The sequence below is a fragment of the Abramis brama genome (assembly GCF_963993115.1).
Source record: "Abramis brama genome assembly, chromosome: 4".
Classification (NCBI taxonomy): Eukaryota; Metazoa; Chordata; class Actinopteri; order Cypriniformes; family Leuciscidae; genus Abramis; species Abramis brama.
Window position 1 is genome coordinate 20029293 of NC_139966.1, and position 61528 is coordinate 20090820.

At 39.8% G+C, this 61528-nt stretch overlaps 1 protein-coding gene and 1 long non-coding RNA gene across 2 annotated transcripts; both read left to right on the forward strand.

Moving 5' to 3' along the window:
- Positions 1-36463: 36463 nt before the first annotated feature.
- On the forward strand, positions 36464-38963 carry LOC311082094 (THAP domain-containing protein 2-like; the record flags this gene model as incomplete). Its single annotated transcript, XM_084112838.1, has 6 exons — positions 36464-36546; positions 36868-37060; positions 37154-37273; positions 37382-37580; positions 38107-38257; positions 38352-38963. The coding sequence occupies 6 exons, from the start codon at positions 36464-36466 to the stop codon at positions 38401-38403; spliced, it is 798 nt and encodes a 265-aa protein (XP_083968964.1). The 3' UTR covers positions 38404-38963.
- Positions 38964-45529: 6566 nt separating this feature from the next.
- Positions 45530-46487, forward strand: LOC311081127. The gene is made up of 4 exons (XR_014605804.1): positions 45530-45731; positions 45806-45876; positions 45953-46047; positions 46141-46487. It is a non-coding gene; the product is annotated as an uncharacterized lncRNA (long non-coding RNA).
- Positions 46488-61528: the final 15041 nt, after the last annotated feature.

Below are 61528 nucleotides of genomic sequence, written 5' to 3' on the forward strand. Positions count from 1 at the left end.
CTAACCTGGTGCTCACTGTTATCAGTACTGCTATGGTTAAATCAATTGATTATTTCCAATTCCCCCCTAATCTTTTCATGTGTTTTTAATGCACCACAACGTAGAATAGGAAAAAAATAAAAACATAATAAAAAAAATAATAATAATATATATATATACAGTGAGGAAAATAAGTATTTGAACACCCTGCTATTTTGCAAGTTCTCCCACTTAGAAATCATGGAGGGGTCTGAAATTGTCATCTTAGGTGCATGTCCACTGTGAGAGACATAATCTAAAAAAAAAAATCCAGAAATCACAATGTATGATTTTTTAACTATTTATTTGTATGATACAGCTGCAAATAAGTATTTGAACACCTGAGAAAATCAATGTTAATATTTGGTACAGTAGCCTTTGTTTGCAATTACAGAGGTCAAACGTTTCCTGTAGTTTTTCACCAGGTTTGCACACACTGCAGGAGGGATTTTGGCCCACTCCTCCACACAGATCTTCTCTAGATCAGTCAGGTTTCTGGGCTTTCGCAGAGAAACACGGAGTTTGAGCTCCCTCCAAAGATTCTCTATTGGGTTTAGGTCTGGAGACTGGCTAGGCCACGCCAGAACCTTGATATGCTTCTTACAGAGCCACTCCTTGGTTATCCTGGCTGTGTCCTTCGGGTCATTGTCATGTTGGAAGACCCAGCCTCGACCCATCTTCAATGCTCTAACTGAGGGAAGGAGGTTGTTCCCCAAAATCTCGTAATACATGGCCCCGGTCATCCTCTCCTTAATACAGTGCAGTCGCCCTGTCCCATGTGCAGAAAAACACCCCCAAAGCATGATGCTACCACCCCCATGCTTCACAGTAGGGATGGTGTTCTTGGGATAGTACTCATCATTCTTCTTCCTCCAAACACGTTTAGTGGAATTATGACCAAAAAGTTCTATTTTGGTCTCATCTGACCACATGACTTTCTCCCATGACTCCTCTGGATCATCCAAATGGTCATTGGCAAACTTAAGACGGGCCTTGACATGTGCTGGTTTAAGCAGGGGAACCTTCCGTGCCATGCATGATTTCAAACCATGACGTCTTAGTGTATTACCAACAGTAACCTTGGAAACGGTGGTCCCAGCTCTTTTCAGGTCATTGACCAGCTCCTCCCGTGTAGTTCTGGGCTGATTTCTCACCTTTCTTAGGATCATTGAGACCCCACGAGGTGAGATCTTGCATGGAGCCCCAGTCCGAGGGAGATTGACAGTCATGTTTAGCTTCTTCCATTTTCTAATGATTGCTCCAAGAGTGGACCTTTTTTCACCAAGCTGCTTGGCAATTTCCCCGTAGCCCTTTCCAGCCTTGTGGAGGTGTACAATTTTGTCTCTAGTGTCTTTGGACAGCTCTTTGGTCTTGGCCATGTTAGTAGTTGGATTCTTACTGATTGTATGGGGTGGACAGGTGTCTTTATGCAGCTAACGACCTCAAACAGGTGCATCTAATTTAGGATAATAAATGGAGTGGAGATGGACATTTTAAAGGCAGACTAACAGGTCTTTGAGGGTCAGAATTCTAGCTGATAGACAGGTGTTCAAATACTTATTTGCAGCTGTATCATACAAATAAATAGTTAAAAAATCATATATTGTGATTTCTGGATTTTTTTTTTTTTAGATTATGTCTCTCACAGTGGACATGCACCTACGATGACAATTTCAGACCCCTCCATGATTTCCAAGTGGGAGAACTTGCAAAATAGCAGGGTGTTCAAATACTTATTTTCCTCACTGTATATATATATATATATATATATATATATATATATATATACACATTGAAAACCTCATAAACACTCAGGCAGGCAAGACAGGCGAGAAGTGGTTTCCATAGGACAGCATCTCTGTCCCAAGTTGAGACACTCTCACACTGTACCCCTTCTTTTAATGCACCTTAGACACTACACATAACATACAAAAAAAAAAAAAAAAAAAAAAAAAAAATTATAATAATAATATAGGAGAAAATAGGGACTGAAGAGATGTGGGGGGAGGGTTATCTTATATTATCTTATTATATTATCTTCTATTATTATCTTACTATCTAAAAATTAATTTATCTATAGAGAGTGCTGACAATGGTAATTGTTACATAGGAGAAAATATAGAAATAAAAAATAAAAATTGACTACTACAATGTTGGCAGTATGATGGTAGTGAGGAGTGGTGGTGGTGATGGTAATGAAGATGGTAATAAATAATAAATGGTTACTTTGCTTATGCATATACACACACACACACACACACACACACACACACACACACACACACACACACACACACACACACACACACCAACCCACACTTACACCCACACACACACACCTATACATTTTACACACTTTTATTTTAATTCTGGAATTCTGGAACTACTAGATTGTTCGTTACTGCACTATTTTGGTCTGTATGTCTGTCTGTTAAAATAAATTAATAAATAAATAAATAAATAAAATAAATAAATAATGCTAAATGGCAAGAAAAAAAAAAAATAATAATAAATAAATAAATGGATCATGGTAAATATATTTACACAGGTTTTCAACCCTATTTGAATATAAAACCCAGTTGAATATAAAAAGTCCAGTGCGGATGTTACTCCCGCTCTTCATCGACAGCTGTCAGTCACTGTTGCTAGGCGACAAGAACAATCCTCCGTAGGCTAGACCGGTCCGAGCGCTTCAGATGCGCCCTTTGAAATGGGACGGAGCTGTAGTTAGCAACAATTTGTTAATATTGTGACAATAGGCCTACATTTTGTTACTTTAATTTTCAAAATAACCAGTGGTGGTATGTAAGGAACTACATACTTCATTAATACTCAAAGTAATTTTCAGCAACAGCAACACTACAAAATTATGTTATTTTACAACATGATGCATTGTTTTACATTAAATTACACAAAAGTATATAGTTTAAATGTATCAGCCTTGAAAATATTCAGAAGTAAAATGAAACATATGCAGTAATATAAATGCAAAACATCATAAAAACCCTGACAAGGTTTTTTTCCTGCAGAATTCCTTTACTTTTACTCTTGATACCTTAAGTACATTAGAGTAAAAAAATTGCTTAACTAAGGTTTAAAATATATGACTAGTAGTTTTTCACCAATGCGGTATTAGTGGTTATTAAAAGTACTTTAGTGTAATAAAGTATCTCAATATTTATTCCATGAGTCAGCCCTGCAAACCTGTTAGTAGACAACTTAGTGGATAGTGAAAATATGCAGTCAAACACTCTGGAGAGCATCCCAGATGATGTCCCACCAGCAGGAGGCCTTACCAGGGTCTCTATAGTGGAGCCCATCCCGGTCCAGCAGGACACCAGGGTCTCCCACTCAGCTCAGTAAAAGTCTACATCATTTTTTCTTATTTTATGTACTGTAAATTTAAATGTTTATGTTGATTTTGAGATGTTTAACATATGTTGTAAATAGTTGGGGGAAAAAAGGTATAGAAGAATTTGTTTCATGTAGAAATTATGACTATCATTACAAAAATAAACAATGTCCAGAGCAATGAATTCTCTTTTATTTACACATTTAAAGTTGCATAAAAATAAATAAATGTACAGATTTTTTTAAAAAATAAATAAATAAATGTACAGAATACATTTATATTTTTTAAAAAATATAAGTGAAAAAAAGTTAAACAAGAATATATATATATATATATATATATATATATATATATATATATATAACTCGCTAAACTCTGCCCTGGTCTGTCCTCAGGGATTGAGGCAATGAGGACAGCGGGGTGGTGCAATGCCTCTGTCCCAACACCTCATCCATGAGGACAAACCAGGGCCAAGTTTCAGCAGTGGGTTTCCCACTCACACCCTCACATGTCCCAGGACACTTGCAATCCTAAAGGCAGAGCAAATTAACCATGGCTTGTTAACAACAACAGCACAATACATTTCAGCAAAGATGTGTGTATTAATTTTCTTATAATTGTGTGTATAATTTCTTCAATTAATAGGTAATTTCCATTGCCATTTAAGTGAAATTACTGAACTTAAATATACAAGCTTGATAAAAAAATATAATTCTAGAAGAAAATTTCAGATGTCACTTAGAGGCTTTTGCATCTGAACTCTTCATATATATATATTATTTTGTGCCTGTATGGGAATTACGTTCCCCAGACCCATTTTTTCCTGAATTGTTCTAAAAAAGCAGAAAAGGGTACTTAACACAGGGGTGCAATCTTAAGTGCATTGTTAACACTGCAAAATATGACACATCAAGACATGCAAAATATACTTAAAATATACTCAGATTTGGTTAAAAACACATAGCTTGCATGACAGCACTACAAAAACACATAAAAGTGAAACCCCATTGCCTTATCTACTGCTTTTCTTATTGTTTTAGGCTTTATAGGGTGAGTTATATTTCTTATAATACACAAGTGAGATAGACTAGTGCAAATATTATAGGTTGTTAAACTAATAACGTTATTACCACAAGTTTTGCTTAAAACTACCTGACAAATGAAGCCATGCAATGGTGACGAAGGAGTTAAGATGAAGTTTATAATAAACTTTAACTCTGGTTTCGCTAGCTATTTGAGTAAATGAAAACATAATACGTACATTTAAATGTGAATTTGCTGTCCACCACCGATCTCTAGTCTCGGCCGCCTTTAAAAATAAATAAATAAATGCTGTCGTCAACGGCACGCAATGACTTATGGGGTAGAATAGGCCGCTAAGTGTCCATTTATGTATCTTTCTTTTCACGGGGAAACGAAGGGCGCATTTGGCGTCGCTTTTGAATCAGGGTAGCCTTCGTCGCGGCGCGATGACGCAACCGTCCTTCGAATACGGCCTTCGGAGGATGCAGAATTGAATTGGGACAGCCTTCATCGAGCCACGTGACGCAATCGGCCTTCAAATGCGACCTTCCAAGGATGCAGCCTTTGAATTGGGACGTCCTTCGTCGCGCCGCTGTGACGCAATCGGCCTTCAAATACGGCCTTCGGAGGATGCAGCCTTCACATTGGGACACAGCTATTGTCTTTATCTTATGTGTATTTGATTTCATCAGACGACGGCTCGATTATCAGGATTTTTGTGCAGATTAACGTCTTGGAAGGGAGAGCTGGTTATGTTTATTGGGTCGCATTTCAGTCACTATTTCATATTCATTCCGTTGTTTGACAAAAGAAACAGTAAAATATACCAATGAAAACAGTTTTATTCAGAATTTAGCTTCATTAAAATGGGCACAGAGAGAGACAGACTAATGTAATAATAAATAATAAATGTACATTTAGCATTTTCAGAAGAGCTGCCCTGTCATGCAAAAATCTAAGCATGTTTGTGTTAGTAAATTGCTCAGTGCAAAGAAAGAGAATAATGAGAATCTGGTATTTCTTTGTTCTTTCTACATGTGTCTAATAGACATGAACAAGTTCTTTGAAAAACATCTATGACCTTTGGAACATGTCTCGTCTTCATGCTCTATGTTGACTATGGTTTCAATAATAAACATACATTTGCATAAAGCATCCATATTTATCCATGCCCATGTTGATTTAGAGTATTACAAACTTGAAAAGTTTTAATTTAAGGTACATTTAGAACAAATAAAAAATGTGCGATGAATTGCGACAATCATGCGATTAAATTTTTTAATCGATTGACGGCCCTAGTATACCTTTATTACAATGTAATACATTGTGTAATTATACCTTTATTACAGTGTAATATAAATGTGTAATTATACGTAAAGACATTAGCTCAAAGGGGAAATATTAATAATAATACATAATTACCAATTATGATTAATTATTCATATTTGGGTCAGTTAATTAGATTAACTTTGAGGTAAGCCAAATTAATATTACAATCACTTAATCAGTTCCAACAAACTCTTCGATTATTCATTTATTCTAAGAAACGTGTATCTTTCATGGTCACTGAAAAATAATTATTCCTTATCGTGTACAGCCATTAGAGCATGTAACTGGATCAAGATCGTAAAAGCGACTTTGTATGCAAACAGAGGATCAGAAATTCATAATTGTGCACAAGTTTTATTAACTAAATCACAAACATAACTAACACAAAACAAACATACATACATTCATACATACATGCGGGTAATAATAATACATTGTGTTATTATACCTTTATTACAATGTAATAATAAATGTGTAATTATACCTTTATTACAGTATAATAATACATTGTGTAATTATACCTTTATTACAATGTAATAATAAATGTGTAATTATAACTTTATTACAGTGTAATAATGCATTGTGAAATTATACCTTTATTAAAATATAATACATTGTGAAATTATACTTTTATTACAATGTGATAATACATTGTGTTATACCTTTATTCCAATGTAATAATAAATGTGTAATTATACCTTTATTACAGTGTAATAATACATTGTGTAATTATACCTTTATTACAGTGCAATAATAAATTGTGAAATGATACCTTTATTACAATGTAATAATAAATGTGTAATTATACCTTTATTACAATGTAATAATACATGTGTAATTATACCTTTATTACAGTGTTAGTATACCTTTATTATATACCTTTATTACAGTGTAATAATACATTGTGCAAGTATACCTTTATTACAGTGTTTTAAATACATTTATTATAGTGTAATAATACATTGCGTACTTATACCTTCATTACAGTGTAATAATATATTGTGTTATTATTAGTGCTGTCAAAGTTAGCGCGTTAATAACGCGTTAACGCAAAATCATATTAACGGCACAAATTTTTTTAACAGGCGTATTTTCTGTTTGACCCGTGGCCCAACCCCTAGTTGGAGAAATGGAGATACACAGTGTTGCCAACTTAGCGACATTGCAGACCCCTTTGGCCATTTTTTCCCTTCAAAAAAGCGCCCAAACCTTATTTAGTTTCTGAGAATCGCCGGTACTGCTCTCCCAGCACGCGCGCGCACCTCTCTCTCTCTCTCTCTCTCTCTCTCTCTGCTTCTCGCGCAGAAGAGAGGAGCAGCACTTTAATTCAATTAAACACAGATAATATGTTGCTTCTCTAATTTTCCATGCAAGTATAGCCGAAATCACAACACAAATTTGAGCTGTGTCCCAATGTGAAGGCTGCATCCTTCGAAGGACTGAAGACTTCAAGGATGCAGCCTATGCGTCCTCCGAAGGACGCACCATGTAGCCTCCATAGGAGCGCAGCCAGGTGTTCCCGATTACCGCTCCAGGCGCCAAGCAACAGTGCGAGAGTATGCTGCCATCCTGACAATTCATTTGATATGCTATGGAGCCAGAACTGGCTATTGTCATTTTTATGTTTTATATTTTACTGGAGGACATGGTATTAAGGATGTTTCAGGTCATACCTTCGGCTTAGCCGAAGATTCAAATGTTCATTTATATCTTACCTTGATGCGATTTTGTAGGCTAGTGTATTATTTTTATTATGCACATAAATGGACCATGGTAAATATTTTTACACAGGTTTTTAACCCCATTTGAATATAAAACCCAGTTGAATATAAAAAGTCCAGTGCGAATGTTACTCCCGCTCTTCATCGGCAGCTGTCAGTCACTGTTGCTAGGCGACAAGAACAATCCTCCGTAGGCTAGACCGGTCCGAGTGCTTCAGATGCGCCCTTTGAAATGGGAGCGAGCTGTAGTTAGCAACAATTTGTTAATATTGTGACAATAGGCCTACATTTTGTTACTTTAATTTTCAAAATAACCAGTGGTGGTATGTAAGGAACTACATACTTGAAAAGAAAGATAGATTAGTTAGAAAGAAAGAAAGATGGATTAGTTAGAAAGAAAGAAAAATAGATTATTTAGAAAGAAAGATAGATGCATTAGTTAGAAAGAAATAGGAAGAAAGATTAGTTAGAAAGAAAGATGGATTAGTTAGAAAGAAAGGTGGATTAGTTAGAAAGAAAGAAATATATTTTAGTTAGAAAGAAAGAAAGATGGATTAGTTAGAAAAAGGCGGATTAGTTTGAAAGAAAGGTGGATTAGTTAGAAAGAAAGATGGATTAGTTAGAAAGAAAGATAGATTAGTTAGAAATGGATTAGTTAGAAAGAAAGAAAGATAGATTAGATAGAAAGTTTTAGATAGAAAGTTTGAAAAGAAAGATGGATTAGTTAGAAAGAAAGAAAGAAAGAGCGATAGATTAGTGTGATGAGGTTCAGTTCACTTTTAGTAAGGAAGGAAGAAGACAGGGGTCGGCTTGAGCTGGGACTCTCGCTTTATTCACGTTTCTTATAAAATAAACAATAGGTGCACACAAAGCGCGTTCACCGTGCACAAGCACAGCCACAAAACACAATAACTCAGAATTCTTTCGGTGATTTTCTCCAGCTCCCAGTAGCGCACAACGAGGTCCCAGCTCGTCTCTCTCTCTCTCTGCCGCGCTCCGGCTTATATCCGGTCTCTCCACGCCAATTACTGAAATCAGACACAGGTGTTCATCATCTGCACTTGACCTACTTACACTCCGCTCTGCTCCGTCCTCTCTCTCCCGCTACAGACTCAGCAAAACCACGCCCCCCTCGCCACAATTAGTTAGAAAGAAAGATGGATTAGTTAGAAAGAAAAATAGATTAGTTAGAAAGAAAGATAGATACATTAGTTAGAAAGAAAGAAATAGGAAGAAAGATTAGTTAGAAAGAAAGAAAAGTTAGAAAGATAGATGGATAGGTTAGAAAGAAAGAAAGATTAGTTAGAAAGAAGGAAGGAAAGAAAGGTTAGAAAGATAGATGGATAGATAGGTTAGAAAGAAAGATTAGTTAGAAAGAGAAAGAAAGAAAGAAAGAAGAAAAGAAAGAATAGTTAGAAAGATAGATGGATAGATAGGTTAGAAAGAAAGATTAGTAAGAAAGAAAGAAAGAATAGTAAGAAAGATTAATTAGAAAGAAAGAAAGAATAGTTAGAAAGATAGATGGATAGATAGGGTAGAAAGAAAGAAAGATTAGTTAGAAAGAAAGAAAGAAAGAATATTTAGAAAGATAGATGGATAGTGTAACGCTGCTGGCTGAATGATAGGAGGAAGCAGGATCCACATGCAGCAAACTTTATTTAATAAACCAAAACCTAGACAAACTCAGACTCGGGAAACAGGACACAGGAACCAAACAGCCAACATACACAAACAAGAACCCACAAACACTGAAACAAGATACAGGGTTTAAATACAGAGACTAACAAGCTAAACAAGATAACAAGGGGGCGTGGCTAATGAGAAACACCTGGGGAGACTAATCAACATAACGGGGAACTGCTAAACAAGGATGAGACAGGGAAACACAGACATGAATCGTGACAGATAGATAGGTTAGAAAGAAAGAAAGATTAGTTAGAAAGAAAGAAAGATAGATAATAGATAGTTTAGAAAGAAAGAAAGAAAGATTAGTTAGAAAGATAGATTATTTAGAAAAAGATTAGTAAGAAAGAAAGCTTAGTTAGAAAGAAAGATTAGTTTGAAACAAAGAAAGATTAGTTTGATAGATAGATAGATAGATAGATAGATAGATAGATAGATAGATAGATAGATAGATAGATAGAAAAGGTTTAGAATAGCTAGATAGATCGATATATAGAAAGGAAGAAAGCAAGAAAGAAAGAAAAAGAAAGATTAGTTAGAAAGAAAGAAAGAAAGAAAGAAAGGAAGAAAAAAGAAAGATTAGAAAGAAAAATTAAAAAGAAAGAATGAAGAAAGAAAGATTATTAGAAAGAAAGAAGAAAGATTAGTTAGAAAGGAAAGAAAGATTAGTTAGAAAGAAAGAAAGAAAGATTAGTTAGAAAGAAAGAAAAAACTAAATTTATAGAAAGAAAGAGATTAGTTAGAAAAATGGATTAGTTTTGAAAGAAAGATGGATAGATTAGTTTGAAAGAAAGAAAGATGGATTAGTTAGGAAGAAAGATTAGTTTGAAAGAGAGATAGATTAGTTTGAAAGAGAGAGATAGAAGTTTGAAGATAGATAGTTAGAAAAAGTTTGAAGATAGATAGATAGATAAATAAGTCACCACCCCGACCAATGGTGGGTCACTAAGAAAACAACAGGCCAATCAGAAGAGAGGCTCATGAATATTAAGTAGACAGGCCATAATCGACCTGTTCTTGGCAGAGCTCCTGAGAAAGGAGCTGTAAAATATATATTGAGTTTGGTACTTAAACCGCAAAATATATATTCTTAAGGACATCAAAACCTAAAATAAAACTTCAGAAAGGTGTACAATATGGGACCTTTAACTATGTTTTAAAAGTTAATAAGCATTGTGTGTGTGTGTGTGTGTGTGTGTGTGTGTGTGTGTGTGTGTGTGTGTGTGTATATACACTCAACACACACATACTAAATAAGTGGTTTTAAACTTGTCCTTGAGGATCCCCAGCAGTACACATTTTGTATATCTCACTTATATTTAACAATTTTTTATTGAATTTCTATTAAACCATGTAGCATTTTCTACTGCACATGTTGGACCAAATATATATAAACATTATGTGCTATACAGATATTAATCAGTATGAAAGATACCCCCCCACCCCAACCCTTTAAATCCAGATCTTCCCAAGAATGATTGTCCATTGAAGTGCTTGTCCAACTAAGGATTGCAGAAGTAGCATATACAATATAGCATAACGTTACAAAATAAGTGATTACCAGTACAGTAAAGGAATAAGTGGAAGAAATAACAGGGGAATAAAATAATAATCAAAATAAGAAATCTAAATAAGTCCAGTCAAATACGTAAAAGAAAAAAAAGAAGTGCTGCCACTTCACTCTGATGATAACGCCTTAGTCATCCATATTTAATGGTGTTTGCAAGCTCTCATAGTACTCTTAAAAGGGGGCCCAGATCTTCCTGAATGTTTGCAAGGAGCCTTTAAGGATATATCTGATCTTCTCAAGCTTCAGGAAATGCATTACATCTCTAATCCACCTTGTGAAGCTGGGGGGTGCCTGCTCCTTCCAGGAGAGCAGGATGAGACGCCTGGCAATCAGGGACGTGAATGCTATAAGGGGGCAATTTTGGGGGCGATTAAATCCAAATAGGGCACTTACAGGGTTGGGGGTGATGTTTGGTGCGGAAAAAAATACGCACTGCAAACGGAGTATGTGTGAAACGGGCGTAAGGTCTACATTAATCCAGATACAGCATTTTCCTTTAAAAACGCTCTGTCCAAACTGGCGTTTTCAAGCGTTTTCCAAAGTTTCTCATCCACACTGACAAGTCAGAAAAAGCTAAATTCACCTTTACTGTGCATGCGTAAACCCTCACAAAAGCTCACTGAGATGATGCAGACAGAAAAATAAATAATAAAGTTATCGTGCAATTCTTCTGGCAGGATCATTTTATTTAGCAAAATATCTCAGCATTCACTGATGCACCCAGGTCGCACTCACTCACCATTGTATGTTTGGTCTAAAACGCTAAAACTGCTCTCATGTTTTGACGCAGGATAGCAAATGCGAGTACATTTTCTGTCATCTTTGCAGGACTGTGATATGAAGAGTGTGCAAAGTAACATTTTAGCAACAGTGTGAAAGTGAATCGCACATGACAGGCACAATACCGGTATCAACATTAATATATATGGATTCAATATGCGTCACAAAACTAAACTTACACCATCGTTTTTGAATACCTCTGTTTTGACAGTAAAATGCAAAAATGGCGTTTTCAAATTTATCCACTCTGGAGAGCGTTTTTCAAAAGCTTAGGTTTCGTTAATAAAAACGCTGTCTCAGTGTGGATGGAAGGCCAAAACATAGAGAAAAAGATGCGTTTTCAAACGAAAGCGTATTAGTGTGGACAAGCCCTGAGAAACCCAGAGCTGACTACACCTATGATTGGAAGTGTGATTATTGTACTTTATGCTTTATTGATGAAATTTGATTTGCCTTTACATTTGTGTTTATTATTAAAAGAGAAGTTACCAAATAAAATAAATTTAATTGATTACAAAAACTGTCTACCTAAGTTTTGATTTATAGTGTTTTAAGGCTTTGAATAAGAACATACCACAGAGAAGTCTTCTGATCAAATTGTAAGTACTTTAAAAGGCTTATAATTTAGGCCAGACTCGACTGACTTTACCTAACCTGAGAATAATAATAAGGTTAAAGGTGTTAAGATCAAAGTATACACCACGAAACAACAGCTCATATTATGGTACCATAAAACAAATTATTGTCAATTTGACCATAAGGGCATAAATCCAATTTCCCAAAATCAAGGGCATTCTTGTACATGAAAAGTTGTAAATCAGGTTAATAATTACATTTAATGTTTTTATACATGTTAATAAATGTTGTCACATACCTCAACGGCACTACATTTCCCAGCATTCCCAATGATCCCCACCTGCACTCAATCTACCATCACCTGATCAACTGCTCGTCATCACTGTGTATTTAAGTTCCTCCTCGTGTTCACTTCTTGGTCCGGTATTGTTTGTGTTTGGCACACTGTCTCGCATTGTTGGCTCTTTTGTTAATACTTGTTTAATAAACCTTGGATTTATCTTCGTCTTCTGTGGATTTCAGTGTTACAAATGTATTAACTTGACAAGTTTTGTGTTGAATAATAAGAGTGAGTTTTACACATATAGCTTGTTATCTTGTATATTTTTCAGTAACAGCAAGGAAAGAATGAAATTGATCCTAAAATGACTTTTTTTGTACTTAATCTATGCATTTCTTTAGTTTTACATCTGTTAATACAGGATGTTGTTGCATGTTGGGGCTGTGGTGGAAAACAAAATTCTATCACTGAATAAGAGACAAACTTTTCCAATAGTCTTTGATGAGGTTTATTTTCTTGCAAGAAAAGGCCAGCAGTCGTACAGTCACACAGAGTGGCTGCAGAGTGTGACAGTGAAGGGAGGGCATCCTTCCTCTTTTATAGTCTTGACTCCCAAAATGTTATCTTTCTAGGCCAATGATGGTATTTTCAACCATATGGGGAACATTCTTAGACTTGTTCATCATATTGCATCTTTGAGTGGAGGCCCTCCTGTCACGTTCCAACACTCTTTTCATTCCAATACAATTCTATATTAGAATAAAGTATGTGTGTGCTCTTTTACTGTCATATGATGGTCACACACATCTTAAAGATAACATTTCTTCCACAGGGGAAAATAACATTTAAAGGAATTTTCAACACATTCAACACATGTTAAATTCCATAATTTTCTGTGTAAATTAACATCCAATCTTTACATTTTGTCATAACATAAAGCTGGTAAACCTGGTAACTTTTGTAAGATATGCACATAGATAACAGTCATGTGACCAACTACTGTATATCAGAGGTCAGAAATATATCAGAGGTCAGGATAATCACTGGCACCTGATCTTAAAAAAAAAAAAATATATATATATATATAAAAACACAGAGACGAGTTAGTTATTTCCTGTTGAGATCAACAAATGTTATGAATAGAGATAAACATCTACTGAACCCGGAACATCCCTTTGATTATGATTAACAGTTAACTTGAACTACTTATGTTTCTGGAGCAATGTAAATCATGTACAAAAGACAGTAAATCAGGACACTATAAAAGGAACATGAAAGGCTGTGAGGATGAAGAGCAAGAGCTGGAAACAAACATCAGTGAAGAATGAAGGGTTTAGTATGTTTACTGCTGCTGTTGGAAACCTTTGTGTGTGTCGTACAGCATCAGGTAGATGGAGGACTCAATGAGAATGAGATCAGTCAACAGCTCATATCTGAGGACGGAAGACAGAATCCACCTCAAACAGACACTTTGAGAGATGAAGCTTCAACTGACAGCCAACAAAACTGCCATCTGTGCTTCAGTGACATCCATGCAGCGCTGAGAGAACTGACCGCCACCGTTACAGAGCAGAAAGTGAACATCAGAGCTTTAGAGACGCGACTAAGTGAACAACAGACGTTTATCCTGGAAGAGATGAACAAGAAAAATGATGGTACCTCACCAAAACATTCACTCTTCTATCAATGATCCTCAAAGTAAAATAACAATGCAATACATTGCATAGTGTAAATGTTAGTGTAAAATTGAGTGTATACTGTGCAAATTGTTTTTATCTATTACAAAAATCAGTGTGAATGTCATTTAACAGAAATTTTATTCTTTTACAGAAATTTCAAATTTTACTCAGAGTCAAGTGGAGTTGAGAAAGGAAAATAGAGGTGAAAGTGTGCTTGAATGATGTTAAATTCAGTGTGTACATTCTCAGTGCAATAGATTAATTTATCATAATTTTGCTTATGTTTTTCAATAACAGACAGAGAAATAGCTTTTTCAGCTGCACTGATGCAATCTAGCAGTGGAGATTATATTGGTCCTTTTACCACTGAAATCACTCTAACCTACAGGAACGTCATCACAAACATAGGGAACGCCTACAACCCAATTACAGGTAATGCTGAGTCATAAAACTCAGTTTATAGTAATGAAAACCCTTCTGTTCCATTCAGACCTCTCTGCAGTTGTGTAATGTGTATAAAATAATTAAATGATCTGCCGTCTTTCAAAACTATTACACAGTGTACTTGGTAATTAAGCAATCATACAGGAAACAGCTGATTCTGTATCTCTTGTTATTTGATTTAGGTGTTTTCACAGCCCCACTGAAAGGAGCGTACATGTTCAGAGTCTCTGTATTTGGTATTGGCCCAACTCCAGCATCTGTAGCCATTATTAAGAATGGAAAGCATGTGGTTGTAGCCAATGCTCTTCAGGCTCAGGATCGGTTAAACTCCTCGAATGGAGTTGTGTTGATCCTGGAGGTTGGAGATGTTGTCTTTGTAAGACTTTGGTCTGGCAGGAGGTTATTTGATGACCATGCTAACCACAACACTTTCAGTGGTTTCCTACTGTTTCCCTTAAGAGAACAGGAGCTTTGCAGAATGTGATTTCAATAATTCTGAACCTTCAGCGTATGATTTAAAATGAAAATCATTAAGGATCATTAACATATGAATCTGTATTAATGAGGACTAATGTGGGTTTGAAATTTGATTACTGATATAAAAGTCTGAGCTGTCTATACTTGTAAGTTTGTATAAAGACTTTCAGCACTGAGAGAAACAGGATCCATGAATATCACGTGACTCGAAAGCAGGGGTGGGCAAACTACGGCCCGCGGGCCACATACGCCTGTTAGGCTGTTTAATCCGGCCCGTCGAGTATTTAAAAAATTGTCTTAAGATCGCATTCATTTTGCCTTTTTCTTGCAATACTTTGCGTTATATATATATATATTGCGTTGCATATATTTGACAATCGGAATATCAGATATTTCATGCCATAGCTAACAAATGTAAAAAAGGAAAAATGACATAAAAGCAGATCATCATTCATTCAGCGCTGTTGTGGCTGCGGTGTGTCACGTAACAAGCAATGACGCGTCACCATGGAAACCAAACAGACAGCAACTTAAGCGCAAAGACTTGGTGCACGTTAAAGTTTTTTCCTTTTTTGGAAACTCACAGAAAAAAAAAAAGTTTGGTAACTGCTTGCACACCTGTTTAGTTTTTCCTTTGATTTGTCTGCTATTTCTTTGCTCCTCTGGATTTGTGGATGTATCCTGACTGATTCCATTTACCGACCTTTATCGCCCGGCTTTCGACTACGCTCCCCTGTCTGCCATGTACAGAACCCGGTTTTGTTCATTAAATGTTCTGATCTGCCTTTGCTTTTTATGTTTTATTTTATTATACTTAAAATAAATTTGTATATTCGTTTATTTAGTTTTTTTCCACAAATGTATGACTTTTGGAAGTGCAAATTGATTGCCATATGCAGTTTTAATAAAGTTGAATTAACGTAACATTCTGTCATTTTTATTCTTCTAAGTGTACAATTGCAGGTGTTTTGTTTCTAATTTACGTTTAATCCCATTAAATAATAATAAGGATAAACAATATTTAAAAAGTATAGGCTATAATTATCGAACATCTGACTAATTAAAAATTAACCTCAAAACATAACATGCTAAATGGGGGATATGCATAGACAGTATATAAACTGGACACAGCGACCCCATAGGTTTCAACGGAGACAAGTGATGGCTGAGCGACTGCGCAGACTCAAACTGAGCTTGACGACGTAGATGTGACGTGAGCAACCCGTCTGTCTTCTAGTAGCTGTGCCAAGAGAAATCTAAATCATTCCCTTCCGAAACTCGCAGAGACGGAGAGCGTGAGTTGGAGCTGTCCATGAGCTAGGAGCAGGAGAAACTTTTGCTAAGTATTCTGATTAATTACTTTGTCATTTTGCCTCCACGTCTCCCCGATTGCCCGTGAGCTTCTCCTCCCGTCCATACGGTAATCTCTCTACTGTACGACAGAGAGTCGTGTGGTTATGACGGAATCATAAACGGTCGTGTGGTTTTTACAAAAACGGCTTCTACGGGGCCATAACGTAAGATACAAGGTAATGGAGCCTTTTATACACTTTCATGTTTCTTTAGAAATAAATAATGGACAAATAGAGTCTTTAAACGCCTCAGATGTAAAGTTATTCGCTGTCAAAGTGACGCCAAAATGAATGGGAGTCAATGGGATGCTAACAGCAGGTGATGGTCCGCTAGCCAATGGAGGCGCCCGGGGAACCTTCAATATTTTATGAAACCCTTCCCCCCTGGGGATATCTAGCATAAAAAATGTATCGTCAGAATGTCGTCTCTCAGTTGTTGAATTTCGCGCAGACGTTGCCACAATGTAAATGTGTTTGCTCAGCCCGATCTCATGAAAGTGCGAATACCACGAATTGTATTTGTAGTGCTTATGAAACGCAGTTTTCGCGTGCATATGATACGCACTTAATGGCGTGTAATAGGCACGCACTCTGCACCCCTAATCCTAACCAAGGGGTTTACAGTGCGTAGCATATGCACGCAAAAAAAATATTTTTGGCGTATAAATGGCACGAGAAATAAAATTCGTGGTATAGATACAGACATGCACATGAGATCGTGTTTCATAATCTGCTACTGGGCCGGCCCTCTGTCAAATTTTAAAACCCAGTGTGGCCCTTGAGCCAAAAAGTTTGCCCACCCCTGCTCTAAAGTGTTTTGTTAAAGTAGTAAATATAGAATGTTAAATAATACCTTTTTAAGTGCAGCTTGTTACTGATCCTTCATCTGTAACTTTTCATCCTACATAAATAAATAAATCAGTTTTTATATGTAAATAACATTCAGAAACTGTTTTCAGGGTTCGTACACCTTTTCCAAGGTCAAATTCAAGCACTTTTCAAGCACTTTCAAGGTCCATTTTAAAGCTTTTTCCAGCACCTTACACCACCGTAAATTACATACAAATACATAGTCAAAATTATTATTATAAACAGCCAAAATTGTGTTTCGTAATAGCAGAAGGATCAGATATTTAAGCAAATCACAAGTTTTATTTTTCAAAATGTATCACTGTCTAAGTCAGGGGTGCCCAATCCTGCTCCTGCCGATCGACTGTCCTGCACAGTTCATCTCCAACCCTAATCAAACACACCTGAAGCAACCAATTAAGGTCTTCAGGATCACTTGAAAATTAAAGGCAGGTGTGTTTGATTAGGGTTGGAGATGAACTGTGCAGGACAGTCGATCGGCAGGAGCAGGATTGGGCACCCCTGGTCTAAGTAGATAATGCCTATGAATAATACTTTTCATTATATTAATGTACAAATATTGCTTCCCAGATAATGTGGTTTTCAGGCTGTAAAACTGAAGTAATTTCAAGGCCTGAAAATATGAAGACATAGGATTTGAACAGAAATATTTTACAGGCCTTGGTTTTGGGACACATTCTTGATATAGACAAGGTTTGAACAAAATCTGAGACAGTGCAACAACAACCTATAACTCCATTTTAACCCAAAAGACTCTGGCAGTTCACAGGCACCTGCCTGATAAATAGCCTATATTAACTGAAATAAAAAAAATGTATTTCATTGCCAAGACATATACATATATATACTGGAATAGAGCAGTGTAAATATTGCATAAGGCCATCCTCAACCTTCAGTGTTTCCCACACATAAGCTGTGTCCCAATGTGAAGGCCGCGGACTTCAAATGATGCAGCCTATGCGTCCTCCGAAGGACGCACCATGTAGCCTTCGTAGGATTTCCTAATTGCGCAGCCAGGTGTTCCCGATTACCGCTCCAGGCGCCAAGCAACGAGTATGGGGTCTCTGCGGAACAAAAGTGGGCGTTTCTAAATTTGTGGGTGTTTTCAAACTAGTAGGTGTTTATAAATCATGCAATCAGGCATGAAAACAGGTCAGGGGTAAAAAAGGTGAGAAGGATGCGGCATATATACACCCCCCCCCGCGTGAGAGTTAAAACGAACAGATGAAATAAGTACAAAATTCTCACTTAGTAATAGAACTGAACTATACTCCACAGTGATAAATCCCCCCCAAAAAGCTGTAAGCTGCATTGGCATAGTAATACCAGTGTTTCTCGCAGGATTTTTTGGATCACTGTGGTGAGTAGACCTCTGCCACTCTAGGGGGGTTCGTGGGCATGCTCCCCCGTAAGAAAATTTTGTGCTTTTTAATGTTAAATTCATCAATCTGGTGAAAATTAAACAAAGAAAAATTAAAAACTCTTTTAGTTACAGTATCTGTCTACATTACTACTACAATAATAGTTATAATATTAATCCCATGATAGTAATAGCCATATATTGTAAAACAAATGCACTGAAAAATAAAGGAAACTTTCATAATTAGTTTTGTACTAATTTCTATACTTGAAAGAGTATATTTCTATACTTCACATTAAAGATGTGACTGGGCTAGCCCAGTGTCAATCAAGAAAAGAACCAATGGCCCGCTGATCAACGTGTTTCATCGGGTGTCAGAAAAAAAAACTAGCGCTGACTTTTTTTTGACCAATGTATTACACACTAATTATGCACTGTCTAACCCAGCGCCGCCAAATAAGCAAAACAAAACGAATGGGCCGCCGATGTACGAGTTTTATGGGGCGTTTTTTAAGACAAAAAAACAAAACAAAAAAGTATGAGAGATGTATCGGCCCAAAAAGCACGTCGGCCCACCAGGAATCTCCCGGTAGTCCCGATGGCATTAGCCTACATTCCTGGACGTCACACAAAACAAAATCCTACCTGTAGCCTTTCACCATCCACTTATTTAGCTGCTGTCGCATCAGTTGACATGCCATCTCATTTCCTCTCTTTCTTTTTCTATTTTTAGCCCCTGACAGCTTTTTAGCGTTATCCATCTTTTTCGACGACAACTCACTGTTACTCGTTCCTGCTCGCTCAGAGGCAGAGCTCACGGCGCCCGCGCCCGCTCGCGATATTATCCCGCCCACTTCTATGTCAAAATTAAAAATAATGACATTGGCAACATCGCTGTCTGTATCTGACAGGACAGTTAACATAGTAAGCTAACTTACCTCAGGCTTGCTTTCCGACGTGCGGTTCTTTGTTCGGCAGTGTGTCCAGTTGTCATACTCGCGGTGTAAAAGACTTTGAAAACATTTCTGCCCTAACGTTACTCTGACTCGTATTGGCTGTCAGGTTTCGGCATTAGGAATGATGATTGTTTTTTAAAGCTGCAAAGTTTATGGTAACTTTATAGCGGGTAAATGCTGGCCTCGACCTCGACCCCCCCCCCCCCAATAAATATTTTCTCATCGGATCTGCACAAATCACGTAGGTGACCCATTTTGGTTTTAAAACGGCGAATTTCGCAGAAAGGTGAGGAGTTTTCATGCCTGATGCAATGAAAATGATGCCCTTCACCCGACCCCACCCCTAAACCCTACCCTCTCTGTGACGTGGGCAAATCAGGTTACACGGTGGAAAACTCCCCTCTGTTTATGGCCTCGCCCACTGATCTGAACTCCTATTACTGTCCTGCAGAGACCTATACTTGCAAGCAACGGTGCGAGAGGACTGCTGCCATCCTGATAATTCATTTGATATAACTGAGTAAACAGCTATGGAGCCAGAATTGTCTATTGCCATTTTTATGTTTTATATTTTACTGGAGGACATGGTAAAGGATGTTTCAGGTCATATACTTTTGGCTTAGCCGAAGATTCAAGTGTTCATTTATATCTTACCTTGATGCGATTTTGTAGGCTAGTGTATTCTTTTTATTATGCACATAAATGGATCATGGTAAATATATTTACACAGGTTTTCAACCCTATTTGAATATAAAACCCAGTTGAATATAATAAGTCCAGTGCGAATGTTACTCCCGCTCTTCATCGGCAGCTGTCAGTCACTGTTGCTAGGCGAACAAGAACAATCCTCCGTAGGCTAGACCGGTCCGAGCGCTTCAGATGCGCCCTTTGAAATGGGACGGAGCTGTAGTTAGCAACAATTTGTTAATATTGTGACAACAGGCCTACATTTTGTTACTTTAATTTTCAAAATAACCAGTGGTGGTATGTAAGGAACTACATACTTTGTTAATACTCGAAGTAATTTTCCCACACAGGACAGCAACACTACAAAATTGTTATTTTACAATATGATGCATTGTTTTACATTAAACTGCACAAAAGTATATAGTTTAAATGTATCAACCTTGAAAATATTCAGAAGTAAAATGCAACATATGCAGTAATATAAATGCTAAATATCATAAAAGTGAAAATATGCATTCTGGAGACCATCCCAGATGATGTCCCACCAGCAGGAGGCCTTACCATTGTCTCTATCGTGGCAGCCCATCCCGGTCCAGCAGCACACCAGGGTCTCCCACTAGCTGAATAAAAGTCGACATCATTTTTTCTTATTTTATGTACTGTAAATTTAAATGTTTACGTTGATTTTGATATGTTTAACGTATGTGTCACAGGGTGACGTTAAGCGGAACTGTTCCTCCCCATTCTTGTTTCCCGGTGGGAGCGAGTTTAATGTGACACCAGAACGGTTCCGGGTCCTTCCGTGTAAACAGTTTGACGGAGCTTGCTAATGAGGGAATGAGTGGCAGCTGGGTGATGAGCAGAGATTGAGTCACGAGGGATAGCCTATGGATTTGTGAGGGGGATTATAAAAGGATTCGGTTGATGTGCAGGAGGGAGAGGAAAAATCTTTGTTGTTGATCGGACTGGGAGAAAACTGTTGTTGTGGAGCAGATCGGAGGAAATCTTTGTTGTCGATCCGACTGATCACGTCGAGCAGCACACGAGAGGGCAGATCGTACAGGACGGGAAAGACTGCATGTAAAGAAGGAAGAGCTGGAGATCAGCGGTTTGGTTGAACTGTGTTATCTCATCGAACAGATGAGTGTTATCTGCCAGTCCTATTAGGAAGTTAATGCCTGTAGTGCCCGCTACCCGCTATGATTCGGTGAAGCCGCCCCGGCGTCCAGTGAGATCTGTTTTGAAGCCTTTTAATGTCAGTTGTGTGTCCATAGCCAACTACCTACACAGCCCTGGATGTACAGTTTTGTCAGTTGAGCGGAGAGAGTCGGCTTGGACCACGAGAGGAGACCTTATTCACTGTGAGTTGATGTGCGTTGCAGTGCTTAATGTGAAGTGAACACGTGTAATCATTTGAGGTGACTGAATTGTGCACTGGTGTGGAAACTGTAATTTTGTGTCTGCCCGTTCCCCAGTTGGCATACTCATGGGTCTCGAATGTCAAATTGAAATTAACTAACTGCTGTGTGTTGAGCATATGCTGTACAGGAATGCAGCCCCATCCTGTCTGAGTTGAAGAGGATTTATGAGATATCCATGCATCGCTGTTCTGTGGTAAGAAGACCCAGTTGTTGACTGTTGAATCCTGTACTCACCACTGATGTTCTGTGAACATAGAGAAACTGCCCTCTGACATTGAATGCTGCCATCACTGTCCTGTGGAAAGAAGACCCAGTTGTTGACTGTTGAATCCTGTACTCACCACTGTTGTTCTGTGAACATAGAGAAACTGCCCTTCGCTATTGAATGCTGCCATCACTGTCCTGTGGTAAGAAGATCCAGTTGTTGATTGTTGGATTCTGTATTCACCACTATTGTTCTGTGAACATAGAGAAACTGCCCTCTGCCATTGAATGTTGTCATCACTGTCCTGTGGAAAGAAGACCCAGTTGTTGACTGTTGAATCCTGTACTCACCACTGTTGTTCTGTGAACATAGAGAAACTGCCCTTCGCTATTGAATGCTGCCATCACTGTTCTGTGGCAAGAAGATCCAGTTGTTGACTGTTGAATTCTGTATTCACCACTGTTGTTCTGTGAACATAGAGAAACTGCCCTCTGCCATTGAATGCGGCCATCACTGTTCTGTGGGGAAGTTACGGCCCGTCGCTGTATTTCAACTGCCGCCGGCTTGTGGAAGGGGGGTGACCCCCAGCTAGCGGGTGTGTCCCGTGGAGAGAGCGAGAGAGCTCCCCGTTTGCCATCTACGACTGACTATTGCATTGCGTCGGATGATCCCCTGCCCTATCCTCCCCCGTCCCAAAAAGAGGTGACACTCCAATAATTGATGCTGTCCAGTGAGAAGAGTAACCCCTTCCCTTGTTGTCAATTTCCTACCAGTGCCTGCTCCATTACTTACCTTTGGCTGAAGAGGAACCGCTGTGCGAATCCTTACTAGTGTCCGCTCCATTACTTATTCCCCGGCCGAAGAGGAACCGCTGCGCGAATCCTTACCAGTGCCTGCTCCATTACTTACCTCCGGCCGAAGAGGAGCTGCTGTGTGAATCCTTGCCAGTGCCTGCTCCATTACTTATGTCTGGCTGAAGAGGAACCGCTGCGCGAATCCTTACCAGTGTCTGCTCCATTACTTACCTCCGGCCGAAGAGGAACTGTTGTATGAATCCTTACCAGTGTCTGCTCCATTACTTACTTCTCCCCCTGTGTGCTGTGTTTTGAGTTTGGTTTTTTTTTGTGTGTGTGCTTATGTGTGATCAGGGAATCCTTAACCCCTGAGATCCCAAACCTTTGACCCGGTTTCCTCCACTGGTAAGGCCTCAGCACTTCCCTTTTTCTTTATTCTCTTTATTTAGTGTGAATGGTATTTTATTCTTGCTGTTCATTTTAATGGTATAAATAAAATTATTGTTGTTTTACTGGAATTATGTCTCTGGCTTCATGCATGAATCGAACCTGTGTGCTTTTTGTAAATTTGGAGGTTTAATTATCCAACTAATCTAACTTTACTTCCCGGGGTGAAACTCCCTGGGTGGCGTTGTTCCCTTAGTGCCACTTGCCACAACTACATGACTGAACATGATACTAATGAACCCAAGAGAGATACACTGGTTTTTGGACCATTTGAGATTCCAGTTCCCAGGAATTTTGCCTCCAGTCCACCCAGGCCAAAAGATGCAAAAGATGTTTGGCGACAACTGGGCCAGCTTTTGCTGAAACACTTCCAACTTCAGCACGAGCCATCACTCCAGCTCCAGACGAACTTGCTACAGCACCAGCCGAAGCGTTCGGGCCTTTGGCTTCTGCCTCTAATATACTCAATTCAGCGGCTGCACGACCCACTCCTGCTTCTGCAAAGACGCCTGCCTTGGGAATTCTGTGTCCTGGTTTGTCTTCTAAACCTACTAAATATTTTCCACGTTTCTCATATTTGCCTTTTTTACTGGTGTTTTTTTGGTCTGTCAAATGTGTCGATGTTTATGGTGACCAGTAAATCAACACTGACTGATGCAAGTTGGATACTTGTTTTTTTTTTTGTAGTTTCCTTTTTGATTGCTCAAATAAACCACAGTAGACGTGAGTGAATTCATACGAGTGTTGATATTCTATTTCAAATATCATACATTACAGATTGATTATTTTTCAATCCTGACATAAATTAAGAAATGAGTGTCACTGCAACTTAGTTTTATTATAAACAGTGGTCAAATATCAAAGCTTGAGTCTTTAATCTTTCTAATGATACTCAAGTTTGTCCAGATCAAGTAAGAGTGTGATGTTTTAAAATGCAGTGAATGTTTAACAACAATAATCTGGGGCCATCTGCGATCTTTGCCTATAAAGGGGTTAAATATCTACATCTAAAACACAAAACCACCACACAATAGCAGAGAACAGCACTCATAGGCTCATTCTGCTCTATAAAATAATTATTTGCATTTAAAATCATATTTAAACTTTTATAAAAATCATTAAAATAACATTACAAATGTCTTTGTCAAAATTCACCCCTTCAATTGTTCATTTTATGCATCATATTTTGCAATATCACATTATGATTGCAATGACACCTGAAAATTATGTTTTAAATGGGAGGCCTGAAATAAGAATTTTCTATATAGTTAATTTCAAATATCTATATCTACAAAGTGTGTGTGTGTGTGTGTGTAAGCATGCTTATGGTATTTATATTGTATGGTGTCAGGCTGTCAGCCCTACATTTCAGATTGGCCTAGATCTTAACAGCATAGTTGGCATTAAGGTCTTAAAACACTTGAACCCTGTTAATTGCTGCTTGCAGCTTTATTATTCTTTTTATTTGAGTTTTTTTATGTTTGAGATTATATATCTCCATATTAATAACATTCTGAGTCTTGAACTGTAAACTCTCAAGTATTGTGTCTATTCAGAATGAATTATGAGCAGCAGCCTTTTTATTTTGGGTATGTCATTTATGCCCTGCTTGCCAAAATGGGGGGTGTCTGGTAAGGGGTTAACAAAACACTTGAGTCACGTGATATTCATGTGTCCTGTCTGTCTCAGTGCTGAAACTCTTTATACAAACTTACATGTATAGACAGTTAGGGCTTATGAGTATAGTGTCTCATTTAGACTTTTATACAGTAATCTATTGCAAATTTCAAACACACACATTAGTTCACATTAATACAGGTTTATATGTTAATGATTCTTCATGATTTTCATCTTAAATCATACGCTGAAGGTTCAGAATTATTGGAATCACATTCTGAAAAGCTCCTGTTATCTTAAAGGAAACAGTATGTAACCACTGAAAGTGCTGTGGTTATTCTCGCTATCATATATCCTCGTGTTAGGCCAAAGTTTCACATAGACAACATCTCCAACCTCCAGGATCAACACAACTCCGTTCGAGGAGTTTAAGTCATACTGAGGCTGATTATCATATGCTATAACCACACGCTGTCCATTTTTATAAATGGCTGCAGCTGATGTTGGGCCATGACCAAATACAGAGATTCTGAACATGTACGCTCCTTTCAGTGGGGCTGTGAAAACACCTAAATCAAATAACAAGAGATACAGAATCAGCTGTTTCCTGTATGATTGCTTAATCACCAAGCACACTGTGTAAAAGCTTTGAAAGATGGCAGATGATTTCAGGCTACGTTTACACGACAATGATTTCCTAAAAACAGACACGTTTTTTCTTTGCATTTTTCACGTACCGACAACAACGTTGTCAAAACGATCCCCGTTCTCACTGATCCGTGGAAACGCTTTAAAACGCTGTATTCTGCTGCCAGGCCAGTTGTTGGCGATGTCACTTTGTAAAGAAACGGATATAGTAGTATAGACTATAGACTGATCATGTAATACGCATGTGCACGACATCACCATTTTCACAAATTCACGTTTTTGTAGTTTACACTGAGACGATAACGGTATTGTTTCCAAAAACTTGCACTTTCAAAGTGTTTGTAAATAACTTTTTCAAAAGTTTGCGTTTTCAGGTCCCCAAAACGCAGTTGTCGTGTGAATGAATGGCCAAAACGCTTACAAAGTTTTCAGTTTTTTGTTGAAACTGGTGTCGTGTAAACGGCCTCTAATTCTCTTATACACATTAAGACTGCAGAGAGATCTGAATGGAGCAGAATGGTTTTCATTACTATAAACTGAGTTTTATGACTCATTTCATTGATCATTACCTGTAATTGGGTTGTAGGCGTTCCCTATGTTTGTGAAGACGTTCCTGTAGGTTAGTGTGATTTCAGTGGGAGAAGAACCAATATATCCACTGCCAGATTGCATTAGTGAAGCTGAAAAAGCTATTTCTCTGTCTGTTGTTGAAAAACATAAACATTATTGTGATATATTACTGTAGTACTGTACTGTACACTGATAATGTATAGACTGAATTTAACATCATTCAAGCACACTTTCACCTCTATTTGCCTTTCTCAACTCCTCCACTTGACTCAGAGTAAGATTTGAAATTTCTGTAAAGGAATAAAATTTCTGTTTTATTGTATTATTGTAATAGATAAAAACAATTTGCACAGTATACACTTAACTTTACACTAACGCTTTCACTATGCAATGTATTGCATTGTTATTTTACTTTGAGGATCACTGATAAAAGAATGAATGTTTTGGTGAGATACCATCATTTTTCTTGTTCATCTTTTCCAGGATAAACGTCTGTTGTTCCCTCAGTCTCGTCTCTAAAGCTCTGATGTTTGCTTTCTGCTCTGTAACGGTGGCGGTCAGTTCTCTGATGTTTTCTTTCTGCTCTGTAACGGTGGTGGTCAGTTCTCTCAGCGCTGCTTGGATGTCAGGGAAGCTCGGATCGCAGTTTTGTTGGCTGTCAGTTGAAGCTTCATCTCTCAAAGTGTCTGTTTGAGGTGGATTCTGTCTTCCGTCCTCAGATCTGAGCTGTTGACTGATCTCATTCTCATTGAGTCCTCCATCTACCTGCTGCTGTACTAAATCCATCATTCTTCACTGATGTTTGTTTCCAGCTCTTGCTCTTCATCCTCACAGCCTCTCATGTTCCTTTTATAGTGTCCGGATTTACTGTCTTTTGTACATGATTTACATTGCTTCAGATAAATAAGTAGTTCAAGTTAATTGTTAATCATAATCAAAGGGATGTTCCGGGTTCAGTAGATGTTTATCTCTATTCACAACATTTGTTGATCTCAACAGAAAATAACTTTAAGTCGTCTCTGTTTTTTTATACAGTATATATATATATTTTTTTTTAAGATCAGTAGAGGGACTTATCCTTAAGGGATAATCACAGAAATGTGCACCTCCGGTCGTGTGAATGGATTGTCAGATCTGCATGCTAACGCAGGTTAAAATCTCACACTTTAATAGTATTTATAGCACCTAACTTAATAAAACAGGCTGTGACTGTGAGTGATTACCTCAAAATATACATCCATATGCAAGTTTGAGTGACTTTATTTAAATTAAATACATTAGCTATTGTCACGTGCCAGTGATTATCCTGACCTCTGATATATTTCTGACCTCTGATATAGTTGGTCACATGACTCTCTGGTATCTATGTTGTAACAGTCACTGTCTGTCACATGGTTTACTTGTTCTAATTGTCAGTGCTATGTTCATCCCATCCACTAGGGGAAACCAGTAGCACCTATTCATTATGGATAAAAGAGGAAGTAGAAGAGAAAGGGGTAGATTCAGGCTGCGTCCGAAACCGCATACTTCCCTACTTAGTATGGGAAAAAGAGTAGGCGAGCGAAAAAGTATGTACGAATCCAAAAGAGTAGGCGAGAATTACCTGGGTGACGTACTAATTATCGCGAGATTCGGACTTAAGTGCGTTCGAATATGCCTACTTTCCTACTATATAGTAGGCGAAAACAGTACGTGAAGGAAGCAGTACGTTCGAAACATCAGTATTCATAAAAGAGTAGGTGAGAAGTTCCCGGATGGCTTACTGCTTCCGGACAGATTTTTGAGTGGTCACCGATGGATACTCTTCTATCCCAGAAGGCCACGCGAGAGGATACGTCATTATCAAACATCGCAGAGATCAGCGACGCGGGTGCTTTCAAATGTGAGTAAACACGGTTCCTTGTGTTAAAATCACGTGTTGAACTACTGTAGAGTAAACTGTTGAATTGTTGAATGTGTAAAGACGTTACACAGTATAGTATAGTTGTGATTTTGCTGTAAAAGCACATTTTATTATGTATAACGTTAGCTAACGGGAGCTCCAGTAAGGACACGTAAGTTACGTCTCTAAAGTGGATTTACATAAACCATATACATCTTAAAGACGCTTATTTTAAATGTCTATTTACATCTGACAGGAAAATCTTCAGTAAGTATTGCAGAAGAGCACATCACAACATGAAATAGACATCCGAGTGATGTATGTGTGCTATTGTCACAAGGTGACCAAAGAGAGGCGGAACTAAGTTCCGCGGAAGTTGTGTTCCCCCCGGGACCGTGGCATGGTAACACCAGGACGGTTCCGGTTATGCGTTCAGTCGCCATGACGACGGGGATAATGACAAATGCACATCAGGTGTGGGAGATTGATGCCTAAGCCGGATAGACAAATGGCGTGTATAAAAGAAACGGAAAGAAACAGTTTGGCGTGGTTCTCCCCCGTTGAGAAGTCGTTTATTTTGTAGTGGTGTTGCTGATTCACGGAGGCTGCTGGAGAGTGATACGAGGGCTCGGCTGTATTAAGAGTGCAACGGCGATTGTGCGAACAGGAGTTGAGGACGTCAAAGGCTGGAAAACGAGTGAGTTATGGAGAGTGAGTGAAGACTGGAGAATGCCATCATCATCGGAAGGGAGATAAGTAGTATGATATCGAATCTTATGGAATGTATGCACCTGCATTGAGCTGAATATGAAGTCATGAAGTGTATTGATCACGAGTGTAATTGTCACTGAGAGTGGTTGGACTGAGCGATCATTGGACTCTTGTTTCTCTCCGTCTGAGTGTGAGTTGAGTGCTGAGGAAGTTTGTGCCCATCGTACCAGTAAGGAGGCATCCGAATCCCCTCGCTATTTGATGAGAACTGATTCAGTACGACAGTGGAGGGTTTGATCGTCGGGTGAGTGCTGGCCTTATTGCACTGAGAGAAGAAGTGGATATGCAGTGTTTGGATTGATGTGTCACACAGCGCGGGTTGAAGTGAGGTTGCAGAGTGTGGGGATTATATATATTGGCCGCCGTGCACTCCCCGTCTTTTATTCTCATCCGCTATTATTGAAGAGGGACTTCGGGTGCTGAGTTTATACATTTCATCCCTTGCATGTTGGAAGAATGTGCGTACGTGTATAATTCACTCTGTCTGTTCAATAGAGAAGCCTCCTGTGAATATTCCCTTATGTGATGTCTGCTGAAAGGAGAGACTCACAGTAAGAAGATTCCCTCGTCTGTCTGTTATACAGCAATACACTCCAGCCGTAAGCCTTGTCTCTGTATTGAGGATCAGCACGCAAGTACGTGTATAACTCACTCTGTCTGTTCAATAGAGAATTCCTCTGTTAATGCCCGGTTACGTGATGCCCACCTGAAGGAGAGAAACATACTGGACACCCCCCCCGCCGGCTTCATAGCAACCCATTCCAGCCGTAAGCTTTTGTCTCTGTATCAAGGTAATGCATGCATATTTTGTATAACTCACTCTGTCTATTCAACTTAAGAATTCCTTTGCCAACGTCCCCCTAAGTGATGCCTGCCTGAAGGAGAGACATACAAGGGACACACCCCCGTCTGTTTCATAGCAACCCACTCCAGCCGTAAGCCTGTGTCTCTGTATCAAAGAAATGCATACATACCTTGTATAACTCACTCTGTCTATTCGACTAGAGAATTCCTCTGCCAATGTCCCTTTATGCGATGTCCGCCTGAAGGAGAGGCACACATTGGAACAGACCTTCGTTTGCTTGACTGAAGTTCACATCCAGCGGTAAGCTTCCGTCTCCGCACTGAAGAGAAGCAGGTACATACTTGAGTTGCCTACCTGTCTGTTTAGCAGAAGAATCCCTCCTCCTCTGTCTCGCTCCGTGCCTTGAGAAGGTATACGCACCTGGACATTCACCTGTCTGGTAAGAAGATTCCCCCTCTGGTCTTCAGCGCCCGTACCGGCCACGCCCTGATTGTTCAACGATTCAAGGAAGTCCGCTTACCTGGATACTCACCTGTCTGCCCAAGGAAAGACCCCTTTGACCACGAGACTCTGTCTCGCTCCGTGCCTTGAGAAGGTATACGCACCTGGACATTCACCTGTCTGGTAAGAAGATTCTCTCTCTGGTCATCAGTGCCCGTACCGGCCACGTCCTGATTGTTCAACGATTCAAGGAAGTTCGCTTACCTGGACACTCCCCTGTCTACCCAAGGGAAGACCCCCTCCTCGACCACGAGACTCTGTCTCGCTCCGCGCCTCGAAGGTGTACGCACCTGGATATTCACCTGTCCGTTCCAGGAAAGACTCCTTCTAATTACGAGACCCTGTCCGTGTTCCATCTTAGGAAGTTCTACTTACCTGGATACTCACCGGTAAGAAGGGCTGGCAGCCGATTCCTTCCTCCTCTAGTCGCACGTTCTGGCACGAGTTGCCTTGAAGAATTCTACGCCTTCCTGGGGTCAGAGGTTTGATCCCTGTACCTGTTGGGGGACTCAGAAGCTTCATTTGGACTTTTAAATTTATTTATTCAATAAAACTTGTTAAACCTTTACCTACTTGTCTGTCTGGTCTTTGGCACGCTCCTCGAGGTGGTCCTGGGTTTTAGGGGTGGGTGCAGTCTGGCTTGACCCCCCGACCTGTGACACTATTATGTAGAACAAATCTATAAAGTAATAAACATAAGTTACCTATTTTATTTGTCCAGTAGTAGTTGATAAATTGAGGAACATTTATGTTGGATAAAAAGTTAAAACAACCTCAACATGTAAATGTAGTGTTGAGCTCATAAATCACAGAGGTAATGTGAATCTGGTCTGGATGTTACAGGGTCAGATGAACAGATATGTGTGTTTATCCAGTGGAGAGTGGCTCATGAAGCTGAATGCTGCCATCAAAGGCTTTGAGTGAGTATACTACAGAAATTAACAACTATTTAAATCTTAAGTTGTAGTTTATTTATTGTAATTTCAAACAGAGCTATTACAGCACCTTTATGATTCTTGATTTCTGTGCATTTGCTGCAGATCTTTTCCAGCAGAGGCTCAGACAATAGAAGAATAGCGTCAGCACAGCAATTTCTCGTTCTCTCCAGCAGTGGCTCAGACAGTAGAAGGATAGCGTCAGCGCAGCAGTTTCTCGTTCTCTCCAGCAGAGGCTCAGACAGTAGAAGGATAGCGTCAGCGCAGCAGTTTCTCGTTCTCTCCAGCAGTGGCTCAGACAGTAGAAGGATAGCGTCAGTGCAGCAGTTTCTCGTTCTCTCCAGCAGTGGCTCAGACAGTAGAAGGATAGCGTCAGCGCAGCAGTTTCTCGTTCTCTCCAGCAGTGGCTCAGACAATAGAAGAATAGCGTCAGCACAGCAGTTTCTCGTTCTCTCCAGCAGTGGCTCAGACAGTAGAAGGATAGCGTCAGCGCAGCAGTTTCTCGTTCTCTCCAGCAGAGGCTCAGGCAGTAGAAGGATCGCGTCAGCACAGCAGTTTCTCGTTCTCTCCAGCAGAGGCTCAGACAGTAGAAGGATAGCGTCAGCGCAGCAGTTTCTCGTTCTCTCCAGCAGTGGCTCAGACAGTAGAAGGATAGCGTCAGCGCAGCAGTTTCTCGTTCTCTCCAGCAGAGGCTCAGACAGTAGAAGGATAGCGTCAGCACAGCAGTTTCTCGTTCTCTCCAGCAGTGGCTCAGACAGTAGAAGGATAGCGTCAGCGCAGCAGTTTCTCGTTCTCTACAGCAGAGGCTCAGAAAGTAGAAGGATAGCGTCAGCACAGCAGTTTCTCGTTCTCTCCAGCAGAGGCTCAGACAATAGAAGGATAGCGTCAGCGCAGCAGTTTCTCGTTCTCTCCAGCAGAGGCTCAGACAATAGAAGGATAGCGTCAGCACAGCAGTTTCTCGTTCTCTCCAGCAGAGGCTCAGACAGTAGAAGGATAGCATCAGCACAGCAGTTTCTCGTTCTCTCCAGCAGAGGCGCAGACAGTAGAAGGATAATTAGCATCAGCACAGCAGTTTCTCGTTCTCTCCAGCAGAGGCTCAGACAGTAGAAGGATAGCGTCAGCACAGCAGTTTCTCGTTCTCTCCAGCAGAGGCTCAGACAGTAGAAGGATAGCGTCAGCGCAGCAGTTTCTCGTTCTCTCCAGCAGTGGCTCAGACAATAGAAGAATAGCGTCAGCACAGCAGTTTCTCGTTCTCTCCAGCATTGGCTCAGACAGTAGAAGGATAGCGTCAGCGCAGCAGTTTCTCGTTCTCTCCAGCAGTGGCTCAGACAGTAGAAGGATAGCGTCAGCGCAGCAGTTTCTCGTTCTCTCCAGCAGTGGCTCAGACAATAGAAGAATAGCGTCAGCACAGCAGTTTCTCGTTCTCTCCAGCAGTGGCTCAGACAGTAGAAGGATAGCGTCAGCGCAGCAGTTTCTCGTTCTCTCCAGCAGAGGCGCAGACAGTAGAAGGATAGCGTCAGCACAGCAGTTTCTCGTTCTCTCCAGCAGAGGCTCAGACAGTAGAAGGATAGGGTCAGCGCAGCAGTTTCTCGTTCTCTCCAGCAGAGGCTCAGACAGTAAGAAGGATAGCGTCAGCACAGCAGTTTCTCGTTCTCTCCAGCAGAGGCTCAGGCAGTAGAAGGATAGCGTCAGCACAGCAGTTTCTCGTTCTCTCCAGCAGAGGCTCAGACAGTAGAAGGATAGCGTCAGCACAGCAGTTTCTCGTTCTCTCCAGCAGAGGCTCAGACAGTAGAAGGATAGCGTCAGCGCAGCAGTTTCTCGTTCTCTCCAGCAGAGGCTCAGACAGTAGAAGGATAGCGTCAGCGCAGCAGTTTCTCGTTCTCTCCAGCAGAGGCTCAGACAGTAGAAGGATAGCGTCAGCGCAGCAGTTTCTCGTTCTCTCCAGCAGTGGCTCAGACAATAGAAGAATAGCGTCAGCACAGCAGTTTCTCGTTCTCTCCAGCAGTGGCTCAGACAGTAGAAGGATAGCGTCAGCGCAGCAGTTTCTCGTTCTCTCCAGCAGTGGCTCAGACAGTAGAAGGATAGCGTCAGCGCAGCAGTTTCTCGTTCTCTCCAGCAGTGGCTCAGACAGTAGAAGGATAGCGTCAGCGCAGCAGTTTCTCGTTCTCTCCAGCAGAGGCTCAGACAGTAGAAGGATAGCGTCAGCGCAGCAGTTTCTCGTTCTCTACAGCAGAGGCTCAGACAGTAGAAGGATAGCGTCAGCGCAGCAGTTTCTCGTTCTCTACAGCAGAGGCTCAGACAGTAGAAGGATAGCGTCAGCGCAGCAGTTTCTCGTTCTCTCCAGCAGAGGCTCAGACAGTAGAAGGATAGCGTCAGCACAGCAGTTTCTCGTTCTCTCCAGCAGAGGCTCAGACAGTAGAAGGATAGCGTCAGCGCAGCAGTTTCTCGTTCTCTCCAGCAGAGGCTCAGACAATAGAAGGATAGCGTCAGCGCAGCAGTTTCTCGTTCTCTTCAGCAGAGGCTCAGACAGTAGAAGGATAGCGTCAGCGCAGCAGTTTCTCGTTCTCTACAGCAGAGGCTCAGACAGTAGAAGGATAGCGTCAGCGCAGCAGTTTCTCGTTCTCTCCAGCAGAGGCTCAGACAATAGAAGGATAGCGTCAGCGCAGCAGTTTCTCGTTCTCTCCAGCAGAGGCTCAGACAGTAGAAGGATAGCGTCAGCACAGCAGTTTCTCGTTCTCTCCAGCAGAGGCTCAGACAATAGAAGGATAGCGTCAGCGCAGCAGTTTCTCGTTCTCTACAGCTGAGGCTCAGACAGTAGAAGGATAGCGTCAGCACAGCAGTTTCTCGTTCTCTCCAGCAGAGGCTCAGACAATAGAAGGATAGCGTCAGCGCAGCAGTTTCTCGTTCTCTCCAGCAGAGGCTCAGACAGTAGAAGGATAGCGTCAGCACAGCAGTTTCTCGTTCTCTCCAGCAGAGGCTCAGACAATAGAAGGATAGCGTCAGCACAGCAGTTTCTCGTTCTCTCCAGCAGAGGCTCAGACAGTAGAAGGATAGCATCAGCACAGCAGTTTCTCGTTCTCTCCAGCAGAGGCGCAGACAGTAGAAGGATAATTAGCATCAGCACAGCACTGCTTATAATACTCAGGATTAGCTGAAGTTATCAGCATGACACACCCGGGTCACAGGAGGCTGTTTATCTGGAACTGTAGATGCAGACCAAACAATCCGAAACGTCAAAGCACTCGTGCACACACTTCAAACAGCAAAAGCTTTCCCAATGTGAACACTTTAAAAACAGGACACTTCAAAACAGTAAACTCACTGTGACCAAGGCAAATGAACAGTGTCCAAGCAAACGTCTCCTTGAAGTTAGTCTGGGCTGGTTAGCTGGGCTGGTTAGCTGCTGTGTTGAGAGAAGAAAAGCAGTAAAACAGTAGGGCGGTAGAGCAGCAGAACAGTAGAGCAGTAAAGCAGTCTGGCCGAGGGAATCCCTTAGAAAGCCTTTGTTTCAACTGGCAGAAAACAGGATATGAGCAAAGCTCACCATACCGTACAGATCAGGGGAGTCGCTGGCCGTCACACATCCCATCACATTGAACCACGAAGCAGGCACACACGCCTCTCAACCCGACAATCGGGGCCGTGTCCACGCGACGGCGGCAGCCGTGGTGATCGCAAATTCCAGTTCCGCTTCAGATACTCATCGGCTTTGCTAGATCGCTAGATTGTCACTGTTTACATCCGGGCACAGGAAGCAGCCATTTTGCTGGGTGTTACATTAAAAACATTCCCCAAGGGAAACCCATTCCCTGGCGTGTGCGTTCCTCCCCCACTGAACATAGTCACCCCGTGACACATACCCTGAACACAGCATCCAGTAGGGTAGAGTGCAAGATTGATTCCCCTCTCATTCTTCTGTAGCAGGCCTGGTTTGAAATAGCTGGGACAGTTATAATGTGCATATCTTACAGAAGTTACCAGGTTTACCAGCTTTATGTTATGACAAAATGTAAAGATTGGATGTTAATTTACACAAAAAATGGAATTTAACTTGTGTTGAATGTGTTAAATTCCTTTAAATGTTATTTTCCCCTGTGGAAGAAATTTTATCTTTAAGATGTGTGTGACCATCATATGACAGTAAAAGAGAAAACACAATCTTTATTCTAATATGGAATTGTATTAGAATGCTAAACAGTGTTGGTACGTGACAGGAGGATCTCCCCTCAAGGATATAATATGATGAACAGTGGAGATTCTAAGAATGTTCCACATATGGTTGAAAATACCATCATTGGCCTAGAAAGATACCATTCTGGGAGTCAAGACTATAAAGACTATAAAGGATGAAGGATGCCCTCCCTTCACTGTCACACCCTGCAGCCACTCTGTGTGACTGTACGACTGCTGGCCTTTTCTTGCAAGAAAATAAACTTCAAAGACTATTGGAAATGTTTGTCTCTTATTCAGTGATATAATTTTTTTTTTTGCCACCACACCCCCCACATGCAACAACATCCTATATTAACAGATGTAAAACTAAAGAAATGCATAGATTAATAAATACAAAAAAAGTAATTTTAGGATCAATTTCATTCTTTCCTTGCTGTTACTGAAAAAAATACAACATAACAGGCTATATGTGTAAAACTCACTATTATTATTCAACACAAAACTTGTCAAGTTAATACATTTGTAACGCTGAAATCCACAGAAGACGAAGATAAATCCAAGGTTTATTAAACAAGTATTAACAAAAGAGCCAACAATGCGAGACAGTGTGCCAAACACAAACGATACCGGACCAATAAGTGAACACACCTTTAAGGTGTGACAACATTTAATAACATGTATAAAACCTTAAATGTAATTAATTATTAACCTGATTTACAACTTTTCACATACAAGAATGTCCTTGATTTTGGGAAATTGGATTTATGCCCTTATGATAAAGTGTACAATAACTTAATATGAGCTGTTGTTTAGCAGTGTGTACTTTGATCTTAACACCTTTAACCTTATTATTATTCTCAGGTTAGGTAAGGTAAGTCGAGTCTGGCCTAAATTATAAGCCTTTCAAAGTATTTACAATTTGGACAGAAGACTTCTCTGTGGTATGTTCTTATTCAAAGCCTTAAAACACTATAAATCAAAACTTCGGTAGACAGTTTTTGTAATCAATTAAATTTATTTTATTTGGTAACTTCTCTTTTAATAATAAACAAAAATGTAAAGGCAATTACATTTCATCAATAAAGCATAAAGTACAATAATCACACTTCCAATCATAGGTGTAGTCAGCTCTGGGTTTCTCAGGGCTTGTCCACACTAGTACGTTTTCGTTTGAAAACGCATATTTTTCTCTCCATCTTGGCCTTCCATCCACACTGAGACAGTGTTTTTATTAACGAAAACAAAGCTTTTGGAAAATGCTCTCCAAAGTGGATACATTTGAAAACACAGTTTTTGCATTGTAGTGCGTTTGACTGTAAAAACGGAGGTATTGAAAAACAATGACGTAAGTTTAGTCATGTGATGCATATTGAATCCATATATATTAATGTTGATACCGGTCATAGATATAAACACTAGATGTCGCCTTGGGGTTCTAAGCATGCGTCAAAACCGCCGCCATCTTGGAACAGGGGTCTTGTCATAGGAAGTAGCTAGGTAACGCTGCTATCTCCGCCTGTACTTCGAATAGATATGGATGAAGCCGGACTTTTGTGCTGCGTATGGCTGTTCACACGAACGAAATATAAAAACCAGACAGCAAGGGATTACATTTCACAAGTGAGAATGTGTTTTATGATATTGAATGATACGAAATTATATTTCTGGTTACATTGGTTTGTTTCTGTCCTTGGTTAACGACCGCAGCTAATCCATGCTAGTTAGCTAGTTAACGTTACCCATTAGTTGTTGACAGTTAGGAAAACCGACAATGAACAGAATGTATTTATATCAATGTAATATGATTGTAAGATGTTGGAAATGTGGACAGTTGTTTTGGTCTCTATTCAATAGTTTCTCCGACTAGCGCTGTGTGGCCGAGTTCAGTCTCCGTCTATTTCCAGCTAGCATGCTACGCTTATGGTTTTGTTTTGTTTGTAGATTCCCAAGTGATAAACAGAGACGTCAGTCATGGATAATAGCACTCAGGAGAGAGGGCTTCGAGCCAAAAGACTGCACCTTACTGTGCAGCTGTCATTTTCGGCCTGAAGATTTTGACAGGACTGGACAGACCATCCGTTTATGGCAAGGAGTGACCCAATCCATTTTTAATTTTCCTGATCATCTTTCAAAGGTTTGTCACAGCAATTTTTTTGTTTTTAACACAACATTTTGTAATTGATTACGTGTTCCTATAAGCTCAAACAATTTCCCTTTTCTGCAACAGCCTAGTTCATCCAGGTTAAGCAGAACGTCAAACAAAGCAACTACTGAATCTCCACACCCATGGTCCAACACACCTGTCAGGGTGTTTGTAAGACCAGACCTCTTTGATCAGTCAATCTTAGTAAGTGAAATGATTCAAATACCTTTGGATACTTGGTGGATGTAACAGTAACTTCAATCATGTATCTTAACTTCTGAAAATGTCACTGAGTTTGTAAATATTTTTCAGGATCATCAGTATGCCTTTGACCCAGTTAAAGCAAAAGAGAAGTTGGCTGTGTCTCAGGAGAACATGGAGAAGTTACGACGGGACTTGAGAAATGCGAAGGACAGGGAAAGAAGAAAAAAGAAGACAGTGGGCTCCTTGTTGGAGGATTTAAAAAATAACAAGATGGAGGAACTGGAGCAAAAGCTGAATTTCTACTCTGGTTGGCTGACTCGATTCTCCCTCTCTCTTTTGCATGTGTAGTATTTATAGTTTTGTACAGGGCTCTAGAGTGCGACCAATTACTACTGTTTTTAACCTGCAGCTTTGTGCTGCGCAGCAACAAGTTAAGTTGATTTCCTGTATTGCACCTCTCAAGTTTGTGTTGCTAACCTATGGAATTTAGTTCATTTAGGCTTACTGTTCAGAAATAAGCTACACAACTGATTACAAACTTTTACATCAAATTTGGGTGCACCTAAATTTTGAGCTGGTGCACCTAAATAAAACAAGTTAGGCGCACCAGTGCAACCAATGCAAAAAGTTAGTCTGGAGCCCTGTTGTAGTAGTATGTCTCATCTCACACAGTTTGATTGCTGTCTCAATATTGTTACCTGAGAAATGTTTTTCTGTTGGTCATAGAAAAAAAAAATGCATATGATCAAGTTGTCTCTAAATCAATCTGAAATATGTCTCTGTGAAACTATAATTTTATTACTATTAAATTATTATTTCCCTGAACCTTCCAGACCTTCCAGTTGAACTGTTCAAGCACGACCATGCCTTCACTCCTGCTCAAAGGGAATTTGCCTTAACGCTGCATTTGCATGGACCTAAAGCCTACACTTACTTGAGGGAAACCATGAAGATACCACTCCCACATCCTCACACTCTTCTAAAGTAAATATAATATTTTCTACAACTTCACATTTGTCAGAAATAGATGAAACTGATATGTCAATATATGTTCTGTTTATTGCTTTACCTGTAACAGATGGTTGCAGACTGTGGATGCTAAGCCTGGGTTAACCCTCTGGGGACCATGAAAATAAACACTAAATGCTCTGTTAATTTTGATCTTTCATTTTCGTGTAATACATCAATCGATCCTGTTCAGTTTCTATTTTTTTTCTGTATACTCACAATAAAAATAAAGTGTTTTGCTTTTTGACAAATAAAGAAAAATTAACATGATGCGATTTCTGCCTTCTCTCTGTCAGTAAACTCCCATTTGAAACGCGTTCGAAAATAATTCGTTACATTTTTTTTACATTTATATAGCGCTTTTCTAGGCATTCAAAGCGCTTTACATAGAAGGGGGAATCTCCTCAACCACCACCAATGTGCAGCATCCACTTGGATGATGCGACGGCAGCCATATTGCGCCAGAACGCCCACCACACACCAGCTTACTGGTGGAGAGGAGACAGTGATGAAGCCAATCAGTATATCAGTATATGGGGATGATTAGGAGGCCATGATGGACAGAGGCCAAGGGGCAAATTTGGCCAGGATGCCGGGGTTACACCCCTACTCTTTTCGAAGGACATCCTGGGATTTTTAATGACCACAGAGAGTCAGGACCTCGGTTTAACGTCTCATCCGAAGGACGAAAATGATCTATAACTCCGCGAAAATTCAGTCAAACAGGCAAACAGACCCACGGGCATAAAGCTTGAGATCGCATCTGTTAAATGAAGTAACTTATATAAAAAACAAATATTCTCAGCTTCTGTAATCTGTATAAAAAGAGAGCGACTCCAGTCGAGCTCATTACGAGCTAATTCACAGTAATGTGACCACTCCCCGGAGAGCGCGTGCTATTCAAACGCAAATTCTGAAAACTATTGAAGATCTGTGAAACGCCCACATTAGCTGTAAACAAAGCGCGTCGCGATCGAGTGAGGCATAATATAGCCTACCTTATGGAGAAAAGATTCCTCAGAACAGTGCTGATATGAGGAGCAATATCTCCTGATATGAGGAGCAGATCCCGCTGAGGAGTGAGGTAGGCTGTTTTCTTTTCTCAAGTGTGGAATAACATTATGGAATAACGTTAGTGTAGGCCTATGCAAACCGCAAAAAGATGAATCGCATTTCTATAATATGACTCGCCTTTCTGTGAGATGAATGAAGGGTACATATTTGTAAAGACTGTTTAGCCTAAAAATAAATTGCGCGTCTGTGTGTGAAAGAATAAACTGCTTTGCTATAGCCTACTGAGATGAGTAAAAATCGACTGGAATATGTTGAAATAAAATGTATTTGTATAAGCAACGTATTAAACTGCAAATTAGCATTTATATGCCCTAATATTTCATAAAAACAACGTTACAGTCAGTCACTTGTTGACTAGATTTGGGTACAGTTTTTAGGCTACTGTAGAATATACTGCCACATCAAATAAGCTTTTGTTTAGCAATTTCTGCTCATATCTAACGTTATATATATATATATATATATATATATATATATATATATATATATATATATATATAAATATTTGTCAAAAATAAAGTCATAGACTAAGATGTTAGATGTTCCAATGTTGGCTATATTCAAACTAATGAATACATATGATAAAATGTAGGCCTATAATCTTTTTTCTTTTTCTTTTTTACAAAGAAAGAGTACACTTGAAATAATGTTGAAATTGTAATTATTGTTGTAATTGTAACATTTTTAATAAAATAGCTAAACATATTTACAAAAGAGATGTAAGCGAAATCTTAAATGGTCAATATAAGTCTTCTTCTAAATACATCTTTTGTCCTTGCATTGTGGCTCAGTCAGTTTCACACCTGAGTGAATGGCTCATTATGCAGAGTGGGTGGGAAATTGTAATCTAAGGTGTAAATTACTCCTCCCCCTCGCATATTGGCTTTCCAAGCAAAACCTGTTTTACACCATTTAAATCAATGTATTTTTTTTTGTGAACGATAAAGCAAGACTATTTTCACATCATTTTGAAGCTAGAACTCAAAGGGACAACATCCATTAGTCAAAAGTCTTGTGGACACATATTTAATATGTGTTTTGTGGTCTTAATTCAGCAACTTTCATTTGAATTTTTTCCAATAACCACGCATAAACATTATTCTCTTAAAAATACAAACATCTACATACAAGTTGCTCGCATATTATGGTAGCTCTGTTTGTGCTATATAGAGTGAATTTACACCTTTGCCATTAACATGTTTATAAATAACTGAAAAAAGCACAAATGTCAAGGCATGTCAGAACATCTCAAGGGCCCCAAAAACACCTTGGTCCCCAGAGGGTTAAACACATCACTGTTAGACATGTTACAGAGACAGAAAAACGAAGACCCTGTTAGGTATGGTCGAGTGTGTCTTGTTTTGGATGGCATGTCTATAAGGAGACAAGTGCAGTATGATTCACACAAACAGACAATGATTGGTTTTGTGGATCTTGGCAGTGGGATAGATGAGACCAGCGTGGCAAATGAAGCCCTAGTGTTCATGGTAGTTGGATTACAAGGTCACTGGAAAATGCCCATTGCCTTTTACTTCATAAGCTCACTTAGACCAGATACACAAAGGATTTTGCTTCTACACGCCTTGGAGGCACTTCATGAACGTGGCATCAAAGTTGTGTGTGTCGCAATGGACGGACATATATCGAACATTAACATGTGTACGATGCTCGGATGCCAGCTAAAGCTGAATCAGCCTCTCAAGACATATTTTGTCCACCCTTCTTCAGGGGAAAATGTGTTTGTGATCATGGACCCTTGCCATATGTTAAAATTGGCTAGGAACATGTTGCAAGCTTACAGCTCCATCGTCAGTCCCGCAGGAACAGTTAAATGGAAATGCATATCAGAGTTGAATGATGTTCAGGAACACGAGGGTCTTAATGTGGCCAACAAAATCACCAGAAAACACATCAACTTTAAGGGGCAGAAGATGAAGGTATCAGTGGCAGCCCAGTCGATCGGTGGTGATGGCTCTTCGCGTGCTCATGGAAGCTGGATGTCCGCAGTTTGAAAAATGTTCTCCTACGATTGAATTTCTTCAGGTATTTATTGATTTTTTTTGTTGGAAATGAAATGTGCAAAAAGTATGATAATTGATTGATAATTGTTTTCTAAAAGTGGACATTTCTGCTCTTGTCCTAAATCATCAGCGTCATCCATCCCTCAGCTGGTGGTTCAAGCACTTAATCCTTTCTAACAGTCTTTTCTCTCTGCCAATGCCTGTGGCATCAGGATGGTCTTTGCTCAATCAACCTTTTCCCTTACCTAACAGCAGCTGATTCTTCCAGGCTACCACAATAACACAGAGATGCCAGCCAGTCATGCCTCCTGACCTAAAGCCTGTTTTCCCCAACGCAGAGCTGCTATATCCTGTCATTCTCCTGAACAAGCAACCAACTGCTAACATCTGCTCTATCCTAACAGGTCTACCTTCTATAGGTCTTTGAAGTGTAAATCATAACCAGCTGTAATGAGAAATATTTGTGTTAAAGGTGATTGACAGATTGTTCGACATTATGAACAGCAAAAACCCACGTGCGGGAGGCTTCAAGGCTCCACTAGGTCTCCGCAACCGGGAAGACAAGTTAGGTTTTATGACTGAAGCCCGAGCTTACTTGTCCAAGTTGAGGCTGAACGATGGCACTCCACTTCATCGCTCAAAGAGGTTTTTTTGTTTAGTTTAGTTTTTGTTTTCCACAAGTAAGGTAAATACCTTAAGAGTGTATCATTGTATACTTTGCATTAGTTATACTAATTAAAGATGCTATCAGCAAGTCTGAGCATTATGTAAAAGTAGAATCTAATAGTACCAGTTAGTGCAAGGGAAAATTTATTTTAATTATATGATTAATAATTAATTGTTACTTTTTTTATTATTAATATATTAATCTTAACATCAACCATCTCACTGGGTAATATAAACAGAGTAAATACACTATTAATAGGACGTCAGTATTTAAGAAGAAAACATTGCCAAATCTAGCTGCAATCAGTATTGAGGTAGCCAAGCTTCTCATTGCCCCCAAAACATTAGCATATCAGGTATTTACCTTCACTTGCATTATAAGGAGTAAGAGAACAAGAGTTTTAAAGAGTAACAATACAACCATAGAGTAGATGGAGAGTCTGGATTTGTTACAAACTATGGTCTTCGACCCAAAGCAATCACTTACAGATTTACTCTTTAAAACGTCTTGATCAAGTTTTTGGTTCATATCATTTCCTTTGACGTTGTGTTAAAAAAAACGTCCACTTGCTGTTCCAGTGTTGTTTGGTTCCTTTAGCGAAGTGTTTACTTGAAAAATATGTGGACTTCATTGCAGAGAAAATTTTGGGTAATGTTTTGAGAGGTTATTTCCATCATTCCACATCATAGGTCTACCGCATTGCTATCTTTCTCTTTCCTTCTACTCAATGTTCTTGTGACTTTTTTAATTTTTTTTACAAATGTTCTCAACAAGGTCACGTTGCATCCATTTTACATGCACAGATAGGTGAGAAATTAAAGGGAAAACTTGGATAAAGGAGTAAAGAGATTACACATGCACTGCATTAGAGCTGCAAAGATGATCAATTAGGTTAATTAAATTAACCCTCAGAGAGTCTTCGGTCACTTCTGACCGAAAAATTTTCTGTTTTGAATTTTAAAAAATCACAGCTTCATCGGAAGGTTATGATACTTGGTGACTTTTCTGGCATTAGGTATGTGAACTCAGAAAAAAATTGAGGTCATGATCCGAGCATGCTAAGTGGTCGTAAAAAAAATAGTCACACTCATGGTCTTCGGTCAAAAATGACCCCCATAGGAAATGAATGGGAAATTGACAAAAACACAAAAATTCGCTACAAATCGGCCACGATGCAGAAAAAAAGTGCTCAGCAATGAAGGGGTGAAACTCTAAAACATCAAGAGTGAAAAACATAACATAATTAATAATTATAATTAATATATATATATATATATATATATATATATATATATATATATATATATAATTAATATAATAATTATTAAAATTATTAAAATAATAATTAATAAAATGTTATAAACCTTGGCAAAAAGTATTATTTGAGAATTTCTAAAAAAATACAATCAATCCACATCTTAAAAGTAAGTAATTTGGTCCAAAAACAACTAGAATTCACAAGCATCTCCATTTAGAGCTATTACAGGCATCTAGTGGTAAACCCATGCAATAACATGATTTATTTAATTTTATGTTTAATAAATTGATTTATTTTTTTTATTTTATTTTTTTTTCTGAAAGCCTAGTCTCTATTTTAACCGAAAATACCGCATAGAAAAAAAAAAATAATAATAATAATAATAATTTTTAAAAAAAACATTATTTTCAATGGCAAAAAATGGACTATAAATATTGCATAAATATTAATAAGTTCAATCAAATTGTCTCAAAATACTAAATTAAAAAGAATAAATATTATAGAACAAAAATAAATTGCATTGGTTTTTACTGGGATGGAGGAAGTTTCATTTTTAGGTGTCCGGTCACTTCTGACCGGGAAGGCACTGAGTGTGACTGCTAAACGAAGACTCTCTGAGGGTTAATCGCAAACTATTTTGATATTGATTAGTCAGTGTGATTAATTTTTTTAAGATTAAGAACAATTCTTTGATTCCAGCTTGTTAAATGTGAATATTTTCTAGTTTTTTCTCTCCTCTGTGACCGTAAAGTGAATGAAGTTCTCATCGCACTCTCTGTCTGACTAAAAGGAGGAGGTTTGTTGGGGCAGAGGGGTGGCAGGAGCCAGTCACTAATTAGACTCACTCTGACCTGACATTTGCATTTAGATAATTTTCCCTTTAATTTGTCTCACTTACCTTGAATGTCCCAGTTCAAATAATACAATGATATTTAATGTATTTAAAGTAAATATTAACAGACTAAGTTTATGGTTTTGTATAGTCAGTGTTGGAATATTGAAGTTTCTTTTCTTTATTTTAAAGGTATCTATCTGTGACTGGTTTTGTCATCAACATTGACTCCTTCACCATGATGATACCAGATCACATACTGGTCACATAATGTGTGCACATACCGCTTTAGCCAAGACCACTTGGAATTGTATTTTAATTCCATCAGGGCCTCAGGTAGGAGCTGATATTTAAGTGAGCAATGTTATTGAAATAAAACAAACATTACAATTCTACAAAAAACACACAAGTTTTCAAAAAAAATAAATGTGTGTGTGTTTATATATATACACACACATTTTTTTTTTAAACTTGTGTGTGTATATGTATATGTGTTTTATATATATATATATATATATATATATATATATATATATATATATATATATACTATACTTACCTGGAATATAGTTACCTTTTTAATTTCAGGTGGATGGAACAACAATCCAACTGTTGCTCACTTCCAGAGTTATTTCCGGCGCATTATGGTCCGCTGTGGCATTGCTCCAGGGACGACAGGCAACGTTCAACCACAGGATGACACCATGTGTCTCTCAGCTGTTGACATGTCATCTGTGGTGCCAGCTGAGGACGACGATGACGACAACATTGCATCCTCTCCCTTTGAGCAAATCACTGGTGTTGTGTTGGACCATAGCTATTTAGCAACAAACTTTGGGTGCCTAACTGACAATGCGCTTGTTTACATTGCGGGATTTGTAGTTAGGCAAGTCATGAGAAAACTTGCATGCAATGAATGTCGTAGTAGTTTGGTAGCTTCAACCATACCATCTTTTGGCGATACATACCATCTGCTTACCCTCAGAAACAACGGAGGCCTAGTAATACCAAGTCAAGGTACCGTTAAAATGATTCGCCCGGCTGAGCACTGCATCCGACGAGCCTCTAACATCAACTCAGCAGCCCGTCAGTGCCCAGTGTCTCTATTAAACAGAGTCGTGAAAGCAGAAGTAGGGTCTGAGGACATATTTGGTCTTCGTGATCACATTGTTGAGACTCAAGATGGCATAGACAACCACCACTTTAGCTTAATTTCACTGGTTGGCTGTACCTTTCATAAGTTGAGACAACACCATGTGGCAAAGGTTCATACTCTGCAACTGCAGAGCAAAAGTCTAAGGAAGAAACGGTGTAAGGTAGTGTTGTTGCAGGGATACTAAACACTTAGTGTTAAGAATGGTTAACTCAGCTGACAGTCCTGGAAGGATGTCACCAGTTAGCTTTGCAGTGTAACACACAAGTCCAGCCTCAGAGTCAACTTTGATTTTTCTATACTATTGTAACCGAATGAATGAGATGATTGACATTAGTGAGCACCTATCAGCAGGTAATCCACCCTATTTAAGAGCTGGTTGGCTGTAGCCTGGGATGCGTCACGTTCGACTCCGCCTCCGTCCTGTTGTTTGCAGTGATCGTAGGTATGTGCGTTAGCTATAGCAATGGTTGTTTTTATCTTTGTGTGTATGGCACTGACTATTCGTGTTATGTTTAGTCTGTCTCTTCTCTCCGCCTGGTCTTTGGGATTTTCTTGATCGGGACATTTGTGCGCTGCTTTACAATCAGGTATGTGCGAATGGGTTGTGTAGGGCGAACTATTTGTTTTGGTTTGGGATCGTCTGATGTTTGGAGCTGTGCGCAGTGTCCCTGTACTCCAGCTGAACAGCTGATCGCACGAAATCAGAGCGTTTGTGTGACGAAAGGAAACACACCGTGTGTTTGCATCATCCTCTTTCGGTAAGTTTAACATGCATGTAACTAAGTTATGAGTTTAACATTTAGCATTGAGGCATAACATTTGTAGTAGTGCTGTTCTTTGTATTTACTCAGATTCACTTCTCGTCCGTAGCGTCGCTTTCTATACTGTCGCTACAGTTAACATTACAGCCTGGTTGTTTCTCTGCTGCTGTACGGCGAAAACATTGTATCTTCCCAGTATATGGAGGGAATTGTTGCTGTCTGGTTTGCTTGTTCTTTTCTGATAGTTCAACTCTGTCAAATTGAGTTAAATTGTTTTCATTTATTTAAAGACTGTATTTCAACTTGCACCGGATGCCATCAAACTGTGGCTGCTTGTATTCTTATGAGTATCTGTTTCATGATTACACCATGACAAACTGTGAGTTGAATGTACGTTTTTAAAAGTCTGTTTATTCATTTTGATTTACTTTCAGGCGCTGGGGTCCCACGTTTGTAGGATCTTCTATGGTGGTGGTGCTCCTCTGAACCTTTGCCGTGTGACACTTTTGAAGTGTTGTGGTGTGATCTGAAGTGCACAGTGGTGTGTGTGTGAGTGTGCTTTTGGTTGCTCAGCTTAGTGATCTCTCCTATGGTGGACCTTAGCCCTGTAAGTTTTGTGTCTTTGTAAATTGTTTATCAGCCAAGTAAATGTTTGAGTGTGGTTGTGATTTTGTTCATTTTTAAACTGTCGGCCTAATGGCTTTTTGAGTCTTCGGATGCTGTCCTGTACAATCATTGCTCATTATTGTGATTTATCATCTTGCTCTAAATTTTGTATTAATAAATATTTTGTACATTTCATACCCACGTTTCTGCCTACTTCATTAAAGAGAGTCGAACCTGAGTGACCTAAAAATTATTTGAGTTTAATCTATTTTTCCCAGGGCGAAATTCCCCGGGTGGCGTAGTCGCAAATTTTTCCTGTAATACCGCTCCTCCGCCACACTATCCTCAAACTACTGCTCTTTCTCTGCCACCTCAGCTTTTCAATGGAACAATAACAGGTCATGTGCTAACCATGTCAGAACCATATTTACTGTATATGTATATTGTGTTTACTAGACGATGGACATTGGGTTTGGGGAGTGCATTGTTTTGTAATACTGACTAGCTTGTTATTAAAACTTTAACTAAACTTTAATTAAAACTTGTCAGTATTAATGCCACAACTGCATTAATTTGCTGCCTAAGTGGAAAAAGACTACTGTGTTTTTACTTCATGTATGCAGCGAGCTCTACCTGGGAATGATAATTTCTGTTTGCTGCATTGTATTGTTTGTTTGACTTTGTGTGCAACTAAAATCAATATAGAAGTGTGTTGAGTTTAGACATGCGCTGTATAGCATTTGAAAAACAAGGCAAGTCCCTAAAAACACTACACTGATTTAAGGGGGGGAGGAGGGTTCTGTATGAATGTGATTCTGTTTCACAAGAGTGGAAACCAACAGTTTAAGAGACTAATATAAAATGTTTATTTCTGACCAAATTGATTTTGTACAGTTAAAGTAACACCATTCACGCAAAACATGGCTTAAAGAAATATGATCAGTCTATTTACTGTGTGGATGGTAGTAGTCAAGTTGTTTTTTATAAGTTAAGTGTACATTTCTCTGCTTGGAAATGTTTAAATTAACATGTATAGTCACACCATTGTAGCCATTTTGCATGCAGTAGGCTAAGGTAAGTAGCGATAGTTCATTCTAAGTTTACTCAAGTGGAAGAATGTGACTAATAAACTTAGACCTACTAGCACTATGCATTATATTTTGAAAACGAAGTAGATTATCTTAATATCAAAACCTTAAATTTTCTCTGGACTCAATGATAAATACATGTCTGACTGTTGGAACGAACCAAAAAAACTAGAAAATAGCATTCATGACGATTTAAGGTGATTATATTTATGTTAGACCTTTTCCTACATTGACGCTGATGCCCACAGATCCAGGTCTCCTCCTGCAGCCCACAGATCCACGTCTCCTTCCACGTCTCCTTCCACGTCAGTCTGCCTACCATCCCAGGAAGCAGATTTCCATTAATGAGAGGATGGTGGCCACCAAAGCAAGAACTGGGATGACCCAGTACATGAAAGCAAAACCCAACAAGTGGGGGATAAAGCTGTTTGTGCTGGCAGACTCCAGCAATGGCTATACCTGTGACTTCAACATATACACAGGTAAAAGCAGGTTGGCCTCTGGGCTAAGGCTTTCATTTGACTCTGTAGTGAAATTGATGAGGCCATCTTTCCTAGGCATTGGTTATCACCTCTACTGTGATAATTTCTACACCAGCCCAAAACTCTTCAGGCACCTGCTGTCCCCCAATTTTGGAACCTGTGGTACCATACGTGAAGGGAGGAAGGAGGCTCCAAAAACCCAAATAAATAAACTGACCAAGAAATCCCCCAGAGGATCTCTCAGGTGGATAAGAGAAGATAACCTTGTCTTCACCAAGTGGATGGACAACAGGGAGGTGGCAATGTGCAGCAGTGTCCATGTTGCTTATGATGAGGACACTGTCAAGAGGAAGCAGAACAATAGGGATGGATCTTGGGAGACAACAAACATACCAGTACCAAAACCTATTGTGGATTACAACATGTACATGGGGGGAGTGGACTTATCAGACCAGCTGATACAGTCCTACTCAATTCATCACACAACCAGAAGATGGTACACAACCATGTTCTTTCATTTTATTGACATTGCTGTGACCAATGGCTTTATAATGTTCAAAGAATACAAAAGCTGAGGAACACACCAGTCACCCAGCTCATCACCCACAGGGCCTACGTGGAGCAGCTTGTGGCTGAGCTGTGTGGTGTCACAGTCAGGGCTGTGCCTGTACAGAGGAGAACTGGACATACACCTGTACCAATCTCAAAAACCAATTGCAAGGCTGAGGTGTGAGAAATGTAAGGCAGATGGGGTCCCAAGAAAGGACACTTCATGGAAATGTAATGAGTGTGATGTGCCACTCTGCCTACAGCCAGAGCGTAACTGCTTTCACAAGTGGCACAACATGTAAGAATAATGTTGAAAGACTGATGTGCAAATACAGTGCACAGTGCCATCTAGAAGTTGTTTTTGGATGTGTTTGGTAAATTGACACAGAAATTATAAGAAAATGTAAAGCCATGTTTAATGAATCTCTGTCATCTGGACAACTCCCACCAACCCTACGACAAGCCGCAATAACGCTTCTACCAAAAGGGGGAAAAAATCCACTTCAGTGCTCCTCCTACCGGCCAATCTCTCTGCTAAATGTGGATTATAAAATTTTATCCAAGGTTCTGGCAGCTAGATTGGAGACAGTTATTCCACAAATTATCGCAGCAGACTAAACAGGCTTCATCCTAAATAGGCACTCAAGTTCAAATTTTAGAAGACTTTTCAATATTGTTTATTCCCCTCCATCCCGCTCCCCAGAAATGGTTATATCGCTAGACACTGAAAAAGCGTTCGACCGAGTTGAATGGGAATATTTGTTTGCAACCTTAAAAAAATTTGGATTCGGAGATTCCTTCATCTCCTGGATAAAACTCCTCTACTCTCATTCTACAGCCACTGTAATTACTAATGGACAGCAATGGACAGAGTATTTCTCTCTTGGCAGAGGCACGCGTCAAGGCTGCAGTCTGTCTCCACTGCTTTTCGAAAATGCCATTGAGCCGCTGGCCATAGCTCTCAGACAATCTGGGGATTTTCAGGGGATAGAGCGTTGGGGCCTCACACACAAATTATCACTATATGCAGACGACATTCTTTTATATGTCTTAGACCCACTAAGTTCTGTTCCCTCCATTCTCAACATCCTGACTCAATTCGGAAACCTCTCTGGCTATAAAATCAATTTAGAAAAAAGCAAGATGTTTCCTCTTAATCAGGCAGCCACCTCAATCACCTCACTTCATCACATTTCCCATTTAGAATTGTCAACAAGGGCTTTAAATATCTTGGGGTAGAGATTACTCCTGCTTTTTTGTCCCTCTTCACTAAGAATTTTTTTTAACATCTTGTTTGAAAAATGTAAAAAAGACATGGCTAGATGGATGAATCTCTCGCTGTCCCTAGCAGGCCGAATTAATCTTATCAAAATGGTCATGTTACCAAAATTTCTTTACCTCTTTCAAAATATCCCCATCCTGATTAAAAAATCATTCTTTAGCTCATTGGAGAGTAGTATATCATCTTTTATCTGGAATGGTAAACCACCCAGAATCAAAAGAAGCACCCTCCAAAGACCTAAAAAGCTAGCTGGCCTAGCTCTACCTAATTGTATTTACTATTATTGGGCATGTAATCAGAGCCGCCTTAACCTAATGTTAGACCCCGGGGCTGAGAGGTTTTGTAGGCCCCCCATCCCCTCGATTTATAGAGTCTCATTATAAAAAAGTGTAATACCTAGGTAATCTACATCACAAAATGCATTAGTTTCTTTCGAGACCTACAACAGTGAGTTTTCCTTCTTTGAGCCAGAAAACACCATAATATTGTTATTAAAATATCACTGAGCCCACTTGAGCATAAACACAAGACACTTTTGTAGGGGTGACCCCAAATAGTCGAAGATTCGATGCTTCGATTGGAGGAGCCTGATTCGACTATCGATCTCGCGGTTGAATCTTCGCAGAGGTGTTATGAAACGAGGATCATGCCACTGAGGGCGCTCAATGTCTGATTTCACATAGAACTACTGGTTTTCTGTCAATACATTAATATTCAGCCTGTTATGATAATGCTGTATATAAAAATGTGCAAAGAAAGAAGCTTTTAATAAATATTTTTTAACGTGCGTGAATAAATCCAAACACCACATGACAGATATAAGTTTCACTTTCAATCCGTGACCGACCGAGGAGCGTCTTGGCGGCAAGTATTTAAATCTTTAACAATGTCTGGGATAAGAAAATCTAAAGTGTGGATGTACACCATCAGAAAGGATATTCTCCAAGGCTGGATTTAGCATCAGGAAAACCATGATCCCAGCTAGCAAAAAGCGAGCACTCGGTTTTAACGCGGCCCGATTGTGGAACCCCGAGTGAGAGCACGTAAGCTCGCCTCCAATCCCGTTCCTTATTTGGGCTTATTTTAACTTTATTGATTTCCATTCATGTCAGGTTAATACTAAAATTGCTTAGCAGCCGTTATTTATGCAAGATAAACAAAGTAAAACAGCACAAGGAAGACAGGTTTCATGTTTAATGCATTTTTTATTGGACCACACTACAAAAATAGGATAAACACACTTTTTTAATAACAGATTTGAATAGAATAGAAATAATATCACAGCATGAATGTAGAATCAAGGAGTTCAAATACCACTTTCCAATATCAACATTTTCACTTTGAAACATTTAATTCTGGCCCACCGCGTTTGAGTTGTCTACGCGCACACACTTTTTAATATCAGATTTGAATTGAAAAGAATAGAATAGAAATGATATCACAGCATTAATGTAGAATCAAGGAGTTCAAATACCATTTTCCAATATCAACATTTTTAACTTTGAAACATTTAATTCTGGCCCACCGCGTTTTTGAGTTGTCTCCGTTGTCTGCCTGTTCGCCCTCTGGCTTCGGCCACCATCCCTATCAGAGGCAAACTGCAGCCACCTGGTGATGAGGAGCTCGGTTTCCTTTTCTGTAGAATCTTTGGTCAGGGCATTCCGGTGGACTGCATCTGAGAAAAACACAAGATAGAAGAGGGCAGCATGACCACATGATGTTACTCAGCAACCACCAAAACTTAAATTGGATGCAGGGCTCTGCACTTACATTTCTTTTTACTTTAAAAAGTTTAGGAGCACAGTCAAAAATTTAGGAGCACCTTCTGATCAATGACAAATTAACCTATATTATACTATATAACCTATAGGATATTTTTAAATCGAGTACTCGACTTTAATCAAGGAATCGTTACAGCCCTAGTTTCAATGGAGGGTGCACCCATAGACCCTGATCAGGTCAGTCTCACTGGTGCCCCTAAATACTTTGTTACTGTTACACCCAGTAAAAAAATAAACATTTCGCACTGTAGGATGTCACCACAGTGCAATTATCCAACACTGACACTCACCCAGAACCACACTTTTAATGAGTCTCGCCAGCTAAGTGTTCATTGCTCTTTTCAGGACCCACCCCACAGTGTCTTTAAGAGTCATGTCTCCGACCATTCCAAGGAGAACAGTCTGAAACAAAGACATGTAACTCGTTAGTTATTTAAGGAATATAGCATGAGTGAGAGTGGGGACTGACTTTTAGGAATGATCTGATTAATGCATAATTTAACTCACCAAATTCTTCTTCTCCTCTGGATTCTTTAATGTCTCCTCCAAACATTGTAGTTGAAAGTGGGAGCCCAAAATGTGTTGGGTCTGGCGTGAAGTCTGGAACTGCTGGAGATTTGTAGGAGCTGCATCAGAATGAGCAACTGCTCTCTGATAGAATCAAGCTGGATGAGGATCTCCTTAGCAATTGCTGTAAGACACAAGAAAAAGCAGGCATGATTAGTAGCAAAACATTGTACGTAGATATGTCAGAGTAAACCGAGAGAGATCACTTTGTAGAATTCCTACCTGTAGGCACAGCCTCCCGAGAAGACCTTTTTTTTGTGTCTTCCATGGTGTTGTTTTCCATGGTTGTGTTGACATTTCTGCCTTTATAACTGAGGGGATTATAATCAGAGGAAGGTTAAGTTTAAAATAAAAATGTTAAATGTAAATATACTGTCATAAAGTAACTATATTTTTCTCCTGGTCCTTATTTTAAATAAATAAATAAAAATATCAAATTATCGATAGATATGAAACGCTTATATCATGATACAGTTTTCAGCCATATTGCCCAGCCCTAATGAAGGTAACGTTAGCTAATAAACTTTTCAAACCTGCCTGTACAGACCACATTTAGCCAAAGGTAATGTTGATGTTAGCTATAAAGTGCGATTTCAGTTTGCGCCATAAAAGTACAACTAGAGGCCAATTCACACCGCAGACAAACGCCTGCAAACACCAACAAAAAAAAAAGTCACCAAAAGTTGGCCGGTGTATTCAGAATGTTATGAAAAATAAGTGTCATGTTCACACTGCCCCAACAGACACAGACAAACTCGAGCACCCAAGGAAAAACATGAGATATCCATTCATTTTAGCAATACAAGTAAAAGATTGCAGCTTTCAGACACGACTTTCTTCTCGTTTTATATTTTGTTAAATGTCTAGAGAGTGCATCTGGGTTACAGGCCCCTGTGCAAAAGGCCATTAAATGCATTTCACGACGTCATGTCACAGCGTTCACAAAATGGCGGACGGTCTGCACATAGATCTTCACAACCCAGAACATTAATACACAAAATATTTGCAGTATGAACATATACATCGGAATTACAGGACTCGTGTGCATATTAAGTTGTTGTATCATACCTGTAAAAACAGGAGCAAACGTGTCAGCGTAATCATAATCCCCAGCAACTGTGAAGTCGCCGGCGCAGCTGCTCCTCTAACGTTATAAGAGTCCTCAGTTAATTTTCATAATAAGAGTCCCGATCTCACTCAGCAACAGACATGACCCAGCTTTCAGCAGACCAAAGTCCCACATCATTCCTCTATTTACATACGTAAAATAAATATTTTCTTACAGGATCAAAATGTTCACATACTTTATGACAAAACGTGTTTGTTGGTGTTTGTCTGTGCAGTATGAATTGGCCTTAAGCCAGCTAACATTTGTTCCACTTCCACAGATCACAGACTGTGCTCGTAAATATTATTCACGTAAATTTCATTCAATACAAACGGTGTCTAGCCTAGCGACTAATTCTTTGCCAAGCTAGCAGAACGAAAATATGAGCTGCTAGCGCAAAAACAGCGCAGCTAGTCAATGTTAGCTTCGTTCACGCCATAAAAGTAGCTTTCATATTACCCCCATGTGCACTAACGTTACTTTACTCAAATTTTTACTTTACTCAAATTTTTCAATTTATTGTTAAAATGTTGATGCTTTTTAAGGAAATTGAACACAAGACTTACCTCGATGTTCACCGTAATGGCACAGGATCGAAAGGGGATGATTTTAAGTCAGGCAATGAGTTTTATCTCACCGAAAGTTGTGCACACGTCACTCAGTGATGACGCTTGCTGCAGCAACTGTTGAAATCGGCTTCATACCGGTAAACGCATCTGAGCCGAGCGCCCAGAGTTTAACCGTCACTGCTGGTAAACATTTGAAATAGCCAGTAAAATTAATTTTAGTATTCTGTTCTGACCAATTGCGTAGCTTAAGCAAAGGCTTAACAGATAGCGTACAACTTGAAAAAAGAACTCCAGAAAGCAGTCTTCATAACTTTAGTGACTTTACTGGTGATTCACTTCTCAATATTTTTTCTTTAAAACTACAAACAAGAAGAAAAATATGTATGAACATTATGTTCACATTTACATACACATATCCATGTGTTTACGGTTTGTACATAGTTCCTTTCAGATAATTTTAAGTAATAAACACAGAGAAATTATATTCAAATGAGATAATGTACAAACAGAAGATAAACTAGCATGTACCGACGCTACAACATCGCACGTTATCAATAACACAAATCAAGTGTGCTTATAACAAAAATATAGCAATAATCTCTGTTCTAGAAATTCTTAAACACTTTAAATCACTAATTAGTGACAAATATTGCACTTACAGACATATATTTCCAAGGTTTAAACGATGGAATCAATAGCCGATAGAAATTGCGTGCCCGTTGTTCTTGACTGCGTTCACTGAGGGAAATCGAAAGTAAACTATATAAACATAGTGCAGTACCTTAAACGTCCAGTGGGAGGCGGAAAAGAAACACAGCTAAACATAAGCAACAGCACACTCCCCGCCTGGCATAATAAATTATTATACCACTATTTATCCATTTGTGACTTCCCCGGCAGGAGTAGTACTACCTCTGAGACAGGCCTTAAGTAAACCTTTGCAGATCCTTCTTTAATTATCTTTACCTCCACCTTCCTCACTTTATCATCACTGCTGGTTATGGTTTCCATGATAAGTCCAATCGGCCACTCGTTACGTTTCACATTTGAGTCCTTAAGCAAGACAACATCACCTTCCTCAAGATCTCGCCTTTTCTCAGTCCATTTCCTCCGTACTTGCAATGTTGCAAGATAGTCTCTCCTCCATGCCTTCCAGAAAGCATCTGCCAGACACTGAACCTGTCTCCATTCTTTCTTGTAGAGGTCCTTCATGTCAAAGTCCCCAAGAGGTGCTGGTAGAGTGCTAGCCTTTTGGGTGAGAAGCATTGCTGGGGATAGAACTTCCAATGTGTCAGGATCAGAAGAAATAGGAAGTAAAGGTCTAGCATTCATTATTGCCATGACCTCTGACATTAGAGTAGTCAAAACCTCATGGGTAAGACGGGAAAGACTGTTTTTTAGCAGAAATGCATCCAGAATGCGACGTGCTATGTTGATCATTCTTTCCCAAGCTCCTCCCATGTGGGAAGAGTGGGGAGCATTAAACGTCCATACGCAACCATGCTCCTGTAAGTAACCTTTCAGTTCTGGATCATTGGTATTTATGTTCAGTTCTCGACAGGCTCCGATGAAATTAGTCCCTCTGTCAGATCTGAAGTGTTTGACTGGTCCACGAACTGCCAAGAACCGCCTGAGGGCGTTAATGAAACTTGAGGTTGACATGGACTCGATGACTTCCAGGTGGACAGCTCTAGTATTTAAGCAAGAGAAAATGACGACCCATCTTTTACTTTCAGCACTGCCCCCTCTAGTGCGGCGTGATGTTATATTCCATGGCCCAAAAACATCCAGGCCCACATGAGTGAATGGAGGATCCACTTTCACTCTGTCCGAAGGTAAAGCTGACATTTTCTGTTCTTCAAATTTTCCTCTTAACTTCCTACAGATAACGCACTGATGAATCACATGGTTGATCAGTTTGGTTCCTTTTACAATCCAGAGCCCTGCTGATCGTAGTGCACCGGCAGTTAGATGACGTCCTTGATGTGCCACTTGATCATGGTAGTGTCTGACCAACAACGTGGCTACGTGTTGACTCGCTGGAATAATTAGTGGGTGCTTTTCCTGTTCAGACATTTCTGCTGATTGTAAGCGACCTCCCACTCGAATCAGTCCTTCACTGTCTACAAAGGGAGATAGATTCTTCAGAGCACTTCGCTGTGAGATTTCCTCACCTTTCTCCAAACTTTTGAGTTCATCTTTATAGTGCTCTTGCTGCACACATTTAATGATGAAGGTTTTTGCTTGTGTGCGCTCAGTCTGGAGACCTTTTTTACACAAATGCCAGCCTTTGCAATCCCCTGTATTTCCCTCTTGAGAAAATGAATTCGAAACATGGACAAGCATGGCTATGCTTCTTACAAGGGATCTCCACTCTGAAAAGTGCTCGAATCTGTGTGATCCTAGAGACAGTTCTGTCATCTTAGTGACCAACGTTAGCACCTGAGGGCGAATCTCCTGATCCTTCTCTGGCTCTACAAGCTCAAACGATTCATTTTCAGGTGTGCCCCCTAGAATAGACTGATGGAGAAATTCTGGACCAGAGAACCAGTTAGTGTAAGGTAGGACAGCTGCTGGAATGAATCTGGTACCAAGGTCTGCTGGATTCAGGCCTGAATCAACATGATGCCACTGTTCTGGCTTTGTAAAACATCTGATTTGCGCCACTCTGTTAGCAACATACACATAGAATCGTCTGGATGTGTTATAAATGTACCCTAAAACAATTCTGCTGTCAGTGTAGAATTCCACTGCAGTTAAATCCAGATCCAGCTCTTCTTTAATCAGTCCAGCCAACTCAACAGCAAGAACTGCCGCACAGAGCTCTAGACGTGGCACTGTGTGAGCAGGGTATGGTGCCAACTTTGATTTGGCCATTACAAACCCAATGTGACATTGACCGTCTATAGTTACAACCCTGAGGTAAGCAACGGCTGCTATGGCCAATGTGGAAGCATCAGCAAAAATGATGACCTCTCTCTTGGAAGTGTAGGACATAGAGACTGGTACAAAGGGTCTGTGAATCTGGACTTCTTTGAGATCGATTAAAGAATCTGTCCATGCTTTCCACTTAACCTCTTTATCAGCTGGGAGCGGTGTGTCCCAGTCAAGCTGCTCTGATGATAGCTCTCTTACCAAGGCCTTACCTTGCATGGTAACAGGGGCAACAAGTCCCAAAGGATCATAGAGACTGTTAACTGATGAAAGTATCCCCCGTCGTGTGAATGGTTTTACCTCTGTAGATACCTGGAAAGTGAAACAGTCAGTCTCTAAGTTCCAACTCAACCCTAAGCTTCTTTGAAGAGGTAGAGGATCGACACTCAAATCCAGATCCTTCAAGTCATTTGCTCTTTCAGATGGAGGGAATGCTTCCATGACTTGATGACTGTTTGATGAAATCTTGTGGAGCTTGATGTTTGACTCAGCCAACATATTTTTGGTGTTTCTCAGGAGACTGATGGCTTCAGCTGCACTGGAGACCGAAATCAGGCCGTCGTCCACATAAAAGTTTTGATGTACAAACTGTTTGGCTTCTCTACCATGCTCCTCTTCTCCGAAATCAGCTGCTCGTCTTATTCCAAAGATTGCCACAGCTGGAGATGGGCTGTTCCCAAAAACATGAACCGTCATTCGGTACTCTGTAATTTCTTTGGACAGATCGTTATCCCTGAACCACAAGAACCTCAAAAAGTTTTGGTGATCTTCTCTGACTTTGAAGCAGTAGAACATTTGTTCTACATCAGCCGTTACTGCAATCTGCTCCTTACGAAAGCGCATCAGGACCCCGAGTAGCTTGTTGTTTAGATCTGGTCCACTAAGAAGTGTGCTATTCAAAGAGATGCCTTCACATGGTGCACTAGAATCGAAGACGACCCTAATCTTCCCAGGTTTCATAGGGTGGTATACACCGAATATTGGTAAATACCAGCATTCTTCCTCAGGCTGCAGTGGGGGAGCTAGTTCAGCATGTTTGTTGATGAACATGTTTTGCATAAACTCCACAAAGTGTTTAGCCATCTCAGGTTTCCTTTGTAAAGTGCGTTGCAGGGCATTAAGACGCTTCATAGCTTGGTCCCGGTTGTTCGGCAGTGGGCTATGAGGTAAACGGAATGGCAAGGGAGCTACCCAGTGGTTCGACTCATCTATGTACATTTCTCTGTTCATAACATCAAGGAAGATCTCATCTTCAACAGACAGAGAAAGTTTGTTATCATCAGGAGTCCTCTGAAAGACTTTGTCACCCAGATGATCTGTAAGACAGCCTGTGACTGGGCAGCAAGGTAGAGTAGACTGGTAAAGATTATTTGGAGTGCCAAACTGTTCTTTGACCTGAATTCCTTTAGAGCAGGGTGAGAAAAAAGAGGTACGTCCATTTTGCAGTATGTTTGTCCTGAAAACATTTGCCGTCTCGGACTTGTGTACTCCTCCCAAACACACTTCTCCCACAATGACCCAGCCTAAATCAAGACGCTGAGCATATGGCGTGTTACCAGGTCCATTATACTGTTCTCGAACCTTATGCACACTTAGGATGTCCCTTCCTAAAAGGAGAAGAATGGGAGCTCTTGCATCATAAGGTGGTATTTTGTCAGCCATTGACTTGAGATGAGGGAAGTATTGTGCTATTCCTGGTGTTGGAATTTCGTCACGATCTTCAGGCAACATATTGCATTCTAAGAGAGTGGGAAGTGGCACCTGCATTTTCCCATCAAGTGAACAAACAATAAAATTGTCTGCCTTCCTTCCCATTGTCTTTGATGAACCAGCACATGTACGAAGAGTATAGGGGAAAGAGTCTCCGTTGATCCCAAACAACTCGAAGAAGTCAGACCTTGCTAGAGACCGGTTACTCTGATCGTCCAGAACTACATACATCCTCTTAGCCTTTTTAGGACAGTTGGATGGATAAACGTCAACCAAACAGATTTTCGAGCATGATCTAGGTCTGGGAGATTTGCCGCAGATTTCCGTGCACTTAGAAGTAACATCAGATGATATGTCTCCTTCAGACTCCCCGCCTTGCTCTCGCTCTTTTACTGGAGCTTCCTCGGCCCATGGAGCAGGCCCTGGGTGCAATGCAGAGACATGGCGATCACTGTTACACTCTCTACATTTAACAGCTGCCCCACATTCTTTGGCTATGTGATTGACGGAGCTGCAACATCTGAAGCAGATAGACTGTTCTTTGAGGTAAGTTTTCCTTTCATCCAGGGTCTTTCCTCTAAAGCCACGGCACTTTGACAACGGATGCGGCTTATTATGAATTGGACATTGCTTACTAGGGTCCAAAATCTTTTGTTCTGGAGGTTGGTTGGTTCTGGTTCTTGAAACTGTGTCTAACACTTCAGTTTTCCTTACTGACACAGGTATTTTGTTGCCGACCCGTGAAAATTTCTCCTGTTTAAGACGACTCTGCATAGATAACAAAAAACTGGGATCATTTCTTATTCTTGCTTGGTCGCAAATGAACCGCACAAAGAAGCCAAATGGTGGAAAAGAGACATGATAATCCTCTTTATACTTAGCTCCATGAGTGATCCATCTTTCCTGCAGATTAAAGGGAAGCTTCTCAATGATGGGATTGACTCCCCTCGCAGTATCAAGAATTGCTAAACCTGGTAAATGTCCCCCTGTCTTTGCAGATTCCAATTCCATGAGCATGTCTCCTAACTCCCTGAGTCTTTGCCCATCTCTATTAGAAATGTTTGGAAACTCCTCCAGTTTTCTCAACAGCGCATTCTCAATTACTTCTGGGCTCCCGTAACACTCTTCCAATCGCTGCCAAAGCATACGGACACCTGCTATAGGATAGTGTGCATGAACCGATCTGATCCGTTTTGCTTGCATGGATGACTCTGGGCCGAGCCATTTTGTGAGAAGGTCTAGCTCTTCTCTAGCTGTTAATCCAAGGTCTTTTGTGACATCTTGAAAAGACGATTTCCAGGCCCAGTAGTTCTCAGGGTGATCATCGAACTTCACAAGACCAGAACTCACCATCTCTTTTCTTACCATGTAGTTAGCTAAATCAGATGTGCATGGCAGGTTAACCATGGGAGCTCTAAAGCTGGGAATAGGAGAAGCCTCAAAGGCAGAGTGATGTCCATGATCTTCGCCTCTCTGGCTATCCCTTGTCTCATATTTTATTTTTAACTCCTCCATTCCATACGATGGATGTACATGTGGAGATGTTACTGTAGCTTCACACTGAAGAGGTTCAGCGCTCCTGAAGGATGACTGTAAAATCGGAGTATCAGGGAACCGCTGCTGATTTTGTTCCATTGTATGCTTCTGAACATACTCTTCAGTACGCTGAGTACAAGCTAAGCTTGTCTCATGGTCCAATTCAGCTATATTTCCCTCCTCTATGTCAGCTGCTGCCTCATAAATCGCTGCTTCAGCAGACGCTGCAGTTGCTTCTTTTTGAGATTGTAGCAAGAATAGATCTGCTTCTACTTCTGCTTTTTTCCTCATCATAGCTGCTTCTTTTTCTGCATAAGATGCTTTAGCTCGAGCTGCTTCGGCTTTAGCTCGAGCTCGAGTCGCTGCCACACTTGCTGATGACCGACTTGATCGTTGAGATGACTTGCAGCTAGAAGATTGTGATCTAATCTCAAAGGCTTGAGATTTATCTTTCTCATCACTGTGTGACTCCATACTTTACTTGCTTCTGAAGAGTTGTGCATCGCAATGTAACAATGGCTGTGTGGTTCCGCTGTTTTCACCCGCTGTGTCAATGTCTTTTTACTATTCTGTTCTGACCAATTGCGTAGCTTAAGCAAAGGCTTAACAGATAGCGTACAACTTGAAAAAAGAACTCCAGAAAGCAGTCTTCATAACTTTAGTGACTTTACTGGTGATTCACTTCTCAATATTTTTTCTTTAAAACTACAAACAAGAAGAAAAATATGTATGAACATTATGTTCACATTTACATACACATATCCATGTGTTTACGGTTTGTACATAGTTCCTTTCAGATAATTTTAAGTAATAAACACAGAGAAATTATATTCAAATGAGATAATGTACAAACAGAAGATAAACTAGCATGTACCGACGCTACAACATCGCACGTTATCAATAACACAAATCAAGTGTGCTTATAACAAAAATATAGCAATAATCTCTGTTCTAGAAATTCTTAAACACTTTAAATCACTAATTAGTGACAAATATTGCACTTACAGACATATATTTCCAAGGTTTAAACGATGGAATCAATAGCCGATAGAAATTGCGTGCCCGTTGTTCTTGACTGCGTTCACTGAGGGAAATCGAAAGTAAACTATATAAACATAGTGCAGTACCTTAAACGTCCAGTGGGAGGCGGAAAAGAAACACAGCTAAACATAAGCAACAGCACATTTAGACTCAATGTTGCTAACAAGACGTTGTGCATGTAGGCTACCCATCCCATAGATATCATTAGTGCAGCAGATTAATGGC